Genomic DNA, 71,469 nt, shown 5'->3' on the forward strand with positions numbered 1-71,469 from the left:
TGGGTCCATTCACCCCGGGCAATTCGCTTGCGCATTAAAAGGGGGCTCCTGAGCATCGCGACTCAGGAGCTCTTACTGGCTCTCCAGCCCTCACCCCCTGGCCTTGACCATGGCATCGCGACCTGGCATACCAGTGGCGGCTGAGCTCGCTCGAGGGCCGGGACCTGAGGACGTAGAGTGCTTGCACCTAACTGCCTTGCAGGAACATACAGTCACCAAGACTCAAGACCAAGCGCAACCCGCCTTGTGGTAGGGCCTCGTGAGTCCCGCGCTGGCTCACGAGTGCCCAGATACACCTCGCAGCCCTGCCATGCAATCCACGTGTCAGGGCGGGGCTGTACACGCCCCGGGGGCTCCTCCCGGAGGGGGCGCCCCATCCCACGCACAAGTGGAATCACCATGCTCCGCACTAGCCGTCGACACTGCCGAGGAGCGGCTATGCCCGTGCACAAGCGGAAGCACTATGCTCCGCGCTGGTGATAAACAACTGAGGGCGGCCCCACGGTCGTACCAACCTCAGGGAGCCTAGAGCTCAGCGTCCAGCCTCACCGCAACGCCTCCCCTTGGGAGAGCCGCGCGAGGGGGCTGGGCACGGGGGTTGCGCTTGGGTCACGCCCAAGTGCATGCCACCCAACAAGGTCTCCCGAACCTGGGCGTCTCGCGCCCCTCCCGAGGCCTCGGCGAGGGCAGGTACGGAAATTGTTTGCACGTCAAGGGGGACTCCTGAGCATCGCGACTCAGGAGCCTAACTAGTCACGTAGCCCCTCACACCTTGGTCCGTCTTGGTCTTCGGTCGGCCCAATGGCGGTTGAGGTATGCGCGAGGCCGGGCTCTGCCGACGTAGAACATTAATCTATCCTCGCGTACTCTCCCTATAAGCTGTTTGCGCGTCAAGGGGGACTCCTGAGCTTCGCAACTCAGGAGCCTAACTGGTCACGTAGCCCCTCTCTCCTTGGTCCGTCCTGGTCTCTGGTCGGCCCAATGGCGGTTGAGGTATGCGCGGGGCCAGCCACTGTCGACGCAGAACGCAAAGGGGAGAGGAAGAAAATCGCAAAATCTCAAAGCAAATATTACAAACATATTGTACTCACAATATCAAATGAACAGTCTAAACGCCTCCACGAGGCCTGATGCATGGTGCAGGAACAAAATAGGAAACTAGCTGCATGGTCACCCCTGGACACCACCGTCGCCTGCAGAAGGTGCTCCATCCCGGGTAGCGACGCCTCCACCTGCACCACCAGCCGCAGGGTCGGCAGCATCGCCAGAAAAGGGGGAGGATGCAAAGCAGCGGAACTTCCCCAGTAGGGCCTCCACCTGACCTTGCACAGCTGCGGCGGCGGCTTCGCAGTCATCCTCGGCCACAGGCTCCAGCAGCTCCTCAAGGCAAGCGTTGGGGTCGCGAAGGTACAAGTGGCTGAAAACGCGGGTCAATGCAGCTGAAGACAGGACGCGAGCCTCTGCCTCCGCCATAGGACCGACCCCGTCAATGACTTCCTCGAGCGCTTTCACCAAGAGAGGAAGCAACCTGGCGGGGCCGTCCTCATCGGTGGCTAGCGACTTCTCCAGGCCGTGCTTGTAGAGCATCTTCAGTGCCTTGCGAGACCTCTTCTCGAGATCGGCAAAGGCCGCACGGTCTTCGGCCAGGACTCACGCCTTGGCATCAAGATCAGCCTCCCTCGCCTCCACCTTCCACTCCAACTCTTCCAACCGGTTGCGCTCGGCGGCCTGCGCCTTCCCCAAGTCTGCTAGCTCAGCATCACAGTTCTTGACGGCGTCCTCCCGGGCCTTCACCTCCTCCTCCTTTGCCAGGCGGCCGCGCGCTTCTTCGGCGTGCTTGTCGCGCAGGCTCTGCAACTCGTCCTCCAGCACTTGGCAGTGGTCACGGGCGGCCTTGGCGTCTTTCAGCGCCGTCTCACGATCGGCGGCACTTTGCTTCTCCTTCTCAGAAGCCGCAGTGGCCTGGCTCAGCGTCGCGCGAACCGCCAGGTCGGAGTGAAGCCAGCCAGAGGCCAGCTCCAGGCGCCCGGCCACGCAGCATGGGTCCGCGCCCAGGAGATCCGCCTGCAACTGGGTCATTTCCGAAAGAGCACGTTCCAGAACAGCAGCAGTAGCAGAAGAACTAGGGAGTGGAGGTGCAGCAGTGGGAGGAGCGACGTCGTCACTAGGACCAGGGAGATAGCGGGTTCCGGAGCAGCTGGGACCTCATCAACCACGCCAGACGCCGGCACTTCCGGAGCCAACGGGGCCATGGGGGCTGATTCCACACGACGATGTTCCTCTTGGCCTCGCGAGGATGACCGGGTTGGGGAGGTACGGGCGTTCCTGCCTCCTGTCTCTGCGGAGGAAGGCACGGCCGCCGTACCCTCCTTCCTCTTCTTCGCTGAAGGTGCCGGCCTGATCGACCGAGGGCGAGCATCAAGAAATAACAAGTGCAAACAGGGACAAGGCGAAGCTTAAGACACTTACCGATCCACCGCGACATACTTCCGCTTGGGGAGCTTGAAGCCTGACAGCATTGGGACCTGAGGAACAGGCGTGTGGCTCCGGCAGTGGCAGGCGGTGCGGAGGCACGGTTAGAGCTAGCCCCAGAAGGAGTCGGGATGGAGGCGGCTTCGCGAGGCACCAGCAACGACCTACCCTTCGTCGGGATGAGGGGCTGCTCCCTCTCTTTCTGGCGGGTGTCGGCCTCGGCATCGTCAGGAAGGGCGCGGAGGATCTCGGCCTTGCTCAGAGGGGAAGTCTCCCCCACCTCTTCAAGAGTCTTCTCCGAGTCCACCTCCTCTTCCTCCTCCCCACGTGTAACGCCCCGAGACCGACGCTTCAGAAGACTTCCATTTTCTCGTGATCACCGCGTGTTTCTTTTGGTGCTTGCTCTTTTTATTTTTGCATTGCACCATCCTTGTTGTTTCCATGGTCATCTCACTTTGTTATATGCTATATGTTTTGATATGCTTCTTGTCATTTATTGCATCATGACCATCATGTGGGTTGCATTCTTCATGTTGATGTGTTGGTTGTCCTCTCCATCTTCTCTTCCTCCTCCTATGGTCGTTTGCGTCTTCTTCTTTTCTTCAAGGCCCTTCTCCAAGTGCAAACCATTGCACTTCTTCCTTTCTTCAAATTTCACCCATTGATGCAAGCGTCATATTTTCAGCCCCAAATAATGTTCATTCTTTTCCAATAATTTCTCAACCATGCTTACAGCTTGTCTGCCAATTTTGAGATCTTTTGGAATTGATTTGGTCGGAATCAAAATTGCCTCCAGTTTGAATTTAATTCAAACTTGAGATAATTTTCTTTCTCTAAAAATGCCCAAAGCAATTTATTCAAAGTCTACATAAATCCAGGAGTCCAAGGATATTATTATCTCCGTCTCACACCTCTCCATTACCCCTGTGTATTTCTTTTTCTCTTTTTTTTCGGTGTGAAGAAAAGAAAGAAGAGGGCAGTGACCTCCCAGCAGCAACTTGGGCCTCCCAACTCCAGTCGACCCAGCCCAGTGCCTCAAACGGCCACCTACTCCGTTTCCCCTCCGTCTCCCTCGCTTCAGACACAAAGCGCTCGCGCCATCGCGCCACGAGCTCACGGACGTCGAGGCCAGCACGTCCCGCGCCCCTAGAAAGCCCCGCAGCGATCCCTAGGGTTTTCCTCCGTCCTCCTCGCGCCGCCATCTCTCTCTTCCTCCCCTGCTTCCTCTGCTTCATGGCCAGCAATCGCAGCCCCGCCACCGGCTGACCGAGCCAGCACCCCGCGCCAAGTTCGTCTTCCTGTTGCGCCGCCGCCCGGAGCTTTCTTCGCCGGAGGCCTTCGCCTCGTCCGCGTCGCCCGTGTCCATCCCCGCCTGAACCTCGTGCCCGAGGAGCCCCAGGCCGAGCTCCTCCTCCCTGCCTTCGCCTCGCTGCCTCGTCGCCGCGGCAACAGCAGCAGTTCGCAAGCCCCAGCACCGCTCCTCCTCTGCCTGAGCGCTCCTCTCCACGCCGGCATCCCCGTCCCGAACCTCATCGCCGTCGAGCATCACCAGCAGGCCGTGCCCCTCGCCTCACGCCTTCTCCTCTCCTTCTATCTCTTTTCCTCCCTCTCTGTATCTTCTCTGAATTTTTCCCCGCCGTTGTCGCCTCTCCGCAGTTCGCCGATGCCCCGACAGGATGAAGCCACCGGAGCTCCTGCACCAACCCTGCCGTCGCCGCTCCACGCCCAAGCCCCTGTGCCTCTCCGCAGCCGCGCCATGGACTCCTCTACTTCGCGCCGCCGCCAGCTCAAACTGCTCGATCCCCTGCTTCAGAAACAAGACGACGAGCGCCCGCCTCGTCCAGCCTCCCTGTTGACCGGTCGCACCTCGTGGCCCAGCTTGGCTTCGGCCCAGCGCCCCAAGCCAGCCGGCCTGCATCCTCCTCCACCGATCTGGGCCTTGGCCCATGTGAGCAGCCACCAGCCCCTCCAGATTTCGGCCCGTGACTTGTTTTTTTCCTATGCTGTGATTTTGTCATTAAATCCTGGACATGCTTATTACAGAAATGCCCCTGTTTTAAACTGCTAATAACTATTTAACCATGCATCCAAATAAAACATGTCATATATGTAACATGCTTAGAATTTCATCTAGTTTCACAATATCCCACTTTCATCCATGTTTAAAATGTTTAAATTACTGTTTGCATTTAATTTGCATAAATGCCATGTTTAAATGATTTATTTCATAGCTAAATAACCGTAGCTCGGATTATAATAAAATTTATATGTAAATGGGGTAGAAAAATGCCTAGTTTAACATGGTGCACTTCATTTTGCTGTTTAACAACATTAAATTTGCGTTTATGGCAGAACAGTACCAAATCTAAAATATGGACATGAGGATTTTTCGGAATTATTGTTTGTTGTTCCGGCCTCATTTAAATTGCCTAAAATAGGTAGTTTCCATATGCTTCACCTCTTGCCATGGTTAATAACATTTAATATTGTTGGGTCCATAAACGAGAGAGAACTAAATAATTGTTGTGGTGTTTCGTCAATATGCAACTCGTTGCATATTGAGCTCCACTTAATTTGTAGTATTGTTTGTTGCACTTTGCCATGCCATGCCTCATTAAACCGGACATGCATCATACTTGATTGTGCATCATGCCATGTGTATGTGGTGGTTGTTCACTATGTTGTTTGTTTCTTTCCGGGTTGCTTCTCTCGTTAGCTTCAGTTTCTTTCCGGAGTTGTGAGGATTCGTTCGACTACGTCCGCTTGTCTACTTCGTGGACTCGTTCTTCTTCCTTGCGGGATTTCAGGCAAGATAACCATACCCTCGAAATCACTTCTATCTTTGCTTGCTAGTTGTTCGCTCTATTGCTATGCCGCGTTACCTACCACTTGCTATATCAAGCCTCCCAAATTGCATGAACCTCTAACCTTTGTCACCCTTCCTAGCAAACCGTTGTTTGGCTATGTTACCGCTTTTGCTCAGCCCCTCTTATAGCGTTGCTAGTTGCAGGTGAAGATGAAGATTGCTCCATGTTGGATTATGTTTATGTTGGGATATCACAATATCTCTTATATTATTAATGCATCTATATACTTGGTAAAGGGTGGAAGGCTCGGCCTTATGCCTGGTGTTTTGTTCCACTCTCGCCGCCCAAGTTTCCGTCATACCGGTGTTATGTTCCTTGATTTTGCGTTCCTTACGCGGTTGGGTGATTTATGGGACCCCCTTGACAGTTTGCTTTGAATAAAACTCCTCCAGCAAGGCCCAACCTTGGTTTTACCATTCGCATACCTAAGCCTTTTTCCCTTGGGTTCTGTAGACTCAAGGGTCATCTTTATTTTAACCCCCCCCCCGGGCCAGTGCTCCTTCGAGTGTTGGTCCGAAACGAGTAGACTGCGGGGCCACCTCGGGGAAACTCGAGGTCTGGTTTTACTCGTAGGATGTCTCATCCGGTGTTGCCCTGAGAACGAGATATGTGCAGCTCCTATCGGGATTTGTCGGCACATCGGGCGGCTTTGCTGGTCTTGTTTTACCATTGTCGAAATGTCTTGTAAACCGGGATTCCGAGACTGATCGGGTCTTTCCGGGAGAAGGTTTATCCTTCGTTGACCGTGAGAGCTTATGATGGGCTAAGTTGGGACACCCCTGCAGGGTATTATCTTTCGAAAGCCGTGCCCGCGGTTATGTGGCAGATGGGAATTTGTTAATATCCGGTTGTAGAGAACTGGACACTTGACCTTAAATAAAACGCATCAACCGCGTGTGTGGCCGTGATGGTCTCTTCTCGGCGGAGTCCGGGAGGTGAACACGGTTTCTGGGTTATGTTTGACGTAAGGAGGAGTTCAGGATCACTTCTTGATCATTGCTAGTACACGACCATTCCGTTGCTTCTCTTCTCGCGCTTATTTGCGTATGTTAGCCACCATATATGATTAGTGCCTGCTGCAGCTCCACCTCTTTACACCATCCTTTCCTATAAGCTTAAATAGTTTTGATCTCGCGGGTGTGAGATTGCTGAGTCCTCGTGACTCACAGATACTTCCAAAACAGTTGCAGGTGCCGATGATACCAGTGCAGGTGACGCAACTGAGCTCAAGTGGGAGCTTGATGAAGATCTTGTCCATTGTGTTGTTTCTTTTCTTATTGATCAGTAGTGGAGCCCAGTTGGGACGATCGGGGGACCTAGCAGTTGGGTTGTCTTCTTTTCTTTTGGTTCTGTAGTCGGACCTATGTGTGTATTCTGATTGATGTATGATTTATTTATGTATTGTGTGAAGTGGCGATTGTAAGCCAACTCTTTATCCCATTCTTGTTCATTACATGGGATTGTGTGAAGATGACCCTTTTTGCGACAAAACCACTATGCGGTTATGCCTCTAAGTCGTGCCTCGACACGTGGGAGATATAGCTGCATCGTGGGCGTTACAAGTTGGTAATCAGAGCCATCCCCGACTTAGGAGCCCCCTGCTTGATCGAATCGCTGGCGTTGTTGAGTCTAGAACAAAAATGTTTTGAGTCTTAGGATTATATATATTGGAGAGTAGGATTCTTTTTACTCCTCAGTCCCTTCGTCGCTCTGGTGAGGTCTCCTGACGTAGAAGTTTTGACTATTCTCTCCTCAAATTTCACTAAAAAAAATTTTAGGATCACGCGGGTATCTTGGAATCGTTCCGATGGTTTTGTGACGAGAACATTGTTCTTGGTGCCTCCTGACATTTAGGGGTTGTGGCAGTGTCCCAGGGAGTTGAGCTCCGAGGTGTTGTCGTCACAATTTTATCGTTGCAGTTCTGGAATACCTGAGTTTCGCGGACATCGAAATCTCTTTTATGCAGTTGTTGGTGAGATCACCTCGACGCCACCCAGTACTAGGGCGAGAGTTCGGGAGTATTGCCATAACTAGTATAACAGATGCTTTTCGAAGGTCGAGGTAAACGATTTCCGGAGTTTTCTTGGTTATGTGTTGACGGATGGATACAGCTGGATCTAGGTATTGTTAGTTTGGGTGATATATTTTGTGTCCCCTGTATCCCCAACACCTGATTGCATAACCAGAAAGTTTCGGGAGTTTATAAGTGGGAATTCAAGTAGCTCCTAGGATATCTTTCCGACAGATGCATGATATGAGATTGGGGTTCGACGTCTAGTGGTCCGCCTGTACACGGTTGGTTTTACAGTGGTCTCGTAGTGTCTTAAAGAGTCCTTGGCTATGCCGACTCGGGGACGCTTCGTATGTCATGTGCACTGCCTTGTACTTGATGGTGTTGTACGATCGAGCCCGTGTGGGCCCCACCACGAAAACTTCGGACGAAATCTCTATCATATGTTTGTTCCGGCTTATTCTGCGAGCCAATCCTTTGTTTTGTTTTTATTTGTGGTATTCGAGTTGCTTCGAAGTCAAATGTTAAATCCATACCTTTCCTAAACGGTGTTCTCATATTGCTATGTGAATACTAACCCCTTTTGATCTCGAGGTCGTCATGTTAAATTCTTTTCCAACCGACGTGCTTCTCTTCAAGTGGATCCAATCATTTCAACATTCGCGAGATCAATTCTCAGTTCTTTGCAACGGTGTTTATTCCGTCTGCCCCAAGTTGCCTTTGTTTTTCCCGCCCGCCCACCCTTTTCCTTCAAGGAATCAGATGTCTTAACCAAGTATCCATTTTATTCACGTGAAGTCCCTTCATTCTTTTCAATCATTGTTCTTACCCGGTGGTTCTCATGAAGATGTTCTTCAAGTTTTTCATTCTTCATTCTTTTTCTTCTCCAGTGGACCAAATTCAAGCCTTCAATGTTGGTCACACTCCTTTCCCTGTTTCAAATGTTTTCTCATGCCGGTGTATCTCTTAATCATCCACCTCTTGCTATTCATGTTATTTGGAGTGTTGAAGATATCTCAGGAGACTCGCATTTCCATTCCCAATCCGTTCAAGCTATCTCGAAGTTGTTATCTCTTTTGAGCCATTTAATTCAACCAATGCAATCTCCTTTTCAAGTAATCATTTCAACGGTGGTTCTTTTCAGTGGGCCCTAACCCACAGGTCTTTTCCCAGGATCTTACCTGACTCTTCTAATTTTTTCTAGAGTTATTCCCAAATTCTTTTCGAAGTTTGACGTAAGAATGAATTATCATCGGTCAAATGTCTTTCTCCAAGATCTTTCAAATTCTTTCATCATTGGTTCATCATTTTTGTCAAATGTCTTTCTCAAAGATCTTTCAAATTCTTTCATCATTGGTTCATCATTTTTATTATCCATTGTTCCGGAGTGCCTCAATAATTCATGGTGGTGTTTCTCATCATGATTCTCAACATTTGAAGACCGAAGAAGGATTTCTCCTAAATCTTGGTCCGTTCTGTTGAAGATTCATGGTTCTAGCTTGATGCCATCCTCTCATAATTGTTTTTGATCGTGAGAATTCTTTTCACCCATCCGGAGCATTTCAGGAGTCTTTTCAGTTTGATTCTCCGAAGGCCATCATTTCAGAAGATTTCTCCGTCTAAGTTTTCAGCTTTGTTCTCCAATTATTCTAAATTGATGAAGCTCTCGTTCTCCAAATCTTACCGGTGCATCATTCAAATATCCTCTAATCAGCTCGGGATCTCTTCGTTCACTTGTATCTAAATTCTCTCAAGCATCTTCATTTTTTTCCAATTCTTCCCGGTGAATTGTGCCTTGCTACTTTCATTTTCAATTCTTACGGTGGTTCGTTCAAGATTTCTTTTCCTTCGTTATCATATCAATTTATTAGTTGTTTCTATCCTACCGGTGGTTCGATGAAGACCTTCACAAGTTTGCGCAATATCTATCTTAATCCTTTCTACGAGAATAAGTAGTATGTCAAATCCGTTGCTTGTCATCAATTTATATTGGTGAAGGATACGCATAACATAATTCTTATCCTTGTTTCCTCCAAGTGATTTATTCTTTCTTTCGGAGTTCATTCATGATATCAAATTCTCGGTTCCAAGTTGTTCATCTTTACTTTCCGGAGCTCCATGTTATTTCAATTATATCAATTCAAAGCTTCATCTAATCATTGCAAGGCTTCTCCCGGAGTTCTTTTCAATTTTCCCTTTCATTTGATCATTCTTTTATTACCGGAGTTCTTCATGGAGGCTCTACATGGTGGTTCATCAAGGATTTAATTCATTCTCGAAGTGTTCTTCAAGATTCTTGTTGGAGCTCAGGCATTCTTGCATTCCGAAGTGCAATTCGTTCTAACTTATCATATGAGGTGGTGTTATGTCATTCTTGACAATTTGAGTTCACGTTTCATGATTCACATGTAGTCAAGAATGTGATATTTTAAATCCACCAATCTCTTCGTTGGATTTAGCTTGTGTCATGTTTCACCTATAGCCTTCCCTAAGGAATATTGCTATTATGGTGTCTATCAATGATCCAAATTTTCTCCTTCTCTTCTCGGTGAAGAAGTTTTCATCTCCTTGTTGATCTCAATCCAATCAATTGTTTTCGTTAGTGGCAAAATTTTCACCTCATGTTTTGAGAAGTTTTCCATAAGCCCACTACAAGCTTATTCTTTTCGTTGTTGGTTTTCCAACAATTCCGTTCTAACCTTCTTGGAAGGATGCTTTCCAAGCTCATTTGTGGCAGAAGTTGCCATTTTCTTCTCCGTTATCTTATTCTGATGATTTATCTTCTATTCTTTCTTCCGGAGGCATTGTGATGTTGCTCTCTTCGACCAATCATCTTGTTTTCTCAAGATCATGTAATTTTTCCTTTCTTATCCGTTTAGCCGGAGTGACGTGTTTTCATTTGAGTTCTCTCATCTTATCAAGTTTTGCCTCCCTTATCAACCGGAGTGCTGTCTGAAATCTTTCTTACCCCTTGTGCCATTCTTTCTTTAGCTACGGAGGCAGTGTGTTGTTAAATTCATCGAGTATCCTCTCATCTTGTCAAATTCATGTTCAATTCCTTCCATTTACAGTCGGAGTGCTGCTCAAATTATATCATTCTTATTCCTTCCCTATCTTGTTTTAACCGGAGTGGTTTAAATATCTATCGTGTCAATTAACCTCAGGGTTCACATGGTGTTCCTTGTCTCTCTTTTCTACCGGTGTGCTGTCATATTCCTTTTGATCCGTTAAGCTCTCGTTTCATATTCTTCAACCTACAAAGGTCCTCGCAATGTTCCTTGTTCCTCTTGCTGAACGGAGTGTTTTAAATTTTATTCACCTTCGTCGTGTCATTTCTTCAAGCTTTGCAACCTCTCAAGGTTCAATGGTTTCACTCATTTGTCAAAGAAGCAATTTGTTTTACCTCTTCCCTTCCGTTTCTTTCCGGTGCCATCCTAGATCTCGGGACGAGATCCTCTTGTAGTGGTGGAGTGTTGTAACGCCCCGAGACCGACGCTTCAGAAGACTTCCATTTTCTCGTGATCACCGCGTGTTTCTTTTGGTGCTTGCTCTTTTATTTTTGCATTGCACCATCCTTGTTGTTTCCATGGTCATCTCACTTTGTTATATGCTATATGTTTTGATATGCTTCTTGTCATTTATTGCTTCATGACCATCATGTGGGTTCCATTCTTCATGTTGATGTGTTGGTTGTCCTCTCCAACTTCTCTTCCTCCTCCTATCGTCGTTTGCATCTTCTTCTTTTCTTCAAGGCCCTTCTCCAACTGGAAACCATTGCACTTCTTCCTTTCTTCAAATTTCACCCATTGATGCAAGCGTCATATTTTCTGCCCCAAATAATGTTCATTCTTTTCCTATATCTCAACCATGCTTACAGCTTGTCTGCCAATTTTGAGATCTTTTGGAATTGATTTGGTCGGAATCAAAATTGCCTCCAGTTTGAATTTAATTCAAACTTGAGATAATTTTCTTTCTCTAAAAATGCCCAAAGCAATTTATTCAAAGTCTACATAAATCCAGGAGTCCAAGGATATTCTTATCTCCGTCTCACACCTCTCCATTACCCCTGTGTATTTATTTTTCTCTTTTTTTCGGTGTGAAGAAAAGAAAGAAGAGGGCAGTGACCTCCCAGCAGCACCTTGGGCCTCCCAACTCCAGCCGACCCAGGCCAGTGCCTCAAACGGCCACCTGCTCCATTTCCCCTCCGTCTCCCTCGCTTCAGACACAGAGCGCTCGCGCCGTCGCGCCGTGAGCTCACGGACGTCGAGGCCAGCACGTCCCGCACCCCTAGAAAGCCCCGCAGCGATCCCTAGGGTTTTCCTCCGTCCTCCTCGCGCCGCCATCCCTCTCTTCCTCCCCTGATTCCTCTGCTTCGTGGCCAGCAATCGCAGCCCCGCCGCCGGCTGACCGAACCAGCACCCCGCGCCAAGTTCGTCTTCCTGTTGCGCCGCCGCCCGGAGCTTTCTTCGCCGGAGGCCTTCGCCTCGTCCGTGTCACCCGTGTCCATCCCCGCCTGAACCTCATGCCCGAGGAGCCCCAGGCCGAGCTCCTCCTCCCTGCCTTCGCCTCGCTACCTTGTCGCCGCGGCAACAACAACAGTTCGCAAGCCCCAGCACCGCTCCTCCTCTGCCCGAGCGCTCCCCTCCACGCCGGCATCCCCGTCCCGAACCTCATCGCCGTCGAGCATCACCAGCAGGCCGTGCCCCTCGCCTCGTGCCTTCTCCTCTCCTTCTATCTCTTTTCCTCCCTCTCTGTATCTTCTCTGAATTTTTCCCCGCCGTTGTCGCCTCTCCGCAGGTCGCCGATGCCCCGACGGGATCAAGCCACCGGAGCTCCAGCACCAACCCTACCGTCGCCGCTCCACGCCCAAGCCCCTGCGCCTCTCCGCAGCCGCGCCATGGACTCCTCTGCTTTGCGCCGCCGCCAGCTCAAACTGCTCGATCCCCTGCTTCAGAAACAAGACGACGAGCGCCCGCCTCGTCCAGCCTCCCCGTTGACCGGTCGCACCTCGTGGCCCAGCCTGGCTTCGGCCCAGCGCCCCAAGCCAGCCGGCCTGCATCCTCCTCCACCGATCTGGGCCTTGGCCCATGTGAGCAGCCACCAGCCCCTCCAGATTTCGGCCCGTGACTTGTTTTTTTCCTGTGCTGTGATTTTGTCATTAAATCCTGGACATGCTTATTACAGAAATGCCCCTGTTTTAAACTGCTAATAACTATTTAACCATGCATCCAAATAAAACATGTCATATATGTAACATGCTTAGAATTTCATCTAGTTTCACAATATCCCACTTTCATCCATGTTTAAAATGTTTAAATTACTGTTTGCATTTAATTTGCATAAATGCCATGTTTAAATGATTTATTTCATAGCTAAATAACCGTAGCTCGGATTATAATAAACTTTATATGTAAATGGGGTAGAAAAATGCCTAGTTTAACATGGTGCACTTCATTTTGCTGTTTAACAACATTAAAATTGCGTTTATGGCAGAACAGTACCAAATCTAAAATATGGACATGAGGATTTTCCGGAATTATTGTTTGTTGTTCCGGCCTCATTTAAATTGCCTAAAATAGGTAGTTTCCATATGCTTCACCTCTTGCCATGTTTAATAACATTTAATATTGTTGGGTCCATAAATGAGAGAGAACTAAATAATTGTTGTGGTGTTTCGTCAATATGCAACTCGTTGCATATTGAGCTCCACTTAATTTGTAGTATTGTTTGTTGCACTTTGCCATGCCATGCCTCATTAAACCGGACATGCATCATACTTGATTGTGCATCATGCCATGTGTATGTGGTGGTTGTTCACTATGTTGTTTGTTTCTTTCCGGGTTGCTTCTCTCGTTAGCTTCGGTTTCTTTCCGGAGTTGTGAGGATTCGTTCGACTACGTCCGCTTGTCTACTTCGTGGACTCGTTCTTCTTCCTTGCGGGATTTCAGGCAAGATGACCATACCCTCGAAATCACTTCTATCTTTGCTTGCTAGTTGTTCGCTCTATTGCTATGCCGCGTTACCTACCACTTGCTATATCAAGCCTCCCAAATTGCATGAACCTCTAACCTTTGTCACCCTACCTAGCAAACCGTTGTTTGGCTATGTTACCGCTTTTGCTCAGCCCTTCTTATAGCGTTGCTAGTTGCAGGTGAAGATGAAGATTGCTCCATGTTGGATTATGGTTATGTTGGGATATCACAATATCTCTTATATTATTAATGCATCTATATACTTGGTAAAGGGTGGAAGGCTCGGCCTTATGCCTGGTGTTTTGTTCCACTCTTGCCGCCCTAGTTTCTGTCATACCGGTGTTATGTTCCTTGATTTTGCGTTCCTTACGCGGTTGGGTGATTTATGGGACCCCCTTGACAGTTCGCTTTGAATAAAACTCCTCCAGCAAGGCCCAACCTTGGTTTTACCATTCGCATACCTAAGCCTTTTTCCCTTGGGTTCTGCAGACTCAAGGGTCATCTTTATTCTAACCCCCCCGGGCCAGTGTTCCTTCGAGTGTTGGTCCGAAACAAGTAGACTGCGGGGCCACCTCGGGGAAACTCGAGGTCTGGTTTTACTCGTAGGATGTCTCATCCGGTGTTGCCCTGAGAACGAGATATGTGCAGCTCCTATTGGGATTTGTCGGCACATCGGGCGGCTTTGCTGGTCTTGTTTTACCATTGTCGAAATGTCTTGTAAACCGGGATTCCGAGACTGATCGGGTCTTTCCGGGAGAAGGTTTATCCTTCGTTGACCGTGAGAGCTTATGATGGGCTAAGTTGGGACACCCCTGCAAGGTATTATCTTTCGAAAGACGTGCCCGCGGTTATGTGGCAGATGGGAATTTGTTAATATCCGGTTGTAGAGAACTTGACACTTGACCTTAATTAAAACGCATCAACCGCGTGTGTAGCTGTGATGGTCTCTTCTCGGCGGAGTCACCATATATGATTAGTGCCTGCTGCAGCTCCACCTCTTTACACCATCCTTTCCTATAAGCTTAAATAGTTTTGATCTCGCGGGTGTGAGATTGCTGAGTCCTCGTGACTCACAGATACTTCCAAAACAGTTGCAGGTGCCGATGATACCAGTGCAGGTGACGCAACTGAGCTCAAGTGGGAGCTTGATGAAGATCTTGTCTGTTGTGTTGTTTCTTTTCTTATTGATCAGTAGTGGAGCCCAGTTGGGACGATCGGGGGACCTAGCAGTTGGGTTGTCTTCTTTTCTTTTGGTTTCGTAGTCGGACCTATGTGTGTATTCTGATTGATGTATGATTTATTTATGTATTGTGTGAAGTGGCGATTGTAAGCCAACTCTTTATCCCATTCTTGTTCATTACATGGGATTGTGTGAAGATGACCCTTCTTGCGACAAAACCACAATGCGGTTATGCCTCTAAGTCGTGCCTCGACACGTGGGAGATATAGCCGCATCGTGGGCGTTACACCACGGGACTCATCAGAGGGCACCTCCACCGGCTTCGGTGCCGCAGGGGCTCCTGGGAGCGTCGGCGGCACCAACCCGCGCGCGTCAAAGGTCGGCCTGGAGGCGACGAATTCCTCCCGGTCCCTGCGTTGGCACAGGGGAACGAAGGCGCTTGGCGGGTACTCCTGGTTGTCCCCAACTATGAGACGCAGGACAGCGGCCAATTCATCGTCAGGCAGGGCTCCCGGCCTCAGGCGGGTCTTGTTTCCCTCTTCTTCAAGCTCCCACAGGGGGCGCGCGTGCGACTAGAGCAGGGCAACTCGCAGCGTGAAGAACTCCCTCAGGAGCATGACCCCCGTCACCTTGGCCGCCTTCGCGTTGCCCGGCTTCAAGTCGGTCATCATCTGCCCCAACACTAACGACGCTCGCTCATCAGCAAGCTCTGCCTTGGGCCACCTCCCGTTGGAAGAGGGCGCCACCGTTGGCAACACCAGACGCTGATCGGCGCGCTTGGCGTCCATCATGACCCACTTGGATCGAATGTTGTCGGCCCTCTTACCGGTGATCGAGATCGAGTTGGCCTTGCCAGATGCGACGAAATTAGCGCATCCGAAGATGTGCCCCTCACTGACACAGAGGAAGAAGAAATGGCGCAGGAGTGCCACGGATGGCATCACGCCCAGATACGCCTCACAGCAGTAGGCGAAGATGGACAGGAGGAGGACAGAGTTGGGATGGAGATGCAACGCTTGCAGCCCGTAGTGGTCGAGGACTTCATAAAAGAAATCGGAGAAGGGAGGAACCAACCCGACGGCAACACTGCTCGAGAAGAAGGGGAAGAAGGTGCTTTCCTCAGGCTCCGGCACGTCGGAGGCAAGCCGGAGCTCGGTCTCTCCCCACTCATTACTCTCACCCGCCGTCAGCAGGTGCACGGAGGCGAGGCTCTTCTCCGTGACGGTGGACGCCTCAAGGGCCGACTCATACCAAGCCGGTGTGGAGGAAGTCCTGACTTTGCGCGGCGCCATGGATCGCAGATGCAGGATGAGATTGGAGCAGGTCTGGAGGTAGCGGTGGCGAGGACCGAGAAAGGGGATCTGGAGCGAGGCGAGGAAGAAGTAATGAAGGCAAGTACTGCCTGCACCAGCCTTTTGTCAGGTCAAGCAGTTGCCGAGGCAGCGCGGGGAAGTGGAGACGCCCACGTCCAATCAACCACCACACGTCAACCGAGGCCGCAGGCTTTTGGGGCCGCGGCGCTCCGTACTAGACCCTTGGCTTCGCCGCGAAGCCAAGCCCGAGTGCACCTTGGGCCAGGGGGCTACTGTCGGTGTTCTGGGAAAGGGGTCCCCAGACTTGCCTGCCTGCGGCCCACGGCGTGGCTAAGTCAGCAGGCCGTACGGACCATCTTCATCAACGAGGCATCGAAGACCCTCTCGAGGGGCCAAGCCTCGCGAGGCGGACGACGCAAGACCTCCTCAGGAGTGGCCTAGCCCGGCAGGCTCACGAGGAGCGGAGATATCAAGGCAGGGCAAACCTCATGAGGCTCTCATGACGTGAGCCATGACGATCGAGAGCAGGTGGGCGCCAGCGCGCGCAGCATCCTTGTTTCCTCTTTGGTGATAAGGAGGCCAGCGCAGGCGAGGAGTACCGAGGCACCAGGCAAAGGTTGCCTTATCGGTGCAAAGAGACCAAGACGAGAAGGACGGTAGGATGGAGGTCATCGTGGAGCCCAAGACCGCGTCACCACCAGGGCCTTTCACAGGCGATGACCACTTTTGTCAGGATAGCTTGTACTAGCTGTCCCCCTTAAAATTTGCCCGCCTTTGTTGGCTCCCTTCCCGCTCAATATTTGGGAAGAGGACCAGGGCCTATATAAGTAGAGCTAGCCACCACAGTAGGGGAGGGTTCTGATCCGCCAGTTCACCCAGCACAAGAACACCTCAACCTCAGGAAGCTGTTCTTCCCCTTGTACTGTTCATCATCAGCCCAAGAGGCAATCCACCACCACCACACTGGAGTAGGGTATTACACCACAACGGTGGCCCGAACCAGTATAAATCTCGTGTCTTTCTGTATTGCGAGTTCGTCGAGTTCGTCCATGAGATCTTAGCGAGCTAGGGCGTGGATCGGTAGGAGGGAAAGGCTTCGCACGCACCCCAGAGTTCAAACCTTAAGGGTTTGCTGGAACCCCACATCCGACAGGCGAGCCATTTGTCGCGGATGCTATGCTTCAAGGCAGCTAGGGCTTCGGCATCCGGACAGTCAATGATCTGGTTCTTTTTAGTTAGGAACCTAGTCCAGAATTTCCTGGCTGACTCTCCGGGCTGTTGAACTATGTGACTTAAGTCATCAGCATCTGGAGGTCGTACATATGTGCCTTGGAAGTTGTCGCGGAAGGCGTCTTCCAAGTCCTCCCAGCTGCAAATAGAGTTTTTGGGCTGACTGTTTAACCAGTGCCGAGCTGGCCCTTTGAGTTTTAGCGGGAGGTATTTGATGGTGTGAAGGTCATCATCGCGGGCCATATGAATATGGAGAAGAAAATCCTCAATCCATACCGTGGGATGTGTTGTTCCATCATGTGATTCAATATTTACGGGTTTAAACCCTTCTGGGAATTCATGCTCCATTACTTCGTCAGTGAAGCAGAGGGGGTGTGCGGCGCCTCTGTATCGGGCCAAGTCGCGACGTAGTTCGGATGTAGTCTGTCTGTGATTTTTGGCCCGGGAGTGGTTATGTTTGTCACGTACGGCCAAATGGTCATCGTCGCGCGTCAGGGCATGCCCCCGCGATCAGTAGATCGATCTAGTCTGACCTGTTCTGTTCTTTAGGTCCTGCCGCAGGTCATATGTATAACCCCGAGCTATTTTATCTCTGCCTTTATGGTGAGGTAGGACGTGCTGGTGTATGGCTTGAAGTGCCGCTTTATCCCGGCCACGTGGTGGTGGGTCAGCCGCATTACACGCTGATGGTATGGGCTCCAACGCCTCGTCATCAAATTGGGGTAACAATTTGCGCTTCGGGTAACTTTTGGTTGGGCGATCGAGGCCGTATTCCTCGGCTGCCAGGACTTTAGTCCATCTATCGTTGAGCAGGTCTTGATCAGCTTGAAGCTGCTGCTGCTTCTTTTTCAGGCTCCTCGCAGTGGCTTTTAGCCGGCGCTTAAAGCGCTCCTACTCGAGAGGTTCCTCAGGCACGATGAAATCCCCATTGCCGAGGCTCACCTCATCCTTGGAGATTGGAAGATAATTACTGTCCTCCGAGTCTTCGTTTACGGCCTGTTCATCAGGGCTGACTCGCCGTCCTCCCGTTCGTCCTGTTCGGAGGTTGGCTCAACGGGGTATTCCTTGTCTTCGGCATCGTCCGGAGTATTGTTTTCTCTCGTGCCGGTATCGCTATCTTTTCCACAGTGTGATTTAGAGTGGCGCTGCTGACGTCGGTGTTTTGGCTGTGTCTCAGGAGGTTTTATCCTCGACTGGATCCTTCTCGTTATCGCCATTGTTCTCTTTAGGTGTATCCACCATGTACACGTCGTACGAAGAAGTGGCCGTCTAGCGCCCGCTAAACGGCGGGTTTTGGCCCTGCTCCTCTTCGGCATCGTCGTCCATACCGTCGACGTCTTCGGAGCTGTAATCGAGCATGTCGGTTAAGTCTTCGACAGTGGCTATGAAGTGGGCGGTGGGTGGGAAGCGAAATTCTCCATCATCAGCCTCCAGTTCTAACCGGATATAATTTGGTTGTGAGTCCTCCGCTAAGGAGAGTGTTTTTAATGAGTGTAGCACATCGCCCAAAGGTGAGTGCCAGAAGATGTCCGCGGAGCTGAATCCGACGATCGATGTCCGATCAAGCTCGACGTACATGGACGCACGTGGCTCGGAACTTGTAGCCGGAAACGAGTCCGAGGTTCCGGTGGCGCAGATTCCACCCGAGGTTGGGTCTGTGTGCGGCTCCAACGCCGCTGAGTCTGCGGTTTCCGTGGCGGGGTTGAGCTTCCCATCCTCGGATGGTGCGATCTCCTCCGGATCTAGGGCCAGAGCAGTTACAGGCGCTATCTCCTGGGTGTGGTCCGATGACAGATTTAAGTCATGTTCATCGCGGTGGCAGGGAGCGGCTGCCGTGGGCTCGAATCCATCGAAGATCAAGTCTCCGCGGATATCAGCGACGTAGTTCAAGCTTCCAAATCTGACCTGATGGCCAGGCGCGTAGCTGTCGATCTGCTCTAGATGGCCAAGCGAGTTGGCCCGTAGTGCGAAGCCGCCGAATACGAAGATCTGTCCGGGGAGGAAGACTTCCCCTTGGACAACATTGTTGTAGACGATTAACGGTGCCATCGAACCTCTTGAAGACGATGCAGCGGAACTCTCAATGAAAGCACCAATGTCGGTGTCAAAACCGGCGGATCTGGGGTAGGGGGTCCCGAACTGTGCGTCTAAGGTTGATGGTAACAGGAAACGGGGGACACGATGTTTACCCAGGTTCGGGCCCTCTCTATGGAGGTAATACCCTACTTCCTGCTTGATTGATCTTGATGAATATGAGTATTACAAGATTTGGTCTACCTCGAGATCGTAGTGGCTAAAACCCTAAAAGTCTAGCCTGTATGACTATGATTATGATTGCCTCTACGGACTAAGCCCTCCGGTTTATATAGACACCGGAGGGGACTAGGGTTGTACAAATTCGGTTATAGAGAAAGGAATCTTCATATCAGGGCACCAAGCTTGCCTTCCACGCCAAGGAGAGTCCCATCCGGACACGGGAGAGAGTCTTCGGTCTTGTATCTTCACAGCCCATCAGTACGGCCCACGTACCATAGTCCGGACGCCCGAGGACCCCTTAATCCAGGACTCCCTTAGCGGGGTCGGGCCCTGCCGATGTAGAACACTAAGGCCTAACCTTCGCATCTCCTTCCCGCAGGCGTTTGCGCGTCAAGGGGGACTCCTGAGCATCGCGACTCAGGAGCCTAACTGACCACATAGCCCCTCACCCCTTGGTCCCGTCCCGGTGATCCGGACGGCCCAATGGCGGCTGAGGTATGCGCGGGGTCGGGCCCTGCCGACATAGAACATCAAGCAAACGGGAAGGAAGTCGCAGAATCTCAATAAAATATTACAAAACATACTATTCCTTAAGCACCCACAAGAAGTTTTAATGCCTCCACGAGGCACGCCGTATGTTGCAGGAAAGTTCGCAGGAAAGTAAAATGGGAAGGAGTGCCATTGTGCACCAGCAAGCCTTTTCCTCGGCCTTGGGCGCCGTCTGTCGGATCTGGGGTTCCGGCAAAACCCTTAAGGTTCGAACTCTGGAGTGCGCGCAAAGTTCTTTCCCTCCTACCGATCTGCGCCCAAACTCGCTAAGTTTTCGCGGACGAACTCGCAACACAGAAAGACACGGGATTTATACTAGTTTGGGCCACCGTTGCGGTGTAATACCCTACTCTAGTGTGGTGGTGGTGGATTGCCTCTTGGGCTGACGAAGAACAGTACAAGGGGAAGAACAGCCTCCTGAGGTTGAGGTGTTCTTGTGCTCTACGGACTTGTGTGGGTGAGATGGCTCTGAATGAGTTATCCCCTACGGTGGTGGCTTGCTCTACTTCTGTAGGCCCTGGTCCTCTCCCCAAATATTGAGCGGGAAGGGAGCCAACAACGGCAGGCAAATTTGAAAGGGGACAGCTAGTACAAGCTATCCTGACAAAGTGGTCTTCACCTGCAAAAGGCTCTGGTGGTGACGCCGTCTTGGGCTCCATGATGACCTCTGTCTTGCCGTCCTGCTGGTCTTGGTCTCGTTGCACCGATATGGAAACCTTTGCCTGATGCCTCGGTGCTCCGCGCCTACGCTTGCCCCCTTGGCACCAAAGAGGAAACAAGGACGCTGCGCGCGCTGGCGCCCGCCTGGCGCCCACCTGATCTTGATCGTCATGGCTCACATCACGAGAGCCTCGTGAGGTTTGCCCCGCCTTGATATCTCCGCTCCTCGTGAGGCAGCCTGGTGAGGCCGCTCCCGAGGAGGTCTTGTGTCGTCCGCCTCGCGAGGCTTGGCCCCTGGCGAGGGTCTTGTATGCCTTGTTGATGAAGATGGGCGGGACAGGCCTGCTCACATAGCCACGCCGTGGGCCGTAGGCAGACAAGTCTGGGGACCCCCGTTCCCAGAACGCCGATAGTAGCCCCCGGGCCCAAGGTGCGCTCGGCTTTGGCTTCGCGACGAAACCAAGGGCCAAGCGCGTAGCGCCGCGGGCCCCAAAAGCTTGCAGCCTCGGTAGACGCGTGGCGGTTGATTGGATGTGGGCGTCTCCACTTCCCCACGCTGCCTCGGCAACTACTCGATTTGACAAGTCCCTGCGGCATGCAAGGAAAACCATCATTACCTGTGATCGTGGGAGGCGCCGGTCGGCCTTCTTCCACTATAAATGGGGAGGGGGGCGGAGCCCCCGTCGCCCATCCCTTCCTGGTTCACTCGCTCCTTCCTCCTTGCTCCACCGCTAGCAGTAATGGCGCCGTCGAAGAGGTTCTCCGCCGCGGAGAAGGGCAAAGCCCCTCGGGAGGGACCTGGCTCCCCGGCGCCCAAGTGAGGACGTGGTCGTCCCCGCAAGCATGCCGCGACCCCCGCCAAGGCCCCCGGCTGTCGGGGCGGCGCCGCAGTGCGCGGCAGGGGTCGCTCCAGTCGCGGCAGTCCTGTCGACGAGAGGAGACGTGCCGTGGTTGCGTGACCTCCCCGGCCGCGGTTCCATGCGTTAGAGGTGCTGCCGGAGTTCGTTGTCTGGTCGAAGGATCCGACCGGCAGCTGGCTCCAGCTTCGCCGCTTCTTTGCCTACGAGCTGCCGGCCTCCGGTCAAAGTGGGCTCTGGCTGCAGGCAGACGGCTGCTGCAGCCGGGCTTCTTGGGTCGCGGTCGAGGTCTCCGTCGCGGGCAACATAGCTCTGGCCCGCGGTTGGCAGACGTTCGCCCGCGCGCGCGGCCTAGGCAGGCGGTGCACCCTCCACTTCAAGTTCGACGGCGACGCGACCCTCTTTGTGAGGGTGTTCGGGGAAGACGGTCGCCGCGCCGGATGCTGCCCCGAGGTGAACGATGGCGAGGAGGTGCTCGACCTTGGCGATGGTCGGGACGAGGAGGAGGACGAGCCCGCCGGCCGCGCCTCGTCCGGCTATGGTGGCTCCTCTCTTGGCGACAGTTCCAGCAGCGGCGGCCTCGATCAGCCGCCACGCCGCCGCACCCGCTTCGAAGGTGGTAGCGGGTCGTCTCGTCGCCGTGCATCGGTGAAGCGCGAGGAGGGGTCCGACTAGACCCGAGACGTCGTCAAGGCCCTGCCCCCGTCGGCTGCCGCAAGGGCGATCGCCGCTTTTGTTATGTTCCTCTTTTCCTTCTTGCATCAAAACAAAACCAGCATGGGCCCGGAGGGGCGTGTATCGAACCATAACTTATTAATCATTATGCTACGCTTGTTGTTTCAGTGCTGTGTGGCTATTTTGCGCAAAGATAACTTAGCCTGGTGCATTCGGGGCGCTCTCCTCCTTACGAGGCGTTTATTTCCTCGTGTCCATCTTGACCTTGTGGTCTACGATTGCTCAGGAACTGCAAAAAATTTCTTAGGGAGTTTGCCAGGAGATTTGTCGTTCACCCAAGCCTTGACCCGACGCTTTGTATCGCGGTACCCGTGCGGCACGGATTAGGAGAGATGCGCCAGCCTTCAGGCTCGAACGAGGGTGGCTTGCGAGAACGAGAAGGCAGAGAGAAGAGACACGCTCGCGAGGGTGCCTGCCTAGCCCCCCTCGCGAGTTATGCGAGAGAGAAAACACGAGCGAACCAGAGCTGGAAAATGCGGTAAGAGGCGAGGGAATCGAATCAGCAAGGAACACCAATGGCAAACTTCGATTTAAGGAAAAACAAGCCAACTACGGAAAGCAAATGAAAAGCCGCGTCCGGCACCTAATCTAGTCTTCAAGTCTTCTCACCAGCGTGGAGCTAAGTGCTGCCACTAGGCGTGGGAGGGAGCCCCAGGGCCTGAGGCCGGTGCTCCTGAGACTCCGGGGCGTGTACAGCCCCAATCATTATTACGTGAGAGTGTCGCGGGCGGCGATTCTTCATACGCACCGGGCCTTCTTCACAGGCTCTGGGCCTTTCTTCATAGGCTCTAGGCCTTGCTTCATGGGTAGAACTTCCAGAGGTGCTGGATGTTCCAGGCGTTCTGGATAGGTATCCCGTCCTGCCTCTCCAGGCGCGCGGCACCAGGCCTGGAGACATGGACGACCCTGAACGGGCCCTCCCACATGGGTGAAAGCTTGTGCAGCCCTTCCCTGGAGAGGAACCGCCACAGGACGAGGTCGCCCACCACGAGCGTCCTGGAGCGGACACTGCGGCAGTGGTATCGCCGCAGCGCCTACTGGTACCTTGCCGCCCTTAATGCAGCTTTGCGACGACGCTCCTCCCCCAACACGAGGTCCATCCCCGCATGGCATCCTACTGCGTTTCATCGAACGCCAGGACCCGTGCGGAGTGATGCTTAACCTCGTGAGGAAGGACTACTTCAGCTCTGTTGACGAGGAAGAATGGGATCTCGCCCGTTGGTTTGGTGGCGGTGGTGCGGATAGACCACAGCATGGACTGGAGCTCGTCGGGCCAGCCCCTGCCGCAGGCCTCGAGCTTCTTCTTGTAGGTCCTGGTCTTGAGGCCCCTCAGGACCTCCGCATTGGCGCGTTCGGCCTGACCATTGCTCCTGGCGTGCGCCACCGAAGCGTAGCAAATCTGTGTTCCAAGGTTAGCACAGTAGGTTTTGAAGAGGTTACTAGTGAACTGCGAGCCGTTATCTGTGATGATGCCGTTGGGGACCCCGAAGCGGCTCGCGAGGCCCTTGATGAACTTGACAGCAGAGCTAGCTGGGATGGTATGGACGGCTTCCACTTCCGCCCACTTGGTGAACTTGTCGATGGCGACATAGAGGTAGCGGTAGCCCCCTAGGCGCTCGAGGGAACGGCCCCAAGATGTCCAGCCCCCAGACCGCGAACGGCCATGTGAGCGGAATGGTCTGGAGGCCCTGAGCCGGCTGATGAATCTGCTTGGCGTGGAACTGACAGGCTTCGTAGGACCTCACCAGCTCAGCTGCGTCGTTGAGCGCAGTGGGCCAGTAGAACCCACTGCGGAATACTTTGCCGACGAGGGTCCGTGATGACGAGTGGTGCCCGCAGTCCCCATCGTGTATGTCAGCTAGCAGCTCCTTCCCTTGGTCCCTGGAAATGCAGCGCAGGGAGACGTCGTTTGGCTGTTTCCTGTACAACTCGCCATCCTGGATGCAGTACGCCGTGGCTTGCCGAACCACATGCTCTGCATCCTCCTCCTTCTCCGGCAGCGCTCCTTGGATCAGATATTCCTTGAATTCCTTGGTCCAACATCCCTCCTGAGGTTCGAGCGCCAAGAGCAAGCAAGCTTCTGAGGTCGGGCCACAGGCCAGGCTCCTGGGAGTTCCTCCCGAGGCTGAGCTGTGCTTGAAAGTGGTGGTGTCGCCCATGGCTTGAAGAGCCGTTCTTCAAAGACGCTAGGCTCTTGTGGCTGCCGCTTGGATGCTCTCCTGGCGATGTCGTTGGCTTCCTTGTTGGTGCCCCGGGGAACGTGCTGCAGCTCCAGGCCCAAGAACTGCTTCTCCATCTTGCGCACCACCGCGAGGTATGCCTCCATATGCTCGTCCTTCGGCTCGTATACTTTGTTGGAGAAGTTGACAAGGAGCTGCGAGTCGCCCCTAACGGTAAGGCGCTTCACCCCCAGAGCTGTCGCGGCCTTTAGGCCAACTATGAGGCCTTCGTATTCTGCGATGTTGTTGGAGACCTTCTCGCCATGCTGAAAGCAGAGCTGCACGGCGTAGTAGAGCTTATCCTAAGCGGGCGAGATGAGCACTGCTCCAGCCCCTGCGGCTTGGTGCGCGAAGGCGCCATCGAAGCACATGACCCAACCGTCTAGTGCTTCACTTCCTGGCGAGGTGGACCGGTCTTCGCCTATCTCAAGCGTCGGGACGTCCGTCCATTCTGCCACAAAATCAGCGAGCGCGGCTCCCTTGATGACCCTGGTAGTGCTGAACTCTAACTGGAATGCTTGCAACTCGATGTTCCACTCGGCGACCCTTCCAGCGGAATTGGGGCTCCTGAGCACCCTCTCCAACGGGTAGGCTGAGACGACCTTGATGCGGTGCCCCTGGAAGTAATGTTGCAGCTTGCGCGAGGCCACCAAGAGCGCTAGCAGGAGCTTCTGAGGCATGGGATATCGTGCTCTTGCATCCCGCAACACCGTGCTGACAAAATACATTGGGTGCTCGACAAGGGCTGGCGCGCTGGCGTGGCTCGTGTCTTGCGGGGGCCCGGACACCTCCTGAGGTGGTGGAACTCCTCGTGCCTGGTCGCTTGCGGGGGTCCCTGTGACGTCGTCCTGCCGAGCTTGGTCTTTTGTTGACGCCGCTGTGGCTCCCACTGCGCCTTCCTGATCTTGCATCATTTCAGCTGCAACTCGGCGGAGCGCGCCCTTGGCTTGGTGCTCCTCCTGAACCGCCACCAATGCCGCGCTGGCGGAGTACGCGGTAGCGGCGAGGTAGAGCACTAGGGGCTCGAGAGGTCGTGGTGCCACCATCATCGGTGGGCTGGTCAGGTACCTCTTGAGGTCTTGAAAGGCTCCGTCGGCCTCCTGGGTCCACTCGAACGGGCCCTTCTTCGTCATCAACTTGAAGAAGGGTAGAGCGCATTCCCCTAGCTTGGAGATGAAGCGTCCCAACGCAGTTACCCGACCAGCAAACTTCTGCATTTCCTTTAGGGTCTGCGGCGGGCTCATGTCCTCGATGGCCTTGATCTTCTCTGGATTCGCCTCGATCCCTCTATGGGACATGAGAAAGCCCAGCAGCTTGCCGGAAGGGACGCCGAACACGCACTTCTCCGGGTTGAGCTGCAAGTTCACCTGGCGCAGGCTCTCGAAGGTTTCTTCGAGGTCTTGGATCAGGTTCCTCACCTCCCGAGATTTCACCACGATGTCGTCGACATAGGCCTCTGTGTTTCTTCCGAGCTGTCGCCCCAAGGCGATGTGCATCAGTCGCTGAAAGGTTGCGCCCGCGTTGCGCAATCCAAAGGGCATGCAGGTGTAGCAGTACACCCCGCACGGGGTCAGGAAGGCTGTCTTCTCCACATCTTCTACCGCCATATTGATCTGGTGATATCCTGAGAACGCGTCCAGGAAGCATAGTAGGTCGCACTCGGCGGGGGAGTCGATGATCTGATCAATGCGGGGGAGCGGGAACGGATCTTGGGGGCAGGCTTTCTTAAGGTTGGTGAAGTCGACGGACATCCATTCCTTCGCGCCTTTCTTCGGCACTACGACGGGGTTCGCCAGCCACTCGGGATACCAAACCTCGCGAATGCCACCCGCCGCTTCTAGCTTGCGGGTCTCTTGGACGATGAAGGCCTGCTTCTCAGTGGACTGCCGTCTCGCCCGCTGCTTTACGGGGCACACATTGGGGCATACCCTTAAATGATGCTGAATCACCTCTCTCGGGACTCCTACCAGCTGATTGGGCTACCACGCGAATATATCCTTGTTTGCGCGCAAGAACTTCACCAATGCTTCATCTTGCCCTGGGTCAAGGCCGGCACCTATGGTAAAGGTAGCTCCTGAGGGCCTGTCCTCGCTGACCGGCACCTGCTTGGTTTCCGCCTTGTCTTGTGTGAACAACTGCTTCTTCTTGGTTGGTATGGCTCCCTTGGGCTCGGAGGCGCCCTCGTCGGTAGGCTGCGCCGTCGCGGCGGTTTTGAGGGTGAGCTTGAGCGCCGTCATGGCCTCCTTGGTATCCCCCTTGATGGTGAGGACGCCTTTGCTCCCAGGCATCTTCATGAGGTTGTAGGCCGGATGAGTCGCCGCCATGAACTGGGCGAGAGCTGGGTACCCGAGGATAGCGTTGTACGGGAGACCGATGCGGGCGATGTCGAAGTCGACCAGCTCGGTGCGGTAGTTGTCGCGTGTGCCGAAGGTGACGGGGAGGCGTATCTGTCCCAGAGAGCGGGCAGTGCCACCACCAACTCCTAAGAAAGGCTTGCTGAGACTGAGCCGCTCGAGTGGCACGTGAAGAAGGCTGAAGGCCTCTACAGAGAGCAAGTTGAGGCCTGCTCCGCCGTTGATGAGGGTCTTGGTAACAGCCACGTTGCAGATGGTCGGCATGCAGAGCATTGGGAGCTTGCCCGAGCCGGCGGTAGAGTTGGGGTGGTCTTCTGAGCCGAAGGTGTGGTCGGCCTGTGGCGCAGCCTAACCTGGCGGAGCCCCCGGGCGCTTGGAAGCGGCACCAATCTGACGGAGGAACGGCTTGACGTGGCGATCTGAAGGCGGTGCTTGAGAGCCGCCCAGCAGGGCTGCGACTGTGTGGTGCGCCGGCACCGCGTAGCGAGCAGTGAAGAGGTCGCGGAGTTCCCCCAGGACGCCACCGTGGATCCCGGGAGGTTGAGCAGCCAAGCGCGTGGCTCGCCGGCTGTAACACCCCGCATGTAACTTACCATATTTGTAACTCCGACTCTTGCCATTTTCGGCTATGTGATATGATTTTCCCTCCGTTGTCGGGTTTTGTCTTTCGTTTTGTTTTTTGTCATGTCATGCATTTTCATATCATGTCATCATGTGCATTGTATTCGCATACGTGTTCGTCTCATACATCCGAGCATTTTCCCCGTTGTCCGTTTTCCAATCCGGCGCTCCTATCTCCTCCGGTGCACCCCTCTTGTTTTCTTTCGTGTGCGTGTGTCAAACTTTCTCGGAATGGACCGAGGCTTGTCAAGTGGTCTTAATATACCACCCGGAGACTACCGGTCAAGTTTCGTTCTATTCGGAGGTCGTTTGGTACTCCAACGGTTAACCGGGCATCCGCAAAGTCCATTTGAGTGTCCAGCAAAAACCCCCTCTAAAACCAGCCCAAAACCCACCAAACTCTCTTCCATGCTCTAGGTCGTTCGATCACGATCGTGTGGGCGAAAACCGCACCTCATTTGGAGCCTCCTAGCTCCCTCTACCTATAAAACTCCATCTCCCCCGAAAAACGAAACTGCAGACGAAGCCCTAACCCTCTCCCTCCGCGCCGCGCCGCCCGACCAGTCCGGAGCCGCCACGTGTCGCCGCCGGGTCCTCCCGCCGCCGCGGCCCGCCAGGCCCGCCGCCGGCCCGCGGGCCCGCGCGCCCCTCCGCGCCCAGCGCGCCGCCGGCCCGACGCCCGCCGCCCGCGCGCGCGTGCTCCGCGGCCTGCCGCTCGCCGGCGCCGCCGCGGCCTCTCCGCCGCCGGCCGGCGCGACCCCGCCGCCTCGCCGCCGGCGTCCCTTCCCGCCGTCGCCTCGCCTCCCTCCGGCCTCTCCCTCCTTCCCCGTCGCCGGTCAGGAGCACGGGCTCGATCCAGATCCGCTGAGAAGAGGTTGACTTTTCCTCCCCCGTACCCCTCTAAATTTTCTAAGTCTTGATATTATTTCAGCAAGTGCTCCTGTTCCCGATGCGATAACTCCTTGCATGTAGCTCCGATTCGTGCGTGTAATATGTCAAATTGTTCGGCTCGTGATGCTCTCTATTTTGTTCAATTGCACCATGTTCATTTGAGGTCATCTTGATGCCCAAATCTCTGTTGGAAGAGGGCTAGTTGCTGTTATTCTCTGGTTCTTATCAGAACTTGGAGATTTGTCATTTTTGTATCATTTAATCTGTACATCTTTTGAGCATGAGCTCTACATGTGTTTTGAAGTATGACATGCCATCTTTCCATTGGTGTAGTCCATGTATTTTTGTGATCTCTGTGGTGACTAGCACAAGCATGCAAATTAGGCTCCGTAATATTTCTGATTTCAGGGACTTAGTGATTTCTCTCTGTCCTTGTTGCCATGTAAACTTGATGCTACAGAGAGATCCATGCATATTTTGGAGATGTTCAGTAAGGATGTTTTGTAGCTATGGTTGTAGTTGATCCATTCCTGCAATTGTTTGCAATTATGGAGTGCCATAGCATGAGTCAATCTTGCTCTACTTTTGCTATAAAATATTTCTGGCAGATTCTTAACATGATATGCAATTTTGCCAAGCTTATTGTAGTTGATCCATACATGCTATGTAATTGTTCTTGCCATGGTTAGCTTCATAAACATGCCATCTTGCTGTAGGTATGCTTGGTTTGTCATGCATTTCTCTGTAGTGAGTGCATCAAGCTCACAGAGGCCTACATATTAATATTTCTGCCATGCTCTGTTTTCTGCAGTCTGAAACCTGTTAACGAAACTTGCTATGTTTACATGCTTGCCATCATATCTTCTGGTCCTTTTTTCCTTATGGTCAGTAAGGGACTTTTGTCATGTGCATTTAGTAGAACACTGCCAAGCCTTGTTTTGCTATGTTAAGTTCCTGTAGCATGTTGATTTCGTACTCTGAACATTGCTACCTGATGCTGTTTACTGCCATGTCCAGTTTTTCACCGTGTCTGTGAACCTGTAATCTTTTGCACTTTTGCCATGATTGTTTGAGCTTGATATGTTGTGAACTAGCCGTAGCTCAGTGTTCATCTTTTATCAAGCATCTCCTGTAGATGACTGCCGTGTGCTTTGTTGCTATATTGGGGTGCTGTAGCATTGTTACTTGTTGCATTTTAAGTGCTATCATGCTGTTAATTGCAGATTCGTGTCATTCTTGTTTTGCTTTCCATTTGCAAACCGTGCATCCGATTCCGGTGATCTTTATATCGATTTCGACCGAAATCATCTCACCTTTCCAGTGGCATGCTTGCTTTGCCAAGTTACTTCCATGTTCATCATTTTCCTTCCGGAGCACGCATATGCATCGCATATCATATCTTGCATATCATACATGTTTTGCATCATGTTGCTTGTGCATTTCTCGTTGTTGATTGTGGTTCCGTTTGTTGTGTTCTTGTCTTGGGTAGAGCCAGGAGACGAGTTCGTGAACGAGGAACCTGTCGAGTACGCTTACGAGGATCAAGCTTTCGACAACTCTGAGAACCTTGCAAGCAAGATGACCACCCCTCGAAATCACTTCTATCTTTACTATGCTAGTTGTTCGCTCTATTGCCATGCTCGCTACCTATGACTTGCTATATCATGTCTCCCATTTTAGCCATGCCAGCCCTAACCATCCTTTCCTAGCAAACCGTTGTTTTGGCTAAGTTACCGCTTTTGCTCAGCCCCTCTTATAGCGTTGCTAGTTGCAGGTGAAGTTGAAGTTTGTTCCATGTCGGAACATGGATATGTTGGGATATCACAATATCTCTTATTTAATTAATGCATCTATATATATTTGGTAAAGGGTGGAAGGCTCGGCCTTATGCCTGGTGTTTTGTTCCACTCTTGCCGCCCTAGTTACTGTTATACCAGGATTATGTTCCTTGAGTTTGCGTTCCTTACACGGTCGGGTGATTTATGGGACCCCCTTGACAGTTCGCCTTGAATAAAACTCCTCCAGTAAGGCCCAACTTTGGTTTTATCATTCGCCGCCTAAGCCTTTTTCCCCCGGGTTTTCGCGAGCCCGAGGGTCATCTTATTTTAACCCCCGGACCAGTGTTCCTTCGAATGCTGGCCCAAACTGGGCGATGTCCGGCGCCACCTGGGCAACCAGGGTCTATGCCAACCCGACGTCTTGCCCATCCGGTGTGCCCTGAGAACGAGATATGTGCAGCTCCTATCGGGATTTGTCGGCACATTCGGGCGGCTTTGCTGGTCTTGTTTTACCATTGTCGAGATGTCTTGTAAACTGGGATTCCGAGACTGATCGGGTCTTTCCGGGAGAAGGTTTATCCTTCGTTGACCATGAGAGCTTATGATGGGCTAAGTTGGGACACCCCTGCAGGGTATTATCTTTCGAAAGCCGTGCCCGCGGTTATGAGGCAGATGGGAATTTGTTAATATCTGGTTGTAGATAACTTGTCACTTGACCCAATTAAAATACATCAACTGCGTGTGTAGCCGTGATGGTCTCTTCTCGGCGGAGTCCGGGAAGTGAACACGGTCTGTGTTATGTATGACGTAAGTAGGTGTTCAGGATCACTTCTTGGTCATTGCTAGATGACGTCCGTTCCGTTGCTTCTCTTCTCGCTCTCTTTTGCGCAAGTTAGCCACCATATATGCTTTTGCCGCTGCAGCTCCACCTCTTTGCACCTCCCTTTCCTACAAGCTTAAATAGTCTTGATCTCGCGGGTGTGAGATTGCTGAGTCCCCGTGACTCACAGATTCTACCAAAACAGTTGCAGGTGCCGACGACGCCAGTGCAGATGATGGCGTCAATCTCAAGTGGGAGTTCGACGAGGAACGTGGTCGTTACTATGTGTCTTTTCCTGATGATCAGTAGTGGAGCCCAGTTGGGACGATCGGGGATCTAGCATTTGGGGTTGTCTTATTTTCATCTGGATTTTGACCGTAGTCGGTCTTTATGCTTGTATTTTGGATGATGTATGAATAATTTATGTATTGTGTGAAGTGGCGATTGTAAGCCAACTCTTTATCCCATTCTTGTTCATTACATGGGATTGTGTGAAGATGACCCTTCTTGCGACAAAACCACTATGCGGTTATGCCTCTAAGTCGTGCCTCGACACGTGGGAGATATAGCCGCATCGTGGGCGTTACACCGGCGAGGGCCATGGGGAGCCAGTTGGCCATGACCTTGTCGTCGCCCCGGCCTCGAGGACGGCCTCCTCGTATGCCAGCAGGAACGCCGACGGGTCCGCCGCGCTGTCGTAGCGTGGCGGCATCTCCGGCCTGAACTTGGGTGGACACCGCACCTGTCGAAGGGCGGGGGCCACGCCTCGGAGCCCCCTGGCCCCATCATCAGCATCGGCCGTGGAGCCGGTGGCAGGGCGCCTTCCATGAGGGCGAAACACGGATCGACGGAGGAGAAGCTACGGCGCACCCCTACCTGGCGCGCCAAATGTTGGACCTAGGGTTCCGGCAAAACCCTTAAGGTTCGAACTCTGGGGTGCGCGTGAAGTTCTTTCCCTCCTACCGATCTACACCCAAACTCGCTAAGGTTTCAAGGACGAACTCGGCGAACTTGCAACACAGGAAGACACGGGATTTATACTGGTTCGGGCCACCATTGCGGTGCAATACCCTACTCCAGTGTGGTGGTGGTCGATTGCCTCTTGGGCTGATGAAGAACAGTACAAGGGGAAGAACAGCCTCCTGAGGTTGAGGTGTTCTTGTGCTCTGCGGACTTGTGTGGGTGAGATGGCTCTGAATGAGTTATCCCCTACGGTGGTGGCTTGCTCTACTTATGTAGGCCCTGGTCCTCTCCCCAAATATTGAGCGGGAAGGGAGCCAACAACGGCGGGCAAATTTGAAAGGGGACAGCTAGTACAAGTTATCCTGACAAAGTGGTCTTCGCCTGCAAAAGGCTCTGGTGGTGACGCCGTCTTGGGCTCCATGATGACCTCCGTCCTGCCGTCCTGCTGGTCTTGGTCTCGTTACACAGATATGGAAACCTTTGCCTGATGCCTCGGTACTCCGCGCTTGCGCTTGCCCGCTTGGCACCAAAGAGGAAACAAGGACGCTAAGCGCGCTGGCGCCCGCCTGATCTTGATCTTCATGGCTCACGTCGCGAGAGCCTCGCGAGGTTTGCCCCGCCTTGATATCTCTGGTCCTCGCGAGGCAGCCTGGTGAGGCCGCTCCCGAGGTGGTCTTGCATCGTCCGCCTCACGAGGGTCTTGTATGCCTTGTTGATGAAGATGGGTTGGACAGGCCTGCTCGCATAGCCATGCTGTGGGCCGCAGGCAGGCAAGTCTGGGGACCCCCGTTCCCAGAACGCCGTCACCGTCATCAGGGAGCGTCTTCCCATCGGCAGCATCGCCGTCGGTCGTGTCGTCCGCCTTGGTCGCGGGATCGGCGGCACCATCGGCTGGAGGTGCAGGGTCGATGGTGAGGAACTTCTTGAACAGGGCCTCCACCTGGCCCTTCATGGCTTCGGCAGCGGCTACGCAGTGACCTTCCTCTACGGGCTCGAGCAGCTCGCCGAGGTCAGCATCAGGGTCACGAAGATGGAGGTGGCTGAAGACGCGGGTCAGGGTAGATGAGGAGAGCGCGCGGGCTTCCCCCTCCACCATGGGGCCAATCCCGTCGACGACGTCCTTGAGTGTCGCGACAAGATGAGGGAGTAGCTGGGCGGGGCCTTCGTCATCGGTCGCCAGTGGCTTCTCCAAGCCCTTCTCGTAGAGGCCCCGCAGTGCCGCGCGGGACCTCTCCTCAAGAGACTTGAAGGCCGCGCGATCCTCGGCAAGAACCTTTGCCTTGGCTTCAGTTGGGCCTTCTCCGCGTCCACCCTCTTCTCCAGCTCCTCCAGGCGGCTGCGTTCTGCGGCCTGTGCCCTCACCGACTGCTCCAGCTCGGCGTCATGACCATTGACTGCGTCTTCCCGGGCCTTCATTTTCTCCTCCTCCACGTTGGGATCGCGAACCTCGGTCGCACACTCATTGCGCATGGTCTCCAGCTCGGCCTCCACCGACCGGTAGCGCTCCTTGGCGGCCTCGGCGTCCTTCAGCGCCGCCTCATGGGCGGCTGCGGCTTGGTCGACGGCCCGCTTGTCCTCCTCGGAAGCTGCCATGGCCTGGCCCAGCGCCGCCCTGACAGACGCGTCGGAGTACAGCCAACCCGAGATCAGCTCCAGGCGCCCCGCCACCAGGCGACTGTCAGCACCTTGAAGATCATCCCGTGGCCGGGTCAATGCAGAAAGAGCCTTCTCCAGAGCATCAGGCGAAGCAGAAGGGTCACGAGCTAGTGGTGTGACAAAGGAAGGAGGCAGCATCGTCGCCAAGACCTGCGAGTCGATGGCGGCAGAAGAAGAAGCCGGAAGCTCCGAAGCTTGTGGGGCCTCAGCCAGCAAGCTGAGAGCGGGCACCTCCGGAGCTAACGCAGCTGTGGAGGTCGCCCCTCCTGGGGACGCTCGTCCAGGCCCCGCGAGGATGACCGGGCCGGAGAGGTGCGAGGGCTGTTGCCGCTTTTTTGCGCCGGAGGGGGTGCGGCCATGCCAGGCTACTGGGTCCCCAAGGGTGCGGCTGCCCCCTCCCTCTTCTTCTTCGCCGACGGCATCGGCCTGACAGTGCAAGAGGAGAACATCAGGAAGGAGCGACAGAAGCAGGAGCAAGAACAAAGTCAGGGCTAGGTGCTTACTGGTCCACGGCGGCGTAGTTCCGCGACCTCTTCAGAAGCACGAAGCCCGGGGGCCACGAAGCCTGGGCCGCCGGCATACGAGTTCCAGGAGCAGATGAGGCCACGGCAGCCGGCCCGGCGGCAGCAGCAGGCGGCGTTAGAGCAGGAGCGTCGCTTCGAGAGATCAACGTTGACCTGCTCTTCGTTGGGACCCCAGCTGGCGGCTTTTTCGATGGGGTGACCCTGGACCTCGTAGTGACCTCAACAGGGGGCAGGGCCTCCCTCACCGGGTGGTCGTTAGCGTCATCATCGTCGGGCAAGGCGCGGAGGGGAGGTCTCCCCTGCCCCCTCGTGGGCCGCCTCCGAGTCCGGTTCCACCTCCTCGTCGGAGTCATCGAAGGATACCATCACCAGAGCTGTCACCATCGGGGCCTTGGAAGGCGCCGGCTGTCGGCGTTCTAGGAACGGGGGTCCCCAGACTTTCCTGCCTGCGGCCCACGGCGTGGCTAAGCCAGTAGGCCGTATGGCCCATCTTCATCAACAAGGAATCCAAGACCCTCGCGAGGCGGATGATGCAAGACCTTCTCAGTAGTGGCCTAGTCAGGCAGGCTCATGAGGAGTGGAGATATCAAGGCGGGCCACACCTCACGAGGCTCTCGTGACATGAGCCATAACGATCGACACCAGGCGGGCGCTAGTGCGCGCAGCGTCCTCGTTTCCTCTTTGGTGCTAAGGAAGCAGGCACAGGCGAGGAGTACCGAGGCATCAGGAAAAGGTTGCTATATCGGTGCTGTCGGATGTGGGGTTCTGGCAAACCCTTAAGGTTCGAACACTGGGGTGCGCGCGAAGTCTTTCCCTCCTACCGATCTACGCCCTAGCTCACTAAGATCTCGCGGACGAACTCGATGAACTCGCGACACAGAAAGACACGGGGTTTATACTGGTTCGGGCCACCGTTGTGGTGTAATACCCTACTCTAGTGTGGTGGTGGTGGATTGCCTCTTGGGCTGATGATGAACAGGACAAGGGAAGAATAGCCTCCTGAGGTTGAGGTGTTCTTGTGGATAGGCTCTCGATCGGGTCGGATCAAGCTAAGATCAGATGCCCCTACTATGGTGGCTAGCTCTACTTATATAGGTCCTAGTCCCCTTCCCAAATATCGAGCGGGAAGGGAGCCAACAACGGCTGGCAAATTTGAAGGGGGACAGCTAGTACAAGCTATCCTGACAAAAGTGGTCTTCGCGTGCGAAAAGCTTTGGTGGTGGCGCCGTCTTGGGCTCCACGATGACCTCCATCTTGCTATCCTCCTGGTCTTGGTCTCGTTGCACCAATATAGCAACCTTTGCCTGATGCATCGGTACTCCTCGCCTGCGCTGGCCTCCTTAGCACTGAAGAGGAAATAAGGACACTGCACGCATTGGCGCCCGCTTGGCGCCCGCCTGGTGCCATTCGTCATGGCTGACGTCACGAGAGCCTCGTGAGGATTTGTCAAATTCGGAGCACCGCGGGCCCCAAAGGCCTGCGGCCTCGGTTGACGCGTGGCGGTTGATTGGACGTGGGCGTCTCCGCTTCCCCACGCTGCCTCGGCTACTGCACGACTTAACAAGTCCCTGTGACATGCAAGGAAGACCATCATTACCTGCGATCGTGGGAGACGCCGGTTAGCCTTCTTTTGCTATAAATGGGGAGGGGGCGGAGCCCCCGTCGCCCATCTCTTCCTCGCTTGCTTGCTTCTTCTTTGCTCCATTGCTTGGAGTGCCACTGATGGTGCCACAAAGGAAGTTCTCTGCCGCCGAGAAGGGGAAGGCCCCTCGCGAGGGCCCCGGTTCCCCGGCGCCCAAGCGCGGCCGCGGCCGTCTGCGCAAGCACGCCACGACCCCCGCCGTGGCCCACCGTCGAGGTGGCGCCATGGCACGCGGAGGGGATCGTCCCAACCATGGTCGTCCAGCTGATGAGGGGAGGCGCGCAATGGTGGCGCGGCCTCCCCGCCCGCGCTTCCATTCAGCGGAGGTGTCGCCGGAGTTCGTCGTCTGGACGGAGAACCCGGACGGCAACTGGCTCCAGCTTCCGCGCTTCTTTGTCGATGAACTGCCGGCCCCTGCTCCAGACGGGCTCTGGTTGCAGGCGGATGGTTGCTGTAGCAAGGCCTCTTTGGTCGCGGTCGAGACTTCTACCGCGGGCAACATAGCCATGGCCTGCGGCTGGCAGACGTTCGCCCGCGCGCGCAGCCTGGGCAGGCGGTGCTCGCTCCACTTCAAGTATGACCATGGGTCGACCCTCTATGTGAGGGTGTTTGGGGAAGATGGTCGCCGCGCCGGGTGCTGCCCCGAGGCGAACGGCGGTGAGGAGGTGCTCGGCCTTGGTGACGGTCGCGACGTGGATGAGGGCGGGCCCGCCCTCGACGACCCCATCTCTTCCAGCTATGGCGGCTCTTCTTCTGGTGACAGCTCCAGCAGCGGTGGCTACGACCAGCCGCCACGCCACCGCACCCGCTTCGAAGGAGGCAGTGGGTCGTCTCGTCGCTGCGCCTCCGTGAAGCGCAAGGAGGGGTCTGGCAAGGCACGGGGCCCGGTAAGGGCCTGGCTCTGCGGATTGTTGCAATGCCTCTTTGTTTTGTTCTTTTTTCCTGCATCAAAAAACGAAACCAGTATGGGCCCAGAGGGGTGTGTATCGAACTATGATTCCTTTTGGTTATTGCCCTGTGCGTGTTATTCCCATGCCGTGTTGATATTTTGCGCAAAGATAACATAACCTGGTATACTCAGGATGCCCTCTTCCTCGCGAGGCATTTATTTCCTCGCATCCATCTTGCCTTGGTGGCCTGCATTCGCTCAGGAACTGCGAAAAACTCATTAGGAAGTTCGTTAAAAGATTTGCCGTTCATCCTGGCCCTGACCTGGCACTTTGTACCGTGGTACCCATGGGGCACGGACTAGGAGAGGTGTGCCAGCTTTTGGGCTCGAACGAGGGTGGCTCGCGAGAAGGCAGAAAGGAGAAAAATGCTGGCGAGGGCACCTGCCTATCCCCCTCGTGAGGCATGCAAGAGAGAGAACACGAGCAAATTCGAGCCGGAAAAAATGCAGTGAGAGGCGAGGGAATCAAATCAGCAAGGAACGCCAAAGGAAAACTTTGATTAAGGAAAAGCGAGCCAACTACGGAAAGCAAAAGAAAAGCCGCGTCCGGCACCTAATCTAGTCTTCAAGTCTTCTCACCAGTGCGGAGCTAAGTGATGTCCACTAGGCGTGGGAGGCAGCCCCAGGGCCTGAGGCGGGCGCTCCTGAGACTCCGGGCTGTGTACAGCCCCACTCATTATTACGTGAGAGTGTCACGGGCAGCAATTCTTCACAGGCACCGGGCCTTCTTCACAGGCTCTGGGCCTTTCTTCTCAGGCTCTGGGCCTTGCTTCTCAGGCTCTGGGCCTTGGTTCTCAAGCTCGGGGCCTTGCTTCATGGATAGAACTTCCGAAGGTGCTGGATGTTCCAGGCGTTCTGGATGGGTATCCCATCCTGCGTCTCCAGGCGCGCTGCACCCGGCCGAGAGACATGGACGACCCTGAACGGGCCCTCCCACATGGGGGAAAGCTTGTGCAGCCCTTCTCTGGAGAGGACCCGCTTCAGGATGAGGTCGCCTACCTCGAGCGTCCTGGAGCGGATGTTGCGGCAGTGGTATCGCCGCAACACTTGTTGGTACCTTGTCGCTCTCAATGCAGCTTCACGGCGATGTTCCTCCCCCAGCACGAGATCCATCCCCCGGATGGCGTCTTGCTGCGTTTCGTCGAACGCTAAGACCCATGCGGAGCGATGCTTGACCTCGTGAGGAAGGACTGCTTCAGCTCCGTAGACAAGGAAGAATTGAGTCTCACCCGTGGGCTTGGTGGCGGTGGTGCAGATGGACCACAACACGGACTGAAGCTCATCGTGCCAGCCCCTGCCGCATGCCTCTAGCTTCTTCTTGAATGTCCTGGTCTTGAGGCTCCTCAGGACCTCCGTGTTGGCGCGTTCGGCCTGGCCATTACTCCTGGGGTGCGCCACTGAAGCATAGCAGATCTGCGTTCCAAGGTTAGCATAGTAGGTTTTGAAGAGCTTACTAGTAAACTGTGAGGCATTATCTATGATGATGCGGTTGGGGACCCCGAAGCGGCTCACGAGGCCCTTGATGAACTTGACAGCTGAGCCGGCTGGAATGGTACGGACAACTTCCACTTCCGCCCACTTGGTGAACCTGTCGATGGCGATGTAGAGATAGCGGTAGCCCCCTGGCGCCCGGGGGAACGGGCCTAGGATGTCCAGCCCCCAGACCGCAAACGGCCATGTGAGCGGGATGGTTTGGAGACCCTGAGCAGGCTGATGGATTTGCTTGGCGTGGAATTGGCAAGCTTCACAGGACTTCACCAGCTCGGCCGCGTCATTGAGTTCTGTAGGCCAATAGTACCCATTGCGGAACACCTTGCCGACGAGGGTCCGTGACGACGAGTGGTGTTCCACTCAGCGACCCTTCCGGCTGAGTTAGGGCTCCTGGGTACCCTCTCCAATGGGTAGGCTGAGACGACCTTGATGGGGTGGCCCTGGAAGTAGTGCCGCAGCTTGCGCGAGGCCACCAAGAGTGCGAGCAGGAGCTTTTGCGGCATGGGGTAGCGCGCCCTCGCGTCCCGCAGTATGGTGCTGACGAAGTACCCCGGGTGCTCGGCGAGGGCTGGCACACTAGCGAGGCTCGGGTCCTGCGGAGATTGTGGCATGTCCTGAGGTGGCGAGTTTCCTGAGACCTGAACGTCCTCAGGAGCTTCTGCGATGTTGTCCTGCTGAGCTTGGTCTTCCGCCGCTGATGGCCTTGCTGCGCCTTCCTGACCCCGCGCTACCTCAGCTCTGTCTTGGCGCGGCACACCCTTGTCTTGGCGCTCCTCCCGAACCGCCACCAGCGCTGCGCTGGCGGAGTACGGTGTGGCGGCAAGGTAGAGGACCAGAGGCTCGAGAGGCCGCGGTGCCACCATGACCGGGGGGCTGGTGAGGTATTTCTTGAGGTCTTGGAAGGCTCGGTCGGCCTCCGGGGTCCACTCGAACGGGCCCTTCTTCTTCATGAGCTTAAAGAAGAGTAAGGCACGCTCGCCTAGCTTGGAGATGAATCGCCCTAATGCGGTCACCCGCCCTGCTAGCTTCTGCATCTCCTTGAGGGTCCGTGCCGGGCTCATGTCTTCGATGGCCTTGATCTTCTCCGGGTTCGCCTCGATCCCTCTGTGGGATACGAGGAACCCCAGTAGCTTGCCGGAGGGGACGCCAAACACGCACTTCTCCGGGTTAAGCCTCAAGTTCACTTGGCGCAAGCTCTCGAAGGTCTCCTCCAAGTCTTGAATCAATGTCCTCGCCTCGCGAGATTTGAGCACTATGTCATCAACGTAGGCCTCTGTGTTTCTGCCGAGCTGTCTCCCCAAGGCAATGTGCATCAACCGTTGAAAGGTTGCGCCCGCGTTGCGCAGCCCGAAGGGCATGCAGGTGTAGCAGTACACCCTGCATGGTGTCAGGAAGGCTGTCTTCTCCACATCCTACACCGCCATCTTGATTTGGTAGTATCCTGAGAATGCATCCAGGAAACATAGCAAGTCGCACTCGGCGGTGGAGTCGACGATTTGATCGATGCGTGGAAGTGGGAACGGATCTTGGGGCAAGCTTTGTTAAGGTTGGTGAAGTCGACGCACATCCGTTCCTTCCCGCCTTTCATCGGCACTACGACGGGGTTTACCAGCCATTCGGGGTACCGAACTTCTTGGATGGTACCGGCCGCCTCCATCTTGAGTGTCTCTTGGACGATGAAGGCCTGCTTCTCAGTGGACTACCGTCTTGCTCGCTGCTTCACAGGGCGTACATTGGGGCACACCCTTAGATGATGCTGGATCACCTCTCTCGGGACCCCTACCAGCTGATTCGGCTCCCACACGAATATCTCCTTATTCGCGCGCAAAAACCTTACCAAAGCTTCTTCTTGTCCCGGGTCAAGGCCGGTTCCTATGGTGAAGGTTGCTCTTGAAGTCCCGTCCTCGTTGAGTGGCACCTGCTTGGTCTCTGCCTTGTCTTGAGTGAACAACTGCTTCTTCTTGGTGGGCGCGGTCTCCTTGGCCTCGGGCGCACCGGCGTCGGCTGGCTGTGCTGCTGCCGCGGTCTTGAAGGCGAGCCTGGGCGCCGTCACGGCCTCCTTAGTGTCCCCCTTGATGGTGAGGACGCCCTTGCTCCCTGGCATCTTCATGAGGTTGTAGGCCAGGTGAGTCGCCGCCATGAGCTGAGCGAGAGCCGGGTACACGAGGATTGCATTGTACGGGAGACCGGTGCGGGCGATGTCAAAGTCCACCAGCTCGGTGCAGTAGTTGTCGCGCGTGCCGAAGGTGACAGGGAGGCGGATCTGCCCCAGGGAGTGGGCAGCTCCACCACCCACTCCCGAGAAGGGCTTGCTGAGGCCGAGCCGCTCGAGCGGCACGTGCAGAAGGCTGAAGGCTTCTACGGAGAGCAAGTTGAGGACGGCGCCGCCGTTGATGAGGGTCTTAGTGACGGCCACGTTGCAGATGGTGGGCGTGTAGAGCACTGGGAGCATGCCGGAGCCGGTGGTGGAGCCGGGATGATCTTCTGAGCCGAAGGTGAGGTCGGCCTTTGGGGCAGCCCAACCTGGCGGAGCCCCCGGGCGCTTAGAAGCGGCCCCGATCTGACGGAAGAACGGTTTGACGTGGCGATCTGAAGGCGGTGCTTGAGAGCCACCCAGCAGTGCCGCGACCGCGTGGTACGCCGGCACCACGTAGCGAGCGGTGAAGAGGTCGCGGAGTTCCGTCCAGGATGGCACCGTGGATCCCTGGAGGTTGAGCAGCCAGGATCGCGGCTCGCCAGCGAGGGCCATGGGGAACCAGTTGGCCATGATCTTATCGTCGCATCCGGCCTCGAGGACGGCCTCCTCGTACGCCAGCAGGAACGGCGACGGATCTGCCGCGCCATCGTAACGTGGCGGCATCTCCGGCTTGAGCTTTGTTGGCCACTGCACTCACCGCAGGGCGGGGGCCAGGGCTCGGTACCCAGATGCCTCGATGCCGACGTCGGTCGCAGTAGTGGACGGCGGGGCACCCGCCATGGGAGCGTAGTACAGCGATACGGGGCGCAGGTTGGTGGAGAGGAGCCCCGGCGCACCCCTACCTGGCGTGCCAAATGTCAGATGTGGGGTTCCGGCAAACCCTTTAGGTTCGAACACTGGGGTGCGCGCGAAGTCTTTCCCTCCTACCGATCTACGCCCTAGCTCACTAAGATCTCGCGGACGAACTCGATGAACTCGCAACACAGAAAGACACGGGGTTTATACTGGTTCGGGCCACCATTGTGTTGTAATACCCTACTCCAGTGTGGTGGTGGTGGATTGCCTCTTGGGCTGATGATGAACAGTACAAGGGAAGAACAGCCTCCTGAGGTTGAGGTCTTCTTGTGGATAGGCTCTCGATCGAGTCGGATCAAGCTAAGATCAGATGCCCCTACTATGGTGGCAAGCTCTACTTATGTAGGCCCTGGTCCTCTTCCCAAATATCGAGCGGGAAGGGAGCCAACAACGGCAGGCAAATTTGAAGGGGGACAGCTAGTACAAGCTATCCTGACAAAAGTGGTCTTCGCCTACGAAAAGCTCTGGTGGTGACGCCGTCTTGGGCTCCACGATGACCTCCATCTTGCCGTCCTCCTGGTCTTGGTCTCGTTGCACCAATATAGCAACCTTTGCCTGATGCCTCGGTACTCTTCGCCTGCGCTGGCCTCCTTAGCACCAAAGAGGAAATAAACACACTGCGCGCACTGGCGCCCGCCTGGCGCCCGCCTGGTGCCGTTCGTCACGGCTCACGTCACGAGAGCCTCATGAGGTTTTGCGCAGCCTTGATATCTCCGCTCCTCGTGAGCCTGCCTGGCTAGGCTACTCCAGAGGAGGTCTTGTGTCGTCCGCCTCGCGAGGGTCTTGGATGCCTTGTTGGTGAAGATGGGTCGTACGGCCCACTTGCTTAGCCACGCCGTGGGCCACAGGCAGGCAAGTCTGGGGAACCCCGTTCCCAGAACGCCGATAGGTGCAACAAGACCAAGACCAGGAGGACGGCAAGACGGAGGTCATCGTGGAGCCCAAGACGGCGTCACCACCAGAGCCTTTCGCGGGCGAAGACCACTTTTGTCAGGATAGCTTGTACTAGCTGTCCCCCTTCAAATTTGCATGCCGTTGTTGGCTCCCTTCCCGCTCAGTATTTGGGAAGAGGACCAGGGCCTATATAGGTAGAGCTAGCCACCAATTTAGGGGAGGGTTCTGATCCGCCAGTTCACCCAGCTCTGACCCGCTAAGTCACCAAGCACAAGAACACCTCAACCTTAGGAGGCTGTTCTTCCCTTTGTACTGTTCATCATCAGTCCAAGAGGCAATCCACCACCACCACACTGGAGTAGGGTATTACACCACAACGGTGGCCCAAACCAGTATAAATCTCGTGTCTTTCTGTGTTGCGAGTTTGTCGAGTTGGTCCGCGAGATCTTAGCGAGCTAGGGCATAGATCGGTAGGAGGGAAAGACTTCGCGCACACCCCAGTGTTCGAACCTTAAGGGTTTGCCGGAACCCCACATCCGACATTTGGCGCGCCAGGTAGGGGTGCACCATAGCTTCCCTTCCATCAATTCGTCGCTCCGTCGTCTCCATGGCGGACGCTCGCTGTGCTCGAGCTGAGCGTCGGGCTGCCCTCACCACCAGCGTCGCTCAGACGGCTCCCGTCGGCGGGCCAACTCGTCGTTCTCCATCTCTCGCCACCAACGCTACCACCGGCCCGGCGGGGAACGAGTAGCAGGCGTCCTCGTTGCATCCATCGGTGCGGCAGGACGGCCGCACCGCCACTCCGTCGCTGACCCCCGCCGGTTCTTCGTCTCACGCACGCCACGCTCCCATGGAGGCGTGGGCCGTGCTCCTCGCGGCGAATGAGCACCTGCGCTACCGCCCGGTTGACGAACTCTACGAGGAGTGGCTCGATCGCGTCGCCGAGCTCGTCCGCGCCGCACGGGGCTCTCTGGCGTCGTCCCTCTCTCTACCTCACCCTCAGCCAGCCACGGGCGACGAGGCCCACGGCGCGCCTCCACCACCTCTGCCCCAAGACAGTGCCTTGGCACCGAGGCGCGCGGTTCCGCGGCGTGATCCACCACGCCCGGTGCCTGTGCGCGAAGAGAGAAGCTACCAAGAAGTCCCACGGCCGCGAGAAGTTGCACCCGCACTTCCCGTGCCACCTCGTCGAGACCGCGCACCGCCCGCGGCAGCGCCGCGCAGACCTCGTCAAGACCAAGTTCCACCTCCGAAGCGGGCCCCAGCAACCACGGCCGGTTGTCGCGCCTTCACCCCCGAGCTGCGCAGAGTCGCCTGGCCAGGCAAGTTCAAGCCGGATCTGCCTCCTCGCTAGGACGGCACCACCGACCCTGTGGAGTTCCTGCAGCTCTACGAGCTGAGCATCGAAGCAGTCAACGGCGATGAGAAAGTCATGGCGAACTGGTTTCCCATGGCTCTCAAGGATGGAGCCCGCTCCTGGCTCCGGAACCCGCAACATGGCTCGATTTCCTCCTGGGACGAGATGCGCGACCGCTTCGTCGCCAACTTCCAGGGCACTCACGACCGTCCGCCGGCCGCGGGAGACCTGCGCCGCATCAAGCAACAACTAGGAGAGACCCTCCAGAAGTACATCCAGCGCTTCAACAATACTCGCCTCAAGATCCCCAAGGTCACGGACGAGGCCATCATCTCCGCGTTCTCTGACGGCGTCCACGACGTCAAGATGAAGGAAGAGCTCGCTATCCATGAGGAGCTGTGGACATCTCAGGAGTTGTTCAACCTGGCGACCAAGTCTGCAAGAGCTAAGGAGGGGCGCCTCTCCCTCCTTGAGCTGCCAGCTGCGGGCACAGAGGATGTCACGACCGGATTTTCAGGATATAAATTCCCAGAAATACGGCCTGTGAGCTCACCAGCCCCAGGATTCCTGTTAGCTGATGAGGCACCAACTTGATACAAGGAAATCCAAGCAAGTACCAAAAAATATGTAGTACAAGACCATTCAGGCCTAGGAGTACAACATTTGGTTTCTAATGATCGAGGGCGGAAACGATTGGGTACATCTGCGTCTATGGGACTCCATTTCCCACAAGAACAGCTGACCAGGATAACTCCTATCTTCGCGAGGCTGCAAACGTCAACGCGTAGGTTGTCACCACGGTGCTCATCTCCAAGCGAGGAATCTGGCCAAGACAATAGCCAGGGACAAGCCAGTGAGTACGTTTGAATGTACTCGCAAACATTAAGAACTCGGGTATAATATATCAAACACGCTCCGGGTTAATTAGAGGATCACATGTCTGTCACGAAATATACGAAAGACCAAGATGCACACATATGGTTAAAAAAATATACCAAAACAAAATACTGGGTGCCAAACGAGTGTCTGAATGACTCCTCGAGCGGAAAATGCATAATAGTAATACTGGTGCCAAACGAGTGTCTGGATGACTCCTCGAGCGGAAAATGCAGAATAGTAATACTGGTGCCAAATGAGTGTCTGAATGACTCCTCGAGCGGAAAAATGCAGAAATAATAATGCCGCAGTCGGGCGTCGGGGCGACACCACATAAAGGGCTTATAGAAGATAAATGAACAACAAGCATGCCGCAGTCGGGCGTCTGAGCGATGCCACGGAAAGGGCTTATAAGAGAATAATCACAGTGAATATCCAGGAGGTAGAACCATCCCAAGGATACTCAATCAAATACATAATGGTTAGTCCAAAATAATAAAGATCACAATCCATACGTGCCATAATCATAAACAATATTTAGTACAGTCGTTTCTCCATCCGAAAACCGATAATTTAGTCAAGCCGTATCTCCATCCGAATACCGTTACTACGTTCCAGAATAATCGTTCTCCATCCGAATACCGTTACTGAGTTCTAGTTAAATCGTTCTCCATCCGAATACCGTTACTGAGACTCAACTCAGACTGTGGTTTTTACTCAAGGACATGACTATCCAACAGGATATATCCTCTGCAGAGGGAGTACCATTTTCCACGAGTAACGGGATTACTCAGTCCCTTGGGACTAATTCTGTCTACGGTCTTTTGATTGAAAACACGCCTGACCTGCACACACCAGCTTAACTCACCAGTGTCTGGAATCACCCACGACACCTGCCAAGCAAAACTCTAAGTGGGGAGGCTACAACCTCGACGTAGCATGGGATCACAAAATTTATACCGCGCGCAAACTAGGGGAGCAACCCCCCTCGTCTCCAACCAGAAATACCCATGCCCCCGGACCGAATGACAGGCTTTAATCCGTGGCCACGGGACCTTCATCACGGCCTCTCTGTACGGTGTGTGCTTTGGAAAGGGCTTGACAACCTACTGAACCATACCCTATCCCCTGCATGGACAAGTGGTGGTACCAACAAAAGGAAGCTATTGATCAAGACTCGGTCTACAACCGACTCAGGTGGTCCAAGTATCCACCAACAATATTACCACTAGTGAAATAAATCACCACTCCTCGAGCCTCACCATGCTATGCCGGTCATACTCGTCTTGACGAGGGATTAGGGACAAGCTCGTGTCTACCCAAGACCACGACTTTCCCGGCTTCCTACCGGTGTGCAAGAGAAGCTCACGAGGATGACCCAAATCACTAGTGTATACATTGCTGACCACAAAACAACTCCAAAGTGCACTCATGCACGAGACCAAATTGATACATAAAGCTATCACATACTCCAAGTCAAAAGGTGTTGTGATCGCATCCAAACACCACAACAAAATATTATGCCAGAGTTCAGAAATGCTTGCCTTCAAGAGTATGCAAAGGATGCACTTATTGGAAGCTTTCCTTTTCCTCCAAAAATCCTATTTTGCAAAATACACAAATAACAAATATTTCAAACACAGTAACAAAAACTGTCTCAACTATTTTTGAAATAAATCTTAAAATAAACTAGATGAAAATTGAGAGAGGTAGGAAAACGAATCAACTCATTTGGAGTTTTATTTTAAAAGTTATAGCCAGTCAAAGTTTGGTCAAACTCTGTTTTTAAATAAAACCAGAAAAGAAAACGATTCAGAACAAATACGCTTTCGTAGTAGAGGAGACGCACTCGGGAGTTTGCGCCTTCACTTAAACAGAGGGAGCGGTCGCGCGGGTCACTGACAGTGGGTCCAGAGGGCCCACTGGTCAGGTTTGACCGTTTCTTCCCTCCTTCTCCTCTCTTCTGCCCGACGGGAGCGGGGCTCCGGCGATCGCCGTCGACGAACGGCAGCGCCTCACGGGCATCCAAGGGCGGGGATGGAATGGCTAGACCGAGGCGGTCCTTTGGGTGGTTGAAGGGTCGTCGGAGGTGGAAGGAATCGCCGGCGGCGAGCTCCGCGGCGGAGAGAAGCTACGGTGGTGAAGTGACTTTGGTGCTCCGGTGGTCTCCGACTGGAGTTGGGTAGCTGGGCAGCCCCGCAAGACTACGGGGAAGTTCTTGGTGGCGCTGGATTGGCGAAAGGGTGGCCGGCTGCGACGAATCGCACCGGAGCTTGGCGGCGGCCGAGCTGGCCGGAGTTGGGGAGGACGGTCCTCTCCGGTCAATCTACTGCTAGGGGAGCTCTACGGGGAGGGTCTGATGTCGCGTGAGTGCTCGGAGGGGCTCGGGGTTCCCTTTATATAGGCGCTCGAGGTTGGACCGTGGCGGTAGAAGATAGGATCGCCGGCGACAGCCGTTGCTGTAGTTGCAGGGTATCGTGGCGGCGACGAACGCGTTCCGACGAGCGGGAGGATAAGCACGGCCTGTGCTCTGAGGTAGCTGGCATGCGCTGGTGGTTTGGGCGGCGCCGTCCGCGGCGGAATCTGCTGCCGACGCCGGCGTGCTGCCAAGGCGGCGCTGCAGGGTGCCAGGGCGAGCTTGGAGGGTACTGGAGAGAGGGCGAGTGCCTGGCGTGGTTCGGCAGGCGAGCAGGGATCAGAGATGGGACGCGACGACGGCGGCAGTGCGGCGTGTCGGCGTAGTGTGCGCGCGTGCAAAACGTGCGCTCTGGGCGCGCCCGGAGCACGCACGGCACCTGCTCGACGAAATGCCAGCGCGCTCTAGAGCTCGAGGGTGGAGCTGGCACTGCACAGGATGGAGGTAGGGGTAACAAGGCACTCAGTGGACAAGGTGGATCGGTCAGGGGTTCAAGCCCATAATGCAAACCAGAGAGCTTGCCAAAAAGGACTGTGCACACCAGGTGTTCGACAGAAAGCCAAGTGCACTTAGGCAACTCTTGGAGTGGCCAAAATCTCCAGATCAGTGTCTCTTAAGGTGCAGGAGATGGTGGTAAGATCACTTGGGCAAAACCAGAAACTTGTTAGTGCAAGTTTTGCAAAACTCCAGTGTTGGACAGAAATAAAAAGGGTTTAAAGCATGCACTAAAAATATGTCAATGGGTCCAATCTCCTGGACTTAAGAGTTTGGTAGGGAGGGCTACTAGTAGGAAAAAGCTCAGGGCTACTAGAGCAAAGAAAAATAAGGTTGCAGTATAAATCACCAAATTGGGTCAGAATGCAAAAGAGGTTGATCCACTCAAATTTTTCAAAGAACATCACTGGGCTTTTGCTTGAAGATGAATTGTATGCATCCACTGACATCTCCAAACACTTGGAAGAATTTTTAAAGAAGTATTTAGATGAGTTGTAGTGCAAAAGTGCCTACTGGACCAGATTGGAAAAATTGGTGTAGAGCTCAAAATCTCCAATGGCCAGAAGGTATTTTTGCATAAAAGTGATGTGGAACCATCACATGACATCCCCAAATTTTGGTGGAATTTTTGAATGCATTTGTAAAAAGGTTGTAGTGCAAAATAGGCTCCAAATGCAAAAGAAATCATTTTAAAGGAATAAAGCTTTGAGAAAATAAATCTTGCAACATTTGAATCCACTGATAAATAATTGTTTTATTATAGAGAGAAATCAAGTCCAACAATACCTTTGAAGGTTTTTCCCACAAGATGTATAAATCCAAAATCACAAAAGGTAAAACTTGACAATTGGAAAAGTTTTATTTCCTGGCAACATTTTAATAAATAAAACAAGGCCAAAATTTTGGGGGTGTCACAACACTACCCCCCTTAAGAAAAATCTCGTCCTCGAGATTTGTTAAAAGTTGTTTCGAACAAGAATTGTTTTGAAACAAATTTGTTTTTATCAAAGAAATCCTTCAAATGCACAAAAACAAAACGTCTACAGTGAGAGGGTAATAAGTGGTGTAAAACCACACCGTGTTACACTGGCATAGCGTGGAAAAATCCACGGTTAGGGAAAACGAGATATTTCTACGGGATACAGTATTTAGAATAAATTCTAAATTACTAAAATACGCTGGTCGCACCCGAGAGCACAGTGCTCTCTCTGGCTGACAGGTGGGCCCAGGGCCCACTGTCGGCCTCTTCTCCTACCTCTGGCTCTCTCTTCTCTCTCGCGCGCTCTCCCGCGCTTCCTCCACCGGCGATGCCTAGCTCATAGGGCATCGAGGCCGTACCGTGGTAGTGCGCGGCGTGCTAGCCGCAGGTGCAGCGTGCACTCACCTCGCGGGCCAGGGCGCTGTCGGCACTGCTCGCGGACTCGCCTCCGAACACCGGCGGCCGAGCGACGAGTGACGCTGGTGGACCTCGCCCACCGTACACCGATCTCGGGCTATAAAATGATCGCGGTGCTCCTCTCTTCTTCCTCACACCTGGCCTCGCTTCCACTTCTCCATCCTTCTCCTCCATAGCTGCTGGCAGGAGCTCGAGCCGAGGCTCTAATGGCGGAGGCAATGCCGGACTGGTATGTGGTCCTGGTGTGTGGAGGCTTGGCGTTGCTGCTGGGGTTCTCCGTGCTGCTGTGTGCGATGATCCTGGATGATCGTCGTGATGCTGCCGCACGAGTGTTAGCTCTTCGCGGAGGCGGCGATCACGTGGATTAGGCGCGGCATCGGGGCTGACTGCCGTCGGAGTGCTGGGGCAGCTCGCGCTTGAATGAACGCTCACAAATCTCTCTTACTGAGACTGTGGTGTCCTCGAGTGTGGTTAGATAGGCACAAAAATGTGCTCAAGGATTTGTAACAGTGCTCGAGGTCGAGTGGTGGCTGCTGAGAGTTTGCTGTTACGATGACAAGCGAATAAAAATCTATGTCGTGAAAAATACATATATACGCAGCAATAACTCGGGGGAAAGAAATCTCCTCGAAAACATGTTGCGAGAGAAAAATAATTAGAACCGAACTAACAGCAGTAAAACTGCTCACAAAACAGGAACTAAGGAAAAATCGGATCCGTCGCACAAAATTTTTACGAACATGCTGAGATACACAAATACACGTACTGGGACAATAAATACATCGGAGGCGTTTACATGGAAAACGGTAAAAAGATAGGGTCCTGAGAAAATGCCTCTGGCACTGGGGCACACTCCTCTTCTATCGGGGGAAGCGGGTTGACCAGTTGATGAATGCGCCCTTCTTGGTCGGGCCTCAGTGGTCTGCCAATAGCGATCCGAGGATTTAAATCAGCGAGGCTCTAGAGATAACCCATTACACGCTGAGTTAAACGCTCCTGAGCGATGACGTACTGGGCAAGGTTGGCCAGTACCGGATCTCTCTCAATGCGCGCACCGGGAAAAGATGCAACTTCCCCGGGTGCTGCACGGCTTGGAAAATAATAGTACCCTCGCTCACTGGCATAGGGCACTGCGAATCGAAGACGAGTGAGCGCCTCGTACGCAGCAGCTTCTATGGCCATATGCGGAGTCGGCATGGATTTCCCCACGAAGGAGACTTCTGTTGGGTCTTGGTTTGGGTAGGCGGGAGGGATGTGCACCACTGCCCAATATTTCGAGGTGGATGGAGTGATCCTCGATTTGGGTAACTCGTACTGGGGTGGATGGGTGGCACTCATAGTACTGCGGGTAAAGTCCCACAATAATTTGACAAAACTGCCGGGGGTTGCGTCTGGGGTTCTCAGATAAATACTGGGGGTCGACATGGCAAGGAATGGCTGTGGGTGCTGCGCACAAAGGTGAGGGGTGCTCGGCAAGGTCGCGAAGTGGCCTTTATATAGCACCGGGGCTGGGTTAAACACTGGAGGAAAGGTGACTGGATGCCGATCCTGTACTCAGGTCAAAGCCACAGATATACACATCACATAAAGGTGACGCATTACTGTGGGCGCTGACGGGGTTGGTCTTGGCAGCTGTGCCCGAAATATAAAAATGTAACTGTACGCCAACGTACACATGCATAGCCACTACTCCAAAAATAAGAGCGCTCAAACAGACAGCATGCAACAAAAGCGATACAAGGCCACACATTACAAAGCGTAGGAAAACTAAGGCTCGATACAACTTGAGCGACTTAGTCTACCTCGTTAATGTCTAAGTGGGCTGGCCTTGCGGACGCCGATGCTTCTCCACGGTTCTCACCGTCGGGATTTGCTGGTTGAGGCTGAGGTGCTGCAGGGTCGGGGAAATGGTGATGACCATCCCGGGGGTTGTTGGCCACAATCCCGTTGGAATGGGTTCCCAAAAGGCGACGAAGCGCTTCTGGGGTCACCAAAGTGCTCTGGTTGAGGGCTGGCGCAGACCTCAAGGGATCGATCGGGTGTCCGAACAGCACGACTGGGTTGTCGGTGTCGGGCTCCGCTTCTCTCCTCGCCGGGGCTCGGCGAACCAGCTCTCCACGAGCTGCGATCAGATCAAGAGTGACCTGGTCAAACAGTTGCTCTAGTGTGCTTACATAGCGCACCAGATGCAATAGCGTAGGATCCGTCTCGTGGTCTCCGTTGGCAACTTGGGGCGGCCTACCATACCCGTCACTACTGGGGTAGTAGTAGAACGAGTGACAGTTAACTCTGGGCGACAAGTGTTGGAGTTGAACTATAGCTTCGCGGGCTGCCAGTTGGATGGCTTGTGGCTCAAAGGAAGTTGTCCTTCCAGTGAACATGTAGGGGCGTTCTGGCGACAGACCCCTACCGTAGATGTGCACAGTGGCCCAGTACTGACGGCTCTCACCGTACATGGGTCCCTGGTACACAACATACTCAGGAGGCTCTTCCAACGCATAGGCACGGCGGGTGAGGTTTGCGAGCATGGTCACAAAACCTCCAAGGTTGGTCGCTGTGGTCTCATTGTGAACGATGGGACCAGGCATCGTGGCTGGGTTTGGGGGAAAGAGGCTGTGCTGTGCTGAGGCTAGCGTGCCCTTTTTATAGGAAAAGGGGACGGAGTCTTCCTCCGCACGCTTGCGATGGAGACGGGTTGGGTGTCGGTCACTGGTGCGTGATCGATGGGCTAGGCGGATAGGTTGGGCACCGTCCGCCGAAAAGGGCGTCGGGTCACTGTGGGGCTACCTTACGCGGGAAGCTTGGCCGGGGTTAGGCTAAGGTCTGGTGGTTTGGGTTAACCTAGGTTTATTGACCTGGCGAGGATAGGATTAGCCAATGGTCAGCCTGGCTCTGATACCAAGTCTGTCACGACCGGATTTTCAGGATATAAATTCCCAGAAATACGGCCTGTGAGCTCACCAGCCCCAGGATTACTGTTAGCTGATGAGGCACCAACTTGATACAAGGAAATCCAAGCAAGTACAAAAAAATATGTAGTACAAGACCATTCAGGCCTAGGAGTACAACATTTGGTTTCTAATGATCGAGGGCGGAAGCGATTGGGTACATGTGCGTCTATGGGACTCCATTTCCCACAAGAACAGCTGACCAGGATAACTCCTATCTTTGCGAGGCTGCAAACGTCAACGCGTAGGTTGTCACCACGGTGCTCATCTCCAAGCGAGGAATCTGGCCAAGACAATAGCCAGGGACAAGCCAGTGAGTACGTTTGAATGTACTCGCAAACATTAAGAACTCGGGTATAATATATCAAACACGCTCCGGGTTAATTAGATGATCACACGTCTGTCACGAAATATACGAAAGACCAAGATGCACACATATGGTTAAAAAAATGTACCAAAACAAAATACTGGGTGCCAAACGAGTGTCTGAATGACTCCTCGAGCGGAAAATGCAGAATAGTAATACTGGTGCCAAACGAGTGTCTGGATGACTCCTCGAGCGGAAAATGCAAAATAGTAATACTGGTGCCAAACGAGTGTCTGAATGACTCCTCGAGCGGAAAAATGCAGAAATAATAATGCCGTAGTCGGGTGTCGGGGCGACACCACATAAAGGGCTTATAGAAGATAAATGAACAACAAGCATGCCGCAGTCGGGCGTCTGAGCGACGCCACGGAAAGGGCTTATAAGAGAATAATCACAGTGAATATCCAGGAGGTAGAACCATCCCAAGGATACTCAATCAAATACATAATGGTTAGTCCAAAATAATAAAGATCACAATCCATACGTGCAATAATCATAAACAATATTTAGTACAGTCGTTTCTCCATCCGAAAACCGATAATTTAGTCAAGCCGTATCTCCATCCGAATACCGTTACAACATTCCAGAATAATCGTTCTCCATCCGAATACCGTTACTGAGTTCTAGTTAAATCGTTCTCCATCCGAATATCGTTACTGAGACTCAACTCAGACAGTGGTTTTTACTCAAGGACATGACTATCCAACAGGATATATCCTCTGCAGAGGGAGTACCATTTTCCACGAGTAACGGGATTACTCAGTCCCTTGGGACTAATTCCGTCTACGGTCTTTTGATTGTAAACACGCCTGACCTGCACACACCAGCTTAACTCACCAGTGTCTGGAATCACCCACGACACCTGCCAAGCAAAACTCTAAGTGGGGAGGCTACAACCTCGACGTAGCATGGGATCACAAAATTTATACCGCGCGCAAACTAGGGGAGCAACCCCCCTCGGCTCCAACCGGAAACACCGATGCCCCCGGACCGAATGGCAGGCTTTAATCCGTGGCCATGGGACCTTCATCACGGCCTCTCTGTACGGTGTGTGCTTTGGAAAGGGGTTGACAACCTACTGAACCATACCCTATCCCCTGCAGGGACAAGTGGTGGTACCAACAAAAGGAAGCTATTGATCAAGACTCGGTCTACAACCGACTCAGGTGGTCCAAGTATCCACCAACAATATTACCACTAGTGAAATAAATCACCACTCCTCGAGCCTCACCATGCTATGCCAGGCATACTCGTCTCGACGAGGGATTAGGGACAAGCTCGTGTCTACCCAAGACCACGACTTTCCCAGCTTCCTACCGGTGTGCAAGAGAAGCTCACGAGGATGACCCAAATCACTAGTGTATACATTGCTGACCACAAAACAACTCCAAAGTGCACTCATGCACGAGACCATATTGATACATAAAGCTATCACATACTCCAAGTCAAAAGGTGTTGTGATCGCATCCAAACACCACAACAAAATATTATGCCAGAGTTCAGAAATGCTTGCCTTCAAGAGTATGCAAAGGATGCACTTATTGGAAGCTTTCCTTTTCCTCCAAAAATCCTATTTTGCAAAATACACAAATAACAAATATTTCAAACACAGTACCAAAACCTGTCTCAAATATTTTCGAAATAAATCTTAAAATAAACTAGATGAAAATTGAGAGAGGTAGGAAAAAGAATCAACTCATTTGGAGTTTTATTTTAAAAGTTATAGCCAGTCAAATTTGGTCAAACTCTGTTTTTAAATAAAACCAGAAAAGAAAACGATTCAGAAGAACATACGCTTTCGCAGTAGAGGAGACGCACTCGGGAGTTTGCGCCTTCACTTAAACAGAGGGAGCGGTCGCGCGGGTCACTGACAGTGGGTCCAGAGGGCCCACTGGTCAGGTTTGACCGTTTCTTCCCTCCTTCTCCTCTCTTCTGCCCGACGGGAGCGGGGCTCCGGCGATCGCTGTCGACGAACGGCAGCGCCTCACGGGCATCCAAGGGCGGGGATGGAACGGCTAGACCGAGGCGGTCCTTTGGGTGGTTGAAGGGTTGTCGGAGGTGGAAGGAATCGCCGGCGGCGAGCTCGGCGGCGGAGAGAAGCTACGGTGGTGAAGTGACGTTGGTGCTCCGGTGGTCTCCGACCGGAGTTGGGTAGCTGGGCAGCTCCGCGAGACTACGGGGAAGTTCATGGTGGCGCTGGATTGGCGAAAGGGTGGCCGGCTGTGACGAATCGCAACGGAGCTTGGCGGCGGCCGAGCTGGCCGGAGTTGGGGAGGACGGTCCTCTCCGGTCAATCTACTGCTAGGGGAGCTCTACGGGGAGGGTCTGATGTCGCGTGAGTGCTCGGAGGGGCTCGAGGTTCCCTATATATAGGCGCTCGAGGTTGGACCGTGGCGGTAGAAGATAGGATCGCCGGCGACAGCCGTTGCTGTAGTTGCAGGGTATCGTGGCGGTGACGAACGCGTTCCGACGAGCGGGAGGATAAGCACGGCCTGTGCTCTGAGGCAGCTGGCGTGCGCTGGTGGTTTGGGCGGCGCCGTCCGCGGCGGAATCTGCTGCCGACGCCGGCGTGCTGCCAAGGCGGCGCTGCAGGGTGCCAGGGCGAGCTTGGAGGGTACTGGAGAGAGGGCGAGTGCCTGGCGTGGTTCGGCAAGCGAGCAGGGGTCAGAGATGGGACGCGAGGAGGGCGGCAGTGCGGCGTGTCGGCGTAGTGTGCGCGCGTGCAAAACGTGCGCTCTGGGCGCGCCCAGAGCACGCACGGCACCTGCTCGACGAAATGCCAGTGCGCTCTAGAGCTCGAGGGTGGAGCTGGCACTGCATAGGATGGAGGTAGGGGTAACAAGGCACTCAGTGGACAAGGTGGATCGGTCAGGGGTTCAAGCCCATAATGCAAACCAGAGAGCTTGCCAAAAAGGACTGTGCACACCAGGTGTTCGACAGAAAGCCAAGTGCACTTAGGCAACTCTTGGAGTGGCCAAAATCTCCAGATCAGTGTCTCTTAAGGTGCAGGAGATGGTGGTAAGATCACTTGGGTAAAACCAGAAACTTGTTAGTGCAAGTTTTGCAAAACTCCAGTTTTGGACAGAAAGAAAAAGGGTTTAAAGCATGCACTAAAAATATGTCAATGGGTCCAATCTCCTGGACTTAAGAGTTTGGTAGGGAGGGCTACTAGTAGGAAAAAGCTCAGGGCTACTAGAGCAAAGAAAAATAAGGTTGCAGTATAAATCACCAAATTGGGTCAGAATGCAAAAGAGGTTGATCCACTCAAATTTTTCAAAGAACATCACTGGGTTTTTGCTTGAAGATGAATTGTATGCATCCATTGACATCTCCAAACACTTGGAAGAATTTTTAAAGAAATATTTAGATGAGTTGTAGTGCAAAAGTGCCTACTGGACCAGATTGGAAAAATTGGTGTAGAGCTCAAAATCTCCAATGGCCAGAAGGTATTTTTGCATAAAAGTGATATGGAACCATCACATGACATCCCCAAATTTTGGTGGAATTTTTGAATGCATTTGTAAAAAGGTTGTAGTGCAAAACAAGCTCCAAATGCAAAAGAAATCATTTTAAAGGAATAAAGCTTTGAGAAAATAAATCTTGCAACATTTGAATCCACTGATAAATAATTGTTTTATTATAGAGAGAAATCAAGTCCAACAATACCTTTGAAGGTTTTTCCCACAAGAGGTATAAATCCAAAATAACAAAAGGTAAAACTTGATAATTGGAAAAGTTTTATTTCCTGGCAACATTTTAATAAATAAAACAAGGCCAAAATTTTGGGTGTGGCACAGAGGAGAAGAAGGCGAAGGCCAAGGACGTGAAGCGCAAGGAAGCAGCAGTGCTAGAAGCGGAGGCCGACACCAAGCGGGGCAGAGATCAGCCCGAGTCATCCAAGAACAGCCGACCGTTCAGCGCCTTCCACAACCTGAACACCCACAACAGCAGTGACTGGCAAGAGCTCAGAGCCATACGAGAAGGATGCTTCGGTCGACGCCCTGAGCGCAGCGACCGGGGCTACGGCCGTGGAGGAGGACGTGGAGGCGGACGCTGGGACGACCGTGGCCCGCGCCAGGAATGGCGCGACAGGCCTCGTGAGGACCGCTGGCAGGACCATCCTCGCGAGGGGGCCTGGAGGGACCAGCCTTGCGAGGATCGCCCCCAAAGCAACGCCGTCCCCCACTGCCGCCACCAAGAAGGAACGACGACCACCATCAGGACGAGGGGGCTGGGGGCTTCCAGGAGCCGCCTGCAACCGCCTGCATCTTGGGCGGCGCCTAGGCCCCAGCGTCTCAGCGCATCTGCAAACAGTTTGCTTGTGAGATGAACGCGGTGCTCCCCAAGCTCGAGGCCACGCGCCCGCTCAAGTGGTCCCAATGTGCCATCAGTTTCAACTCGGCAGATCAGCTCAAGTGCGCGGCCACCGCTGGCGCCCTCCCGATGCTGTGCTCTCCAGTCATCAGCAATATGCAAGTTACCAAGACCCTCATCGACGGCGGTGCAGAGCTCAACGTCCTGTCCGTCGACACGTTCGACAACCTCCAAGTGCCATATGAGCAGCTCCAGCTTACCAAGCCTTTCTCAGGAGTGACCGGCGGTTCCACCACACCGATAGGGCAGGTCCGCCTGCCTGTCACCTTCGGACAGCGCAAGAACTACCGCACCGAGATCATCACCTTCGACGTCGCGCACATCTGCCTGCCGTACAACGCCATCCTTGGGTATCCAGCCCTGGCCAAGTTCATGGCAGTCACACATCACGGCTACTACGTCCTCAAGATGCCAGGAAGCAGAGGAATCATCACGGTCCCATGTGAAGAGAGGGACGCGGTGTGCTCCCTCGAGCGCGCCTTCCAAGCTGCAGCAATCAACGACCCCGACAGCAAAAGTGAGGGCCCTTCGGAGGCCATCCCCAAGAAGAAGCAGCTGCGCCGCGCAGGACCTCAGGAGGATGGCGTCGCGGCAAATGCCTCATCAGGATCAACGTTCGTCCCAGGGGCGCCTCCCTCCATCGCATAGGAAGGCGCGCCCGGCGCCCACCTCGGGCAGGGCTCGGGGGCTCTCTTCCGGAGGGCCTCAGGCCTTGCCAACCTCATGAGGGAGGCGCTTGGGCACCACTTGGAGGCGTGTTTCGTGGCACATTTCCCTCAGGAGAACACAGGGCATGGAGTGCCCACCACTCAGGAGTTCATCGCCAAGACCACTCAGCAACTGCAAGACGCAAGAGCCATGCGCGGCGACAGCCGCTCACAGGCACAGCTCCCCATCCAGGTGAGGATGCCGGGCTGAGAGTTTGCCTCGACGTCCCAGGGCTCAATAGGGCCACATCTCAGGAGCGTTTCTGGCCTTCGCGTGTGGGCCGTTGCGAGCGCCCGCCTGTCAGAGTAAATGGCTACGGGTAGCCTAACCGACTCCCCCTGGCTCTTCGAAAAATTATCAGGCCGTTTAGGCCATCAAGCATACAATGCATAGGGCCGCCTTCCCCCGGCCGGCTATCCCCAGGGCCGACTCCCAGAAGGTGACCCAGCCTCAGAAACCTCCCCCAAGAAAGATACGAGATAGCCCACTCCAGGGAGCCGACCCCAAGAGGACCGACTCCCAGAAGCCGGCCATGAAGAAAGCCGACACCCAGAAGCCGGCCATGAAGAAAGTCGGCAAGACTGCACCTACTAAGACTGTACCCACGTAACGGCGATAGGATGGGGCGTGGCCGTAGTACAGCCCACTACCCCCGAATCCCGGAACAGGCATGGCCACAGGGCGCCGTACGGGCCAGCCATCCCCCGTCCGGCGCGGCACTGTAGCCATGTTGGCCTCAATGTCACCCACGACAGGTGCCAGTACGGCCCGTGGGCGGCGGGCCCCTTTGCCAGAGAGACATCTGAAGACGGCCTGGCCTCCTCTAGTCGGCCAGGGATGTGGCCGGCTCCCAATAGCCGGCTATCTCCCTCCCTCGAAGCATGCGCCCCATTAAGGAGACAAGACGAGGTAAGGCTACAGTGAGAGCTTGCAAGGCGGTGACACTGTAGCCACGCTTACCTCGACAATGCCCTCATCATCAGAGGCGAGGCAACAGTAACCAGCCGCCGACAAAGCCCTCAAGCAGTGGGGCCGGCCTGCCGGCCAAGAGGCCGGCAGCCGGCGGGACCCACTAGTCGGCGGGCCCAATGACCGGCGGAGAAGCCGGCGAGCATAGACACTGACGGCTGGGACCCGCGCCCAGCCGGATTACCATTGTACCCCTGGGGGGTAGGCCTATATAAACCCCCCGGGACACCCATGCAAAGGGTTGATCTCATAGAATTCCACACACCACATAGAGAGAAAAGGAGAGCTAGCCTTGTCTTCTTCTTCCTCTAGCCACCCGACGGCGCTTGCCCGGACGCGCTGCAAGGCGTCGACGACGCCTGCGCGGCAAGCTGCCTCGCCGATCTTCTTGGCGAGACTCGCATCTCCGACGAGCCCGCGTCCGACGCAGGCACGGACTACCCCGAGAGCCGCCTCATCAGCCTCCTCGACCAGCTTCACGTCTCCAGCGAGCTTGCTGTAGACTTGGAGTCAGTCGGCTCCACCGACCGGATGCTTGTCGACTCCGACACGGCATCGTTCGACGCCTACCCCTCCGACGTGGTACTCTTCGACGACCCTCTCCCTCGAGCTGACAGCGGCAGCATCGCTGTCACTGAGGTGCTGGTCATCAGCCACGTCGCCGACTCGGGCGAGAACGCCCACGACGCCCTACAAGCGGCGATGCATGACTTGCCCGTCCCCATCCCGGCCGATGCCGATGCCGAGACCCTGGAGGCACGCCGCCTCGCCCTCATCACGGAGGGTCAGAAGTTAGCCTCCATGAGACGCCTCACCGAGGCCCACCAGCGCGAAGTCGACCGCGCCGCTTTTGGTACGCCGCCTCACGGCGGGCCGAGCCGAGTCGGCCTCGTCAAGAAGCGTGGCGCGGCCATCGCCAGCGTGCTGGGGGCGGACCGCCCCGTTTACGCCACACCGCTCGAAAATCTGCGAGCTGCTCACGCGGCAGCAGAAGAGCTGAATGGGCGGGGGGCTGATGAGCTCCCCTACATGACAAGGTGCATCCAGTAGCTGATCGATGCGGCCGCAGAACGGCACGAAGCCGGCACCCGCGCTGAGAGCCCTCCCCCCGCGCCGAGAGCACGCCATGACATCCCGATCGCCGACTACGAGTGGCGCTTGCTCAAGGAAGGACAAGGAACCGGCTGCTAGCCGCAGCCGGACTCGAATCACCATCGAGCGCGACGTGGAAGGCCACCCTCGAGGAGTGGAGCGCAAAGGCGATCTGCCTCCTCCCCCGCCTCGTGGGGAGAGATGTCTCACCCCACCGCCTGTCACCCATCCGACTCTCGGTGGCCGACTAGGCCGCCGTGAGGGAGTCAGCGAGAACGACGCCCGCCACCGGATCGACCGCCTAGCTCGATCCCTGGCGCTAGAAGAAGAAGATGATGTCGGCCCGCCATGCTTTGGCCCCCGCATCCGCGATGAACCCTTCCCCAAAGGGTTCTCACTCCCCAGAGACACGCCCAAGTACAAGGGCTCTGTGAAGCCGGAAGATTGGCTCATCGACTACTCTACCGCCGTCAGCATTGCGAACGGCAATAGGCGCGTAGCCGTGAAGTACGTCCCTCTCATGCTGCAAGGCACGACATGCACCTGGCTCAACAGCCTCAAGCCCTACAGCGTCAACAGCTGGCTGGACTTCACAGAAGTCTTCGTCCGCAACTTCACCAGCACATACAAGCGGCCTCCCAAGCCCCGCCAGCTCTCCTTATGCGTCCAAGGGCCCAGCGAATCGACCCGCGACTACCTCACGCGGTGGGCCGAGCTCCGCAACTCCCGCGAGGGGGTGCACGAGGTGCAGGCCATCAAATACTTCACCGCCGGGTGCCGAGAGGGCACCCTCCTAGAGCACCGACTCCTCTGCGATGAGCCGGCTACCCTCGACGAGCTGCTGGTCATTGCAGACAAGTACGCCACAGCCGACTCCTCGATGAAGACCGAGCTCCGAGTGGACGCCTCTGGGAAGGTGCTCGCTCCGGCTCCTAAGACGCCGGCTGGCGACTCCAATCGGTGCCCCTACCAGAACGACCACAAGCGCAAGGCCCCTATGCCGCCTTCCACCAGTCGGCAGGTGGCCGCAGTCGAAGAGGAGCAGCCTGAAGAGCGGCCCGCTCCCAAGAAGAAGTGCGGCAGGCCGGCTTGGCAGCCGGCCTTCTCCTACGAGCAGACTCTTGATGCCCCCTGCAAGTTCCACAGCGGCGCGAAGCCATCCAACCACACGACCCGAAAGTGCCACTGGCTCACCCGGATCTCCAAGGGCGAGGGGCTGGTGCCGCCTCCGCCTCCCGGCCCGCCGCCTCCAGCCCCCCAGCAGCCGGCTGCCCGACCAGCAGTCGGAGCCATTCAAGATGAGTTCCCTGATGAGCACGCCGCCTACATCGTCTTCACAAGCCAGGTAGAACACAAGCGCAGCCGGTGCCGACAGCACCAAGAGGTCAACGCAGTCGCCTCCAGCAAGCCCGAGTTCATGCATTGGTCCGAAAGGCCTATCAACTGGAGCTGGGCCGATCACCCAGAGGTGATGTCATCCCCTTGCTCCTACGCATTGGTGTTGGATGTCACCCTCGCAACAGAGAGGCGGGCTGCCCGATTCTCCCGCGTTCTGATTGATGGCGGAAGCAGTATCAACATACTGTACTGCGACACCATGGAGAAGTTGAACCTCAAGGCAAAGCAGCTCATGCCAAGCCGGACCGTTTTCCATGGCATCGTACCCGGCCAGTCCTGTTCCCCGATCGGCAAGATCAAGATGGATGTCCTCTTTGGAGACAAGGATCACTTTTGCCGAGAAGCAATCTTGTTCGAGGTAGTGGATCTGGAAAGCCCTTACCACGCCTTGTTTGGCTGACCTGCTCTGGCCAAGTTCATGGCTGTGCCCCACTACGCCTACCTGAAGATGAAGATGCCGAGCTCGAAGGGGATCATCACTGTAGCCGGCGACTACAAGAAGTCCATCGAGTGCGCTGCAGCCAGCAGCCGGCTGGCCGAGTCCCTCGTAGTGGCGGAAGAGAAGAAGATGCTGGAGCGAGTTGTGGCCATGGCCGGCAAGCAGCCGGCCTAGTCCCCCAACCCCAAGGAATATGATGCGCAGGGCTCCTTCCAGCCGGCCAAGGAGACAAAGAAGATACCTCTGGACCCGGAGAACCCGGAGAGGTTTGCAGTCATTGGTGCAAACCTGGACAGTAAATAGGAAGGCGAGCTCGTCGACTTCCTCCGTGAGAATCGAGATATCTTTGCATGGTCCCCAAAGGACATGCCGGGTGTTCCGAAGGATTTCGCCGAGCACAAGTTACACGTCCGAGCCGACGCGAAGCCGGTCAAGCAGCCTCTCCGCCGACTGTCAGAAGAGAAGAGAAGAATCGTAGGAGAAGAGATAGCCTGGCTCCTTGCCGCTGGCTTTATTATGGAAGTGTTTTTTCCAGAGTGGCTTGCCAACCCATTCTTGGTGTTGAAGAAAAACAACAAATGGCGTATGTGTATAGACTACACTAGCCTCAACAAGGCCTGCCCCAAAGATCCGTTTGCTCTGCCATGGATTGATCAAGTGATAGACTCCACAGCCGGATGCGAGCTGTTGAGTTTCTTGGATGCCTACTCAGGATACCACCAGATTAAGTTGGACCCAGCAGACTGCCTGAAGACCGCCTTCATCACACCATTCGGAGCTTTCTGTTACCTGACTATGACATTCGGCTTGAGGAATGCCGGTTCCACTTTTCAGCGTTGCATGCAGAAATGCCTCCTTAAGCAACTCGGCAGAAATGCCCACGTCTACCTATGTCAGAGTAAATGGCCACGGGTAGCCTAACCGACTGCCCTGGCTCTTCCAAAAAATTATCAGGCCTTTGGGCCTTCAAGCATTTCAAGCATTGGGCTGCCTTCCCTTGGCCGGCTACCTTTGAAGCCGACTCTCAAAAGACGACCCAGCCTCAGCAACCTCCCCTCCAAGATAACCACGGGATGGCCAACTCCAGGGAGCCGGCCATAGAGGATACCGACTCCCCAGAGCCGGCCATGAAGAACGCCGACTTCCCAGAGCCGGCCACGAAGAGCGCCGACTCCAGGAAGCCGGCCAAGACCGCAACCACCAAAACTACACCCACATAACGGTGACAAGACAGGATGTGGCCACAGTGCGGCCCACTACCCCCGAAGCCCGAGGCAGGCATGGCCACAGGAAGTCGTACGGGACGGCCATCTCCCGTCCGGCCCGGCACTGTAGCCATGCTAGCCTCAACGTCACCCACGACAGACGCCAGTACGGCCCACGGGCGGCGGGCCCCTTTAGCCAGAGAGAGGCGCGAAGGCGGCCCGGCCTCCCCCAGTCGGCCAAGGGTGTAGCCGGCCCCCAGAAGCCGCCTACCCCCTTCCTCGAAGCATGCGCCACATTAAGGAGACAAGACGAGGTAAGGCTACAGTGAGAGCCCTCGAGACGGCACACTGTAGCAACGCTTACCTCGACGAAGCCCTCGTCGTCAAGGATGAGGCTACAGTAAGCAGCCACCGACAAGACCCTAGGCGGTGGGGCCGGCTTGCCGACCAAGAGGCCGGCAGCCGGCGGGAACCACCAGTCGGCGGGCCCCAACGGCCGGCGGAGAAGCCGGCGAGCATAGACACTGACGGCTGGGACCAGCGCCTAGCCGGATTACAATTGTACCCCCGGGGGGTAGGCCTATATAAACCCCCCGGGGCACCCATGCAAAGGGTTGGCTTCTTAGCATTACACACACACCATAGAGAGAGGGAAGTAAGAGCTAGCCTTGTTCTTCTTCTCCCTTGAACCCAACAGCTCTAGGAGCATTTGTAGCTACTCTTTCTGATCTAGTGATCATGCGGAGACCCCGCAGAGCAGGACTAGGGGTGTTATCTCCTCGGAGAGCCCCGAACCTGGGTATGATTCGCCGGCGTGCATGTCTTCGCCTCATCCCGTTTCCAGGCACCGGCGACGTCTTACTGGCACCCACTATGATAAGCCATCCGTTGGCATATGTCGCACCTACCACCCGACATTTGGCGCCCACCGTGGGGCCAGGTGCACTGTCGTCTGGAGACCTGTTCTGGACGGGAACCCTCATCCTCCCCCGCGAGCACTGCCAGCCTGCTACGCCCGATGGCGTTTGCCTCGACGCGCTGCAAGGCGTTGACGACGCCTGCGCAGCGAGCTGCCTCGCCGATATTCTCGGCGAGACTCGCATCTCCGACGAGCCTGCGTCCGACGCGGGCACGGACTACCCCGAGAGCCGCCTCGTCAGCCTCCTCGACCAGCTCCACGTCTCTAGCGAGCCTGCTGTAGATGTGGAGTCGGTCGGCTCCACCGACCCGATGCTCGTCGACTCCGACACGGCATCGCTCGACGCCTATCCCTCCGACGTGGTGGTCTTCGACGATCCTCTCCCTCGAGCTGACAGTGGCAGCAGCGCTGTCACCGAAGTATTGGTCATCAGCCACGTCGCCAACTCAGGTGAGAACGCCGACGACGCCCTGCAAGCGGAGATGCACGACCTCTCCGTCCCCATCCCGGCCGACGCCGACGCCGAGACCCTGGAGGCACGCCGCCTCGCCCTCATCTCGGAGGGCCAGAAGATAGCCTCCATGAGACGCCTCACCGAGGCCCACCAGCGCGAAGTCGGCCGCGCCGCCTTCGGTACACTGCCGCCTAGCGGGCCGAGCCGAGCCGGCTTCGTCCAGAAGCGCGGTGCGGCTATTGCCAGCATGCTGGGGGCAGATCGCCCCGTCTACGCCACACCGCTCGAGAATCTGCGAGCCGCTCAGGCGGCCGCCGAAGAGCTAAACGGGCTGGGAGCCGACGAGCTCCCCTACATGACAAGACGGATCCAGCAGCTGATCGACGCGGCTGCAGAACGGCATGAAGCCGGCGCCCGCGCTGATAGTCATCCCCCGCGCCGAGAGCACGCTGCGACGTCCCGCTCGTCGACTGCGAGTGGCGCCCGCAAGAAGAAAGACAAGGAGCCGGCTACTAGCCGCAGCCGGACTCGTATCACCATCGAGCGCGACGCGGAAGGCCGCCCTCGAGCGGTGGAGCACCAAGGAAACCTGCCTCCTCCCCCGCCTCGAAGAGAAAGACGTCTCACCCCGCCGCCCGTCACGCACCCGACTCTTGGCGACCGACTCGGCCGCCGAGAAGGAGTCGGCGAGAACGACGCCCGCCACCGGATCGACCGCCTTGCTCGGTCCTTGGCGTTAGAAGAAGAAGACGATGTCGGCCCGCCATGCTTTGGCCCCCGCATCCGCGACGAGCCCTTCCCCAAAGGGTTCTCGCTCCCCAGAGACACGCCCAAGTACAATGGCTCCGTGAAGCCGGAAGACTGGCTCATCGACTACTCCACTGCTGTCAGCATAGCCAACGGCAATCGGCGCGTGGCCGTAAAGTACGTCCCCCTCATGCTGCGAGGCACGGTGCGCACATGGCTCAACAACCTCAAGCCCTACAGCATCAATAGTTGGCTGGATTTCACGAAAGTCTTCATCCGCAACTTCACCAGCACGTACAAGCGGCCTCCCAAGCCTCGCCAACTCTCCCTGTGCGTCCAAGGACCCAATGAGTCTACCCGCGACTACCTCACGTGGTGGGCCGAGCTCCGCAACTCTTGCGAGGGGGTGCACGAGGTTCAGGCCATCGAGTACTTCACCGCCGGGTGCCGAGAGGGCACCCTCCTCAAGAACCGACTCCTCTGCGACGAGCCGGCTACCCTCGACGAACTGCTGGTTATCGCGGACAAGTACGCCACGTCCGACTACTCGATGAAGACCGAGCTTCGAGTGGACGCCTCTGGGAAGGTGATCGCCCCGGCTCCAAAGACGCCGGCTGGCGACTCCAATCGGCGCCCCTACCAGAACGATCACAAGCGCAAGGCCCCCATGCCGACTTCCACCAGTCGGCAGGTGGCCACAGTTCAAGATGAGCAGCCCGTAGAATGGCTCGCTCCCAAGAAGAAGGGTGGCAGGCCGGCTTGGCAGCCGGCTTTCTCTTATGAGCAGACTCTCGACGCCCCCTGCAAGTTCCATAGCGGCGCGAAGCCGTCCAACCACACAACCCGAAAATGACACTGGCTCACGCGAATCTCCAAGGGCGAAGGGTTGATGCCGCCTCCGCCTCCCGGCCCGCCGCCTCCAGCCCCCAGCAGCCGGCGGCTCGGCCGGCAGTCGGAGCCATCCAAGACGAGTTCCCTGAAGAGCACGCCGCCTACGTCGTCTTCACCAGCCAAGCCGATGACAAGCGTAGTCGGCGCCGAGAACATCAGGAGGTCAATGCAGTCGCCTCTAGCGCTCCAGAGTTCATGCACTGGTCAGAAAAGCCAATCAGCTGGAGCCAGGCCGACCACCCAGAGGTGATGCCATCCCCTGGCTCCTACGCACTGGTCTTGGATGTTACGCTCATGACGAGAGGCGAGCTGCCTGATTCTCCTGCGTCCTGATAGATGGCGGAAGCAGTATCAATATACTGTACCGCGATACCATGGAGAAGCTGAACATCAAGGCGAAGCAGCTTATGCCAAGCCGAACCGTGTTCCATGGTATCGTCAAGATTAAAATGGATGTTCTCTTCGGAGACAAAGATCATTTTCGCCGAGAAGCGATCTGGTTCGAAGTAGTGGATCTGGCGAGCCCCTACCATGCTTTGCTTGGCCGACCTGCTCTGGACAAGTTCATAGCTGTGCCCCACTACGCCTATCTGAAGATGAAGATGCCGAGCACGAAGGGGATCATCACAGTAGCCGGCGATTACAAGAATTCCATCGAGTGCGCCATGGCCAATACCCGGCTGGCCGAGTCCCTCGTGGTGGCAGAAGAGAAGAAGATGCTGGAGCGGGTTGTGGCCATGGCCGGCAAGCAGCCGGCCCTGTCCCCCAACCCAAAAGACTATGATGCGCAGGGCTCCTTCCAGCCTGCCAAAGAGACGAAGAAGATACCTCTGGACCCGGAGAATCCGGAGAGGTTCGCTGTTATTGGGGCGAACTTGGACAGTAAATAGGAAGGCGAGCTCGTCGACTTCCTCCGTGAGAATCGAGACATCTTTGCATGGTCCCCAAAGGACATGCCGGTGTCCCGAAGGATTTCGCCAAGCACAAATTACATATCCGAGCCAACGCGAAGCCGGTCAAGCAACCCCTCCGCCGACTGTCAGAAGAGAAGCGAAGAATCGTGGGAGAAGAGATAGCCCGGCTCCTTGCCGCTGGCTTTATCATGGAAGTGTTTTTTCCAGAATGGCTTGCCAACCCAGTTCTGGTTCTGAAGAAGAATAACAAGTGGCGCATGTGCATAGACTACACTAGCCTCAACAAGGCCTGCCCAAAGGATCCGTTTGCTTTGCCAAGGATTGACCAAGTGATAGACTCCACAGCCAGATGCGAGCTGTTGAGTTTTTTGGATGCCTACTCCGGGTACCATCAGATCAAGTTGGACCCAGCAGACCGCCTGAAGACTGCCTTCATCACACCATTTGGAGCTTTCTGCTACCTGACTATGACATTCGGCTTGAGGAATGCCGGTGCCACTTTTCAGCGTTGCATGCAGAAATGCCTCTTGAAACAAATCGGCAGAAATGCCCACATCTATGTAGACGACATTGTGGTGAAGACAGAGAAGGGCGGCACCCTGCTGGAAGACCTGAAAGAAACATTTGCCAACTTGCGCCGATTCCAAATCAAGCTCAACCCCGAGAAGTGCGTGTTCGGAGTACCAGCCGGCCAGCTGTTAGGCTTCCTGGTCTCCGAATGCAGCATCGAGTGCAACCCTGTAAAGATCAAGGCCATCGAGAGGATGGAGATTCCCACCAAATTGCAAGATGTGCAAAAGTTCACCGGGTGCTTGGCCTCCCTGAATCGCTTTATCAGCCGACTAGGAGAGAAGGCTCTCCCCCTGTACCGACTCATGAAGAAGTCCACTCACTTCGAGTGGAATGACCAAGCCGACCAAGCCTTCCATGAGTTGAAGAAAATGCTGACCACTCCGCCTGTCCTGGCAGCGCCGACTGAAAAGGAGCCCATGCTCCTATACATCGCCGCGCCTAGCCGAGTGGTCAGTACTGTTGTTGTGGTCCAGCGCCCGGAAGAAGGCCGAGCCCAGCTAGTCCAGAGGTCGGTGTACTATCTCAGCGAAGTGTTATCCAGCTCAAAGCAAAACTACCCGCACAACCAGAAGATGTGCTATGGGGTGTACTTCGCTGCCAAGAAACTGAAGCCCTACTTCCAAGAGCACCCCATCACGGTCGTGTGCACCGCCCCGCTTGCCGAGATCATAGGCAGCCGGGATGCATCCGGCCGGGTGGCCAAATGGGCTATTGCATTGGCGCCCTACACGATCTTCTAGCAACCCACCACCGCCATCAAGTCCCAAGCATTGGCCGACTTCCTCATCGACTGGGCCGAGACCCAGTACCTACCGCCGGCTCCCGACTCTACCCACTGGCGGATGCACTTTGACGGGTCCAAGATGCGCACCGGCTTGGGAGCCGGCATCGTCCTCACCACTCCCAAAGGCGACAAGCTCAAGTACACGCTGCAGATCCACTTCGCCGCCTCCAACAACGTGGCTGAGTACGAGGCGCTCGTACATGGGCTCCGGCTGGCCAAAGAACTCGGCATACGCCGGATCCTGTGTTACGGCGACTCAGACTTGGTGGTCCAGCAGTCGTCTGGCGACTGGGATGCCAAGGACGCGAACATGGCGAGCTATCGATTCCTCATCCAGCAGATCAGCGGGTACTTCGAAGGGTGCGAGTTCCTTCACGTGCCAAGGGCCGACAACGACCAAGCAGATGCCCTAGTACGGATCGGCTCCACTCGACAAGCCATACCGACTGGCGTCTCACTCCAGCGCCTCCTCAAGCCGTCCATCAAGCCGTCTCCAGAGTCGGACTCTATCTTCGTGCCACCTGTGCCAGATGCAGCCGGATCCGACTGGAGGAACCCCGCAGGCGGCACGGGGACTTCGACAACTGGCCCGGGGACTGCCGTAGTCGCACCCGGCCCGGGGACTTCAGAACCCGGCCCGGGGACTGCAGTAGTCGGCCCGGGGACTGCAGCAACGCAAGAAGCGGTGGCCGACTCCAACTCCACGCCACCCAACCCACCCACCCGAGTCATGGTGGCTACGCTAACAGAAGAAGAAGTCACAGCTCCATCATGGGCCCAGCCCATCCTCAAGTTCCTAGTCAGCAGAGAGCTGCCGGCTGATGAGATCTCAGCAAGACTAGTGCAACGCCGAGCCGGAGCATATGCAATAATAAACAGAGAGCTTGTCAAGCGTAGCGTCACTGGGGTCTTCCAGCGCTGCGTCGAGCCAGAAAAAGGAGTGGCAATCCTCAAGGATATCCACCAAGGCGAATGCGGCCACCACGCAGCCTCAAGATCACTTGTGGCCAAGGCTTTCCGCCACGGCTTCTTCTGGCCGACTGCCTTGGAAGATGCCAAAGAGATAGTCATGAGCTGCAGAGGATGCCAAGTTTTCAGTTCCAAGCAACATCTGCCGGCTTCTGCACTCAAGACCATTCCCCTCACCTGGCCCTTTGCCGTCTGGGGACTGGACATGGTGGGCCCTTTCAAGACAGCCCGCGGTGGCTTGACACACCTACTTGTCGCTGTGGACAAGTTCACAAAGTGGATCGAAGCGAAGCCGATCAAGAAGCTGAACGGGCCGACTGCCGTCACATTCATCACCGACATCACCACTCGGTACGGCATGCCGCACAGCATCATCACTGACAACGGCACAAACTTTGCCAAAGGCGCACTGGCACGTTTCTGCGCGACGCAGGGCATCCGACTGGACTTAGCGTCCGTTTCCCACCCGCAGTCAAACGGCCAGGTCGAGCGAGCAAATGGACTCATCCTCTCCGGCATCAAGCCCCGACTGGTTGTACCACTGGAGCGATCGGCCGGCTGCTGGCTTGATGAGCTGCCGGCTGTCCTCTGGAGTCTGCGCACTACACCCAACAAGTCAACCGGCTTCACTCCATTCTTCCTAGTATATGGTGCCGAGGCTGTCATCCCATCAGACATCGAGTTCGACTCGCCTCGGATCACCATGTACACGGAGGCGGAGGCCAAGGAAGCAAGAGAAGACGGTGTCGACCTACTAGAAGAAGGACGGCTATTAGCACTCAGCCGGTCTGCCATCTACCAGCAAGGGCTGCGCCGCTACCACAACCGCAAGGTCAAGCCAAGATCCTTCCAAGAGGGCGACCTTGTGCTTCGGCTGATCCAGCGAACAGCCGGCCAGCACAAGCTCTTGGCCCCTTGGGAAGGCCCCTTCGTCATCAGTAAGGCACTCGGCAACGACTCCTACTACTTGATCGACGCGCAAAAACCAAGAGCACGCAAGAGAGATGACTCCGGCAAGGAGTCGGAGCGACCATGGAATGCGAACCTCCTGAGAAGATTTTACAGTTAAAAGCAGTATGTATCATGCTACCCTTTTGTATTAAGTACGAACCAACAGGCTCCCCGAGGAGCACTCGGGGACTGCCTTTATTCATCTATGAATGACGAGTGTCATATCCATGAATGTATTATTACATTTGATTTCTTGTCTGGCACCGGGTTCGACTAGTCGGCCCGGGGACTGGCCGCCTTGAGCTATATTAAAAGTTCTACCTGAAGTCAGACAAGTAGTGTGCCGGCTCCCGAGTCTCCTCTTGTTGAAAGTCGCAGCTCGAAGAACCGACTGTCCGACTAGCAAGAGCCAAGGCAGAAAGGATGCCCACACGAAAAACGGCTAAGGACTAACGAACTCATATAGCAAAAAGACGGCCTCCAACCACGCTTGCCGGCTGTCAGAACAGCCGGCTAGCTGGCTTCCTAAACACTTAGCTCTAATCCAACAAAGCTAGAGTACTTGCCTTCCCAATTGGCCAAGCAGTTCTCCAGCTACAGATTGCAGAGCAACTGTCCGACTGGGGAGGCGGCAACCAAGGGAGGGCGGAAAAGGATACAACAAAAGGATGAAAAGCAAAGAATGAGGAAAAGCCAAACGCATGCATAAGTCATATGTACATATAAAGCCCCCAACAGGCTGACAATCGACATAGTTCGAATACACCCCCAGTGGGTGGAATTGTGCAAACTTAACAGAATATTGTTCCACAAGTGACAAGACAGGAAAACATAAGATAGCAGACTAGACTAAGGCGCGGTGCGGGAGCCAGGCTGGTCGGTGGAGACGGCGTCGCCGGTTGAAGGAGTGGCCGGCTGGCGGGCCTCGGCTGGGTCACCACCGGGGGCAGGCGACGCACCCGCGCGTGACGTGGTGCTGGAGGCGCGGTCAGCCTGAGGCTGGTCGGCCGCTCCACCATCCGGCTTGGCGTCTTCACCCTCCTCCTCCTCCTCGCCCTCGTCGCTGGAGTCGATCTCCTCCGCCGAGTCTTCACCGTCTGCCGGGTTCAGCCCGAACCACTCCTCCCGCTGGGCGACGCCGTTGTCATCCACCTCAGGGGCGAAGACACTGGTGTCGGTGTAGTCGGCGATCGCCGAAGCCCGCCGGATGATAGCCAGTCGCGCCGGCTCCAGCTCCGTGTCGGCTTGCTGCCGCCAGGTAGCCAGCTGGTCCAGACTCAGGCCCGGGTACTAGGCCTTGACGAACTCCAGCGCCCGCCTGGCACCGGACCGAGCTGCCGAGGCCTTCCAGGCTTCGAAGCGGCCGACCGCCACCTCCATCCAGTCGGCAGTCCGACTGGGGGTGGTGGGAACCACTTCGCCTGGCCAGAGGGCGGCCAATACTTGTGCCCCGGCACGCTGAAGCCGGCGGAGTAGTCGGTGAGCCGGTTGGAGACGGGCCTGGATCGCCAAGAGCTGCTCCTCCAGTGAACGGCCAGCGCTTGGTGAAATCTCGAAGCCAGCCTACCTTCGCGCTTGGCGGCGGGCTTCGATGAGCTGGTTGGCGGCGGTAGAGTAGCCAGGGAAGTACTCTGTGCAAGAAAGAAAGTGAAAGAAGAGAAAACACCAAATCAGAAAACGAGCCAAAAGCGGCAGATGGCAAGAAAGGACGAAGAAGTAGGCGGCTTACCGTCAACCAGATCTTCGATCTGACCATAGCCAGTGATCAGAGTCTGCCTAGCTTCAGCCCAGCCAGCTGCATCTGTCTCGTACTAGGCCTGGAGGGCGGCTTCGTGGTCCTGCACCGCCTTCAGAGCCGCCTTGTGACCCTGCTCCTGGTCGGCCAACTTCTTGGCCAGGCGGTCGTGTTCCTGCACCAAGGCGGCGAGCTCGGCCTCCTTGACACGAAGGGCAGTCTGAGACTCTCCCAGCTGTGCCCTCAGACCGGCGTTGGCCGCTGCAGAGATGGCAGAAAAAGAAGAAACAATAAGAGGAAGTCGTCAAGGAAGATCCGACCCGACTGCTCAGCAGTCGGCCCGAATCTCGGGGACTAAACCCAGTGGGTGCGCTGATGCGCCCCCACGTGAGATAAAGAACAAAGCACTTACCCCGGCTCTCAGTAAGGTCGGCTGTCTTCTGGGTCAGCTCCCGAGCCTGGGACTTGAAGGCGGCCGCACGAAGATTGTGGTAGTCCTGCAAGATAGACAGAAGATCGAAGTAAGAACAAGAATA

This window comes from Aegilops tauschii, chromosome 3 (genome assembly GCF_002575655.3).
Source record: "Aegilops tauschii subsp. strangulata cultivar AL8/78 chromosome 3, Aet v6.0, whole genome shotgun sequence".
Taxonomy (NCBI): domain Eukaryota; kingdom Viridiplantae; phylum Streptophyta; class Magnoliopsida; order Poales; family Poaceae; genus Aegilops; species Aegilops tauschii.